The 72,089-nt window shown below is 46.2% G+C and overlaps 2 protein-coding genes and 1 pseudogene across 2 annotated transcripts; 2 read left to right on the forward strand and 1 right to left on the reverse strand.

Annotated features, from left to right (window-relative positions):
- Positions 1-14,505: 14,505 nt before the first annotated feature.
- Positions 14,506-37,604, forward strand: LOC120918343. Its single transcript, XM_040329883.1, has 8 exons — positions 14,506-14,575; positions 16,949-17,065; positions 18,035-18,115; positions 25,479-25,546; positions 31,460-31,531; positions 31,661-31,738; positions 34,863-35,233; positions 37,415-37,604. The coding sequence occupies exons 1-8, from the start codon at positions 14,506-14,508 to the stop codon at positions 37,602-37,604; spliced, it is 1,047 nt and encodes a 348-aa protein (XP_040185817.1).
- LOC120919644 lies at positions 21,824-21,942 on the forward strand (annotated as a pseudogene).
- A 443-nt stretch (positions 37,605-38,047) lies between the features above and the next one.
- On the reverse strand, positions 38,048-49,097 carry LOC120918344. Its single transcript, XM_040329884.1, has 2 exons — positions 49,042-49,097; positions 38,048-40,667 (listed from the first exon to the last, which is right to left on the reverse strand). Exon 2 carries the CDS (start codon positions 40,664-40,666, stop codon positions 38,048-38,050), a length of 2,619 nt encoding a protein of 872 aa, XP_040185818.1. The 5' UTR covers position 40,667; positions 49,042-49,097.
- Between the last annotated feature and the right edge of the window lie 22,992 nt (positions 49,098-72,089).

Below are 72,089 nucleotides of genomic sequence, written 5' to 3' on the forward strand. Positions count from 1 at the left end.
TGCCTGCCTGCAGTTCCTCCATCCGGTGCTGCCTCCGGCTGGCTGGGATGAACTGCTCCAGTTTCCCCTTGCACCTGGGATCCAAAAGGGTGGCCATCCAGAAATCATCCCTCGCCTTGATGGTCTTAACCCGGGGGTCCCTCCTGAGGCATCTCAGCATGTGGGCAGCCATGGGGAAGAGCACAGCCCGCTGTGACTCCTCACTGCTGGCCAGGTGAATGAGGTCCGACTCTTCATCCCTGAGGCGCTGCTGGTCACGCTCAGAGATGCCCAACCCCCGGACTATCGGTGCCCCCAACACCGGCTCTCCCTCCTGACCAGGCCCTGACTCCGGGACGACACCAGCAACCACCTCCTCATCATCATCCTCCTCCTCCTCCTCCTCGTCCTGGCCCTGGTCTCGGTGGAGCATTGCTGACTCCTCCTGCTCCACCAAGGCACTCTCCCCAGCTTCGAGCAGGCGATCTAGTGTCCTCTCCAGCATGAACACTATTGGCAGCACGCTATTGAGGCCGACGTGCTCACTGCTGACCATCTTGGTCGCCTGCTCGAAGGAGGACAACACTTGGCAGACCTGCTTTATCTGCCCCCACTCTGCACAGGCGATGAAAGGGAGTTGTGGTGAAGCCCTCTCAGTGCGTAGTTCCATCAGGTACTCCCTCACCGCCCTTTGCTGCTCCCACAACCTCTTCAGCATGTGGAGGGTGGAGTTCCACCGCGTCACACTGTCCACAATCAGCCTGTGAAGGGGCAGACTGTACTTCCGCTGCAACTCGGACAGGGACGCGGTAGCGGCTGGGGAGCACCTGAAGTGGCTGGCAATCCTACGCGCCTTTGCCACAATGTCACTCAACCCGGGATAAGTGCGCAGGAACTTCTGCACCACCAGGTTGAGGACATGTGCCAGACAGGGCACGTGGGTCAGACTGCCAGCACTGAGGGCGGCGAGTAGGTTGCTACCGTTATCGCAGACAACCATACCTGCCTGGAGCCTTCGGGGTGTCAGCCACTTCTGGACCTGAGCCTGAAGTGCTTTCAGCACTTCTTCTCCAGTGTGTCTGCGGTCCCCTAAACTAACAAGCTGGAGCACGGCCTGACAGCGCACGTGCCCCACACTTGAGTAGCTACGGGGGCGCTTGCTGGGAGGCTCAGCAGCTGCGGAGACAGTGGCTTGAGGGAGACCAGCAGTTCTCCCCTGGACACCCCGGGGCGGCACCACAAGATCGGTTGCCGCCGATCCCTCACCGACGCCTCGGAGGGAAACCCAATGGGCCGTGAAGCTGATGTAGCGCCCCTGCCCATGCCTGCTGGTCCAGCCATCCATTGTCAGATGAACCCTGTCGCTGACAGCGTGATCCAGCGACAGGGTTACATTCTGCACAATGTGCTGGTGTAGGGCAGGGACACCAGTCCTGGCAAAGAAATGGCGGCTGGGGACACGCCATTGGGGTTGGGCCTGCTCCAACATCTGCCTGAAGGGGTTGCTGTCAACTATGTTGAAGGGCAGCAGATGTTGGGCAATAACCCTTGCCAGGAGCCCATTGAGGGAACGCACATGTCGGTCTCCAGGGGGGAAGGGAGTGGTGCGGTCAAAGGCGTCTGAAATTGACGCCTGGCGCCGGACGGCAGTGCGGGACACAGACGCGGAGGGTGCTGTGGAAGTAGAGGTCTGGCTGCCGGTACCAGTACCTCTACTAGAGGGAGCAGGGGGGCATGACCTGCTGGAAAGAGATGAAGATGTGGCAGGGGCTGCTGTACCCTGCTCACTTGTGGTGGTGGCGCTGCTACCACCACCACGCTTCATCTCGTCAAACACCGCCCAGTGGTTTATCCTCAGGTGCTGGTTCAGGGCTGTGGTACCCACCCGAGCCAAACACTTCCCTCTCTTCACCCTCACTTTACAAATCCGGCAGATGGCCACGGTAGGGTTGTCTGCCACCAGGGTAAAGTAGTTCCAGACAGGTGACTTCAGCACCGCCCTCCTGTCAGATGGGGTGACGCTTACTTGCACCTGCTGGGACTCGGTGCGCACAGGTGGAGCTGCCTGCTGCTGCTGCTCCTCCTGACACCTCCTGCTGCCATCACCAGTGGAGACCCTGACGATGGTCTCCCTGGTGGTGACCTGGCGCACCGTTTCACCAGGGTGCCTACCTTCCCCGTCGTCACTGACGTAGTGAGCCGACGCGTCAGATGGCAACCATGATGGGTCACCCTCTTCGCCCCCAGAGATGTCAGACCAAGGGCTGAGATGTGTTGGTCTGAGGGAACCAACTGACATGGAGCCTCTAGCCTGGCTCCGCTGTCCCCTCACCCACGCCTGGGTCTGACTAGGTGCTGCTGTTTCCTGCACCAAAACAGCAGCACCAGTTTGAAGGGATGTCTCTGGGATACTGCCAGCAGGTATCCCATCCTCCTCATCCATCCCTTCAAAAAGGTCCTGACCATCAGGACAGAGCTGAAGGTCTGCCTGATGCATGGCCTCCCCCAAGATATCCCTCTCACTGTCGCTGTCGAACAGTAAGATGCTGGACTCTTGGGGGCTGGGGGGGGGTACTACAGGCACCGGTGTAATGGTGGTACTACTGTGAGTCGGGACCGACGACTCAGTGGCACTGCTGTGCCCCATGTAGTCCACCACTACTTCAGCCTGAGATGGCAATATCGGGCGGCTGCCCGATGGGAAGAACTCCCGGATCAGGTGGACTCCCCTTGCACCCGATCCTCTACCACTAGTAGGGGCACGAGAGGTACCCCGTGCTGGCAGCGATCCAGCACTGGGAGTAACTCCCCTACCCCTGCTGCCACGGCCACGGATGCCGCTCATTATTGCTGATGTGTGTGGGGGGGTAAACTTTATTGGGGGGGGGGAATGTGTTTTTATGTGTTTTTTTTACAATACAGGCACAGAGACAAAGACGTACACAGACAGCTACTAAACTATAATAAAAGTAGTACACCAAAGACAAGGACTACAAAATTAAAAAAAAAAAAAAAAAAGCACTAAACAAACACTAACTTTTTTTTTTTTTTTTTTAACACAAAACACAGACACTAAACACACACTAAGCTAAGCTAGATGAAATAAATGTACACTAACAGTGTGTACACTTACTACACAAAATTTAACTAAACTGAACAACACAAAACTTAGCTTTTAGAAAAGCTCTTTAGGAAAAACTAAGCAAAATGTGCACTGAAATCACTAGCAAATATCACTGAACAGCGAAGATGCAAGATCAAACAGTAACACAAGATGAACAAAACAGCACAAAACGTAGCTTTGAAAAAAGCTCTTGGGTCTATTGCTTTGAAAAAAGCAGTTGATATACTGGAAAAGATGCACTGGAATCACTAAATAGCAATGCAGCACTATGCTGGTGATGATATAAATCAATCAGGAACAAAGACACAGGAACACAGAAACAGCCTCCACACTCTCTAGCCAGCTTCTGAATCTGCAATGAAATGGTGCTGGGAGTGAGCATATATAATGTCCTTGCAGGCAGGTTCCTATTGGTTGCTAACCTCTGACGAGTGTGGAAGGAGAACTCTGATTGGCTCTGATGCAAAAGGGCGGAGAAAATAATCGCGCAATATTCCTATTGCCGAATATTCGCATTGCGAATATTCGGCAATATAAAATGATCGCTTCAGCTACTCGGCCCAAGGTCTCTAATCATACCAGCAATGCTTTTAGACGTCTATGGAGATCACTAGGATGTGATCTGTTTTAAAAATGAAACTGTAAAAATCGCTCTGATGCGGAAGATAGGGGCGAAGAAAATAATCGCGCGATATTGCGTTTGCCGAATAATCGCATTGCGATTTTTCGGGAAAATTCAATGAACGCTTCAGCTACTCGGCCCAGGGTCTCTAATCATACCAGCAATGCTTTTAGACGTCGATGGAGATATCTAGGATGTGATCTGTTTTAAAAAAAAAATTGTAAAAAATCGAATATTCGGAATTGCGAATATTCACCGCGAAATTCGAAATATAGCGCGATTTCTCGAATATGCTATATTCGAGTCGAATATTCGCAATGCGAATATTCGTGAGCAACACTAGTGGTTCGGGCCTTACGTGTGTACTTATCTGCTACGGCTCCATTCCGGAAGTCGCACTCGCTGTTTGTGTCGGTGGCTGGTCCCAGAAAAGGTCTGGCAGTCTCGTCGGCCACCATTTCTAGGTGGAACTGACAGGTTGTGCTTCGGGCCTATGCCCTGAAGGGGCGGGCGCCTCCCTTTCGGGTTACGGCGCATTCGACCAGGGCGATCGGTGCCTCTTGGGCTTTCCGGCATCAAGCCTCTGTTTTACACGTGTGTAAGGCAGCTACCTGGTCGTCGATCCACACTTTTTCAAAGTTTTACAAGGTGGATGTGAGTGCATCTTCTGATGCCTCCTTCTGCCGCAAGGTGTTACAGGCGGCAGTTTAAGTTCCTCCGTTGAGTAACTCCGGTTTTGTTTGGGGTGTAGCTTGGTTTGCTTTGTTTTCCCACCCCTCTAATTTTTTTGACACTGCTTGGGGACGTCCCTAATGTCAAAGGCTGCTGTGTTTGTCCATGAACGGAAGAGAAAATAGGATTTTTGTACTCACCGTAAAATCCATTTCTCTGAGTTCATGGACGGACACAGCACCCACCCCTCCTTTTGTTTGTACTGCTTGTTACGAACTGGAAGCTGCTAGAGCAGGGTGTGGGTTATACCTGGGGAACCACGCCCCCTGGGAGGAGCTGCACTGAGGAAAGTGGTGTTAACACTTAAAGTGCTTTGTTTCTGCCTAAACTCTCCTGAAGGAAGTGGATATATAACCCTAAGGTCAAAGGCTGCTGTGTCCGTCCATGAACTCAGAGAAATGGATATTAGGGTGAATACAAAAATCCTATTTTTGCAAGTCGCCTCTGAAGTCGTCTTCAGGACGCCTTGCCGAGTCGCCCCCGAAGTCGTGCCGCCCCAGTGTGAACGGCTCTAAAAAAATACACTTCAATGAATAATAAAAACCCCCAAAAAAACAGTAAAGTTGGCCCATTTTTTTTTTTTTTATGTGAAACATGATGTTGCACAAAACAAGAATTGTGAGAGAATCGTGATCTATCTTCTAAGCAAAAAAAAATTGCAATTCTCATTTTAGCCAGAATCGTGCAGCTCTATACTGTGCAACATAAAAAGTCCACCGTAGAGTAATTTTCTAGCAAAAAAAACAAATGATGATTTTTACATGTAATAGAGAAGTGTCCGAATTGGCCTGGGGTGGCAAGGGGTTAATTACCATAAGTAATATACAAATTATTATAAGCACTGTGATCCTCTCAGTCTGCTGCAGTGTCAGCTTGTATTTATACTGGCCACTCTGTATGTAGCTTCTGACAGGCTGTGCAAGCAGGCCTGTATCTCCGAAACCATAAATGATAGTCGTCCCATATTCACCAATTGTGGGGTAGGTCTTCACCTGCCTACCCCCCAAATGTGGGGTTTCTGTGACCTCTGGTCATCGAGCTAAAACCCCAGAGGTCGATTTTATTTTTTTGGGCAAATGGGCCTATCTTGAGAAAGGGGCCTGGAGCTGCAGCTCCAATAGCCCCTTTGTTAATCCAGCCCTGTTGATGCCCCACGCTGAGACCACAGCCTGTTGAATGGAATTCCACATCCTTGCCACTCTTACAGTAAAGAACCTGACGTAGTTTAAGGTTATAGGTGCGGCCAGACCAGAGTCTTGTAGAGCGGGAGAATTGTTTTATCTCTGGAGTTAATCCCCTTTTTTAATGCATGCCAATACTGACTTGTAAGCAGCCCCTTGGCATTGCATGCCATTGCTGAGCCTATCATCTACTAGGACCCCCAGGTCCTTTTCCATCCTAGATTCCCCCAGAGGTTCTCTCCCAGTGTATAAATTGCATTTATTTTTGCTACCCAAATGCATTTAAAAAAATTTCCACATTAACCACTTAACCACTTAAGACCCGGACCAAAATGCGCACTGTGTCGCTTTAACTGACAATTGCGCGGTCGTGCGACGTGGCTCCCAAACAAAATTGGCGTCCTTTTTTTGCCACAAATAGAGCCTTCTTTTGGTGGTATTTGATCACCTCTGCTTTTTTTTATTTTTTGCGCTATAAACAAAAATAGAACGACAATTTTGAAAAAAATGCAATATTTTTTACTTTTTGCTATAATAAATATCCCCCAAAAATATATAAAAAAAATGTTTTCCTCAGTTTAGGCCGATGCGTATTCTTCTACATATTTTTGTTAAAAAAAAATCGCAATAAGCGTTTATCGGTTAGTTTGCGCAAAATTTATAGCGTTTACAAAGTAGGTGATTTATTGCATTTTTATAAAAAATGTTACTACTAATGGCGGCGATCAGCGTTTTTTTTCGTGACTGCGACATTTTGGCGGACACTTCGGACAATTTTGACACATTTTTGGGACCATTGTCCTTTTCACGGCAAAAAATGCATTTAAAATGCATTGTTGTGAAAATTACAGTTGCAGTTTGGGAGTTAACCACTAGGGGGCGCTGTTGGGGTTATGTGTTCCCTGAAATGTGTTTACAACTGTAGGTGGGTGTGGCTGTAGGAGTGACATCGATTGTGTCCCCCTATAAGAGGGATGACACGATCGATGCAGATGCCACAGTGAAGAACAAGGAAGCCGTGTTTACACACGGCTCTCCCCGTTCTTCAGCTCCGGGGACCGATCACCACACTCCAGCGGCGATCGGGTCCGCGGTCCCGGAGCTTCTGACAGGGTCGCGGGAGCACGCCCGCGACCCAAGGCTGGGTACTAGTACAGGACGTACCTGTACGTACATGTGCCCAGCCGTGCCATTCTGCTGACGTATGCAGGAGGCGGTCCTTAACCTCTTCCCCACCGAGCCATAGTAAAACGACGTTGGTGGGGACCTCTCGTCCTTCAGACTGGACGTCATGACGTCCTGGCTTTACCCGGCCGCTAGGGACCCGAGACCCGGTGCGCGTGCCCGGCGGCCGCGATGTCCACCGGGCACCCGCGATTACCCGTAATCACGGCAGGACCATGGATCTGTGTGTGTAAACACACAGATCCATGTCCTGTCAGCGGTGAGGAGACTGATGTGTGTGCCCAGTACAGAGGAACACACATCGATCTCCTCCCCTTGAGTCCCCCTAACAGTTAGAACACACTTTAGGGAACATATTTAACCCCTTCAGCGCCCCCTAGTGTTAACCCCTTTTCTGCCAGTCACATTTACACAGTAATCAGTGCATTTTATAGCACTAATCGCTATGTGAATGGCCCCAAAAATGTGTCAAAAGTGTCCGATATGTCCACCGCAATGTCACGGTCACAATAAAAAAAAGAAATCGCAGATCGCCGCCAATACTAGTAAAAAATAAATAAAAAATGCCATAATTCTATTTCCTATTTTGTAGACGCTATAACTTTTGCGCAACCCGATCAAATACGCTTATTGCGTTTTATTTTTTTTTACCAAAAATATGTAGAATACGGATCGGTCTAAACTGAGGAAAAAAGTTTTTTTTAAAAAAATTATATTTATTAAATCTAAAAATAAAAGATTGGTTTTTTTTTCAAAATTGTCGCTCTTTTTTGTTTATAGCGCAAAAAAAAAAAACCACAGAGGTGATCAAATACCACCAAAGGAAAGCTCTATTTGTGGGGAAAAAAGGGTGTCAATTTTGTTTGGCAGCCGCGTCGCACGACCGCGCAATTGTCATTCAAGGTGCGACAGCGCTGAAAACTAAAAATTGGTCTGGGCAGGAAGGGGGTGAAAATGCCCTGTATGGAAGTGGTTAAGTGGGACTGGGCATGAACCTGTGTGAGCTAAACTCGCACAATTTTACTTAGACCCCTTTCACACTGAGGTGCTTTTCAGGCGCTTTCACGCTAAAAACAGCACCTAAAAAGCTCACGAAAACCTATTTCCATTCAAATCAATGAATGCTTTCACACTGGGGCAGTGTGCTGGCATGGCGGTGAAATTCATGGAAAACTCTTCAAAAGCGCCTGAAAAGCTCTTCAAAAGCGCTCCAGTCTTTTTACTGGCAGTTAAGCAGTGCCTCAGTGTGAAAGGGGCCTTATGCTTGTCAGTCCTGATTTCAGCTGCGATTACAGAGACATTTGTGCAGGTTTTGTCGGGCAAAAATCACAAAAATATTGTGGAAAAAGTGTAGCACTAGAAATTATTTGAATTCCTAGTGATGAATTCATAAATAAATAAATTGAATAAACAATGTTCATATATAACACCACGTGTGACAATGGATAGTGTTACCATTAGTAGTAGTCCATAAACCTCCAATAAACCTCCACGTTCCAGTAGCGGCAGACCATCAAAAGTACCTCCACATTGCTGTAGCCAATCAACACTTACAGTTCACCTGTCTACCATTTGGACTAACAACATCACCTCGGGTGTTTTCCAAAGTTCTGTTAGCCGTGGTGGCTCTCCGAGTAAAAGGAGTTGGTCTTCATCACTACCTAGACGATCTCTTACTTCTAGCTCAAGACAGAAGTCAACTCCTGGAACACAGGGACCTAGTAATTGCCACTCTCCAAGATTTCGGATGGCTATTGAATTTGGAAAAGTCATCTTGTTCCAACACAATCTCTGGTGTTTCTAGGTGCCCTCTTCAACACAATAGAAGGCACCATTTCATTGCCCAAAGAGAAGATTGAAACAAACCGGGACAGGATTCACACAACACTTGCTGCTACTCACCTATCTGCTCTTCAATGTTTGAAGGTGATTGGCACCATGGCAGCCACCATTCCTATGGTAAAGTGGGCTCAGTGGCACACTTGACCATTCCAATGGGACTCCCCCAGCAAGAGTCAACGCATCATGCTCACTCAACCCATGAGAGAGTCTCTTCTGTGGTGGCTTCAGGGGAAGAATCTCCGCAATTGTCATTTGTCATTCAATCCATCCCATCACTTGGGTTACAATAACCTTGGATGCCAGCAATCAGGGCTGGGGCGCTCATTGCCTGTCAGAAATAGCTCAGGCCAAGTGGAGCACACCTTCTCAAAGAACTGTATCCAACATACTAGAGCTGCGAGCTGCCTTTCAGGCTCTCATATCCTTTCGCCATCTTTTAATGGACTCCTCTGTGATGCTCGGGCTGAACAACACAACCGCTGTTGCTTACATAAGGAAGCAGGGTGGAACCCGCAGCTGGTCCTTACTCCGAGAGGTGGAGCCAATTATGGATTGGGCCCAGAAGAACCTAGCCAACATCTCGGCAGTGTACATTCCGGGGTCCAGAATGTTCAAGCGGACTTTCTATCATGAATCCAATTGAACAACGAATGGTCTCTACACATAGAAGTGTTCAACTGGCTTCTAACACTGGGGTCCCCAGAAGTGGATCTGTTTGCCTCCTCATGCAACCACAAGTTAACCAAGTATTTGAGGTTCCGGGATCCCCAAGCTTATGGGATAGACGCTCTCACAGATCGATGAAAATTCAGCAAAGCATATGCCTTTCCACTAGTACCTGTGATTCTTCAATTTCCTCGCCGACTCAGTTCAGAGGATGTAGAAATCCTAGCAGTGATTCCGTTTTGGCCCACCAGGCCATGGTTTTCCCTCCTAACGCTTCTGTTACCGGGACTCAATCCCTCTTCCTCTCAGACGGGATCTCCTCTCTCAGCTCATCTGCACCTCCAGGGTGTGGTTCTTGAGAGGGGAAGGCTTGAAGCATTAGGATGTCCAGAAGAAGCCATTTCAACTCAACGCTAGAAGAAATGGTACTAACAAAGTTTACTCTCGTCCTGGACTATCTTACCACAATCAGATCCGATCCGGATAAACCACTATCTGCTAAGGATCTTACTCTCAAGACTGTCTTTTTAGTAGAGGTCACTTCAGCTAAAAGAGTCTCTGACATCAGAAATCTGGGTTCAAAAGAACCATTCTTGACCTTCTTTCCAGATAGAGCAGTATTAATTCCTATGCTGGGCTCAAATCCTAAAGTTACATCTATTTTTCATGAAAATCAGGAAGTTGTACTGCCCACTTTTGGGTTATCTGAAGATCAAAGTATTCATCCCCTTGATGTGGGGCACACATTAAGTCAATATGTGGAAATGACAGATTTTCTTTTCATTCTTCTTCATGGAAAGAACAAAAGAAAACAGGCCTCAGTCAGATCCAATTTAAGCTTGGATAGTTCAGACCATCCAAAGGGCATACAAAGCCAAGAGCTTGGCTCCTCCAGAGGCAGTGTCTGCACACTCAACCTGGAGCATTTCGACTTGGGCAGCCTCACGTCATATCGCACCTGAAGTTATATGCAGAGCGGCTTCGTGGTCATCTATTAATGCGTTTTGTTTCCCAGTATTGTGTTGAAACGGCTGCTTTATCTTCACTGAATTTTGGTTTACTAGTACTGTCAGTTGACAGTGTTAAATTTATTTTCTTGCCTCAGAATTTTGCCCTCCAGGGTGTGTTTGGCGAGTTATTTCCCACACGTATGCTGACATGGAGCATGTCAGGAAAATGGAAAATTTATTATCAAATACTTACCGTAATTTTCCTCACCTGATAGGCTCCATGGCAGCAGGAGTCCCTCCCAATGCTGGAGTAGGCTAGTTACAGAACACGGCTGAGAGCCCACAGCTGAAATTTATAGGGAGGGGTCCTATTGGGTAGTTATGGGGGCAGGGCCAACCCACACGTATGCTGCCATGGAGCCTATCAGGAAAGGAGAGGGAGATATGTAGAGAGATGTTTCGGGAATGGGCAGACACCATACAAAAATTAAATCGCACCGCCTACAGGAAGTTGCTATCCTGCTGGGAGATTCAATAACATGCCCCGATCTCTGTTCTCCCAGGCTGAAATGAATCTCATTTGTAAAGTACGTTTTTATTTAAAAAAAAATCATGGGCTGGTGTTTGTCTGGGTCATGTGTGTATGTCTAAATGCTTGGGCCTCAAAACACACAACTATTTACTTCTTCAAAATTCACTTTCAGACCAGTTTATATATTGCTTCTGTGTGTGTGTATATATATATCTATACCTAGATCTATAGATATATATGTCTGTGTGGATATGTAGACTATTTTTTAAACTACTCTTCCTTTATATAGGCTTTTAAAATGAAGAAATTGCATGAAAGGTTTAGCACAAGGAACCACTTTGTGAAAGCCAAAAAGTGATTTTTATATCCAACTTTATGGATCAGACCAAAATTAGGGAAAAATGAAGGAGAAAGAGGGACATTGCTCAAAATCAGGTAAATGTGGGAGCTATGTATATATGTATGTTAGGGGGTTATTTGCTAGAGGCAAATCTTCTTTGCACTAACAAGTGCAAAGTGCACTTGAAATTGCACTGAAAGTGCCCTTGGAAGTGCAGTCGCTGTAGATCTGAAAGGAGGGGAAGCTCTGCTGATTTCATCATCAATCATGTGCGAGCTAAAATGTAGCATTTTATTTATTTATTTTTATCTACAGCGACTGCACATTCAGTGAAATTTCAAGTGCAGCGCAAAGTGTATTGGCCTTTAGTAAATAACCCCCCAACATACATATATATCATGGTGTGTGTATCTATCTATATGGCCTCAAAACACACACCGATTTTTCAAGATTCACTTACGGGCCAATGTATATATTGCCTCCTGATTCTGTGTGTATATATCTATAAACAAAGAAAAATATTGCGCATACCAAAAATTAATAAATGTGTATCAGCTGTGTCTCAGAATGCCATATAGCATTAAACAAACATAAACTACAAAAGGAGTCGCGCTATGTAATTGATAAATTGCATATGAGAATTAATAAGTGAATAAATAAGTGCAAATATAAAGGAAGAGTGGACCCAAATGATCAGAACAAAATCACAAATAACACTGGGGTCCACAAATGCTAGTGAAAGAGGAGGGAAAAACCCAATCAAAAAAATTATATATCTTTAAAAAAAATTGTACATAGTTTAGTCCCAAATAAATGATAAGAAAGAGTCCCAAAGTGTTTAGGAGTGATCCACAACGTTGTGATGACTGACACACAGGAGACCTCCACCAACAGTTAACACTGACTCTTACCACAGGGTAAGTAAAATACAGCAAAAACGAAATCCAATCATATTATGACAACAGACTCGCTCTTCTATCCACTGAAGTTTTCCTATTTGACAGCTCAACTCAGTATTCCAGCATAGGAGAGAGATCGAAGAGACTCATAGCGTAATATTGCTTAAAATATGTTTAATAAAACGAAAGTAATGCACTTACATTTAATCCATTAAAAACAGGCATTCAGAAAGAAACACAGCCGGCCGGTCTGTGTATGAAGCGTGTGCCCAGAATATCCGGGGTCCTCACGATTGCAACGCGGTGACGTCAAAGCGCCGCCTCCCAACGTTTCGTCTACAAACAGATGTGGTCACGGGATGAGGAGGCGCTTCACATCACCGCATTAAATACATAGAAGGGGAGGAGGAAAGGCGTAACCAGACTCCGAGACAAACCCGTCCTTGAACGCACTTCGTCCATCTTGGTTAAGGGGAAACCGTCGGCAACTGCCAATACAGTATCACCCAACAGAACGAAACAGTCAGTGTTACATCGAGATCGTAACCACAGAGTGTTGTTTCCTTGGTCACCCAATCCTACCATTAAATTACACTTGGCTGTAAACAGCAAACCTAAAAAAAAAATTTTTAAAAAAAATCCAATTAGAGGATCCGTCTCAGCATTCCAAAAGGGACTGTTAAGACAAAAAACATCCTTTAATATCAACATTCCTTCACCGCTGAAGGCAAGGGCAGTATGTATATACAGGGAAACATCCAATTAAGGTTATATACAAACAACCAAAAAAAGGTTTAAAATTTATATATATAAAAAATATATATAAAGAAGTCCAGAGATTCGAACGTGCATCTGGACGGGTCCATCTCCAGTCATACCAATACAAATGTAGTAAAAACATTAACAATATAAAATATATTGATAGACGATAAAAAAAACCTTCAATCTTATTCAAAGACCAAAAACACTTATACAGTGAAAAAAAAAAAAAAAAGGAAAATTAAAAATGGAATGGGAAAAATGTTCATGACATATACTTCAGCATACTTATATGGCAAATAGTAAAATTATGAATTGTCTATGAAGCAATTTACGTCAACTTCAATATTTAACCCATATGGGGTATAACATTTTAATTTATGAATCCAGGCCATTTCTGACCTGGAAATGTTCCTCACCAGGTCACTTCCTCTCCAGTGAGCAATAAATTTGTCAATACCCAAGAAAACCGTGTTACTTGGATCCTTATTGTGGCAAAACAAATAATGTTTAGACACAAAGTGCTCTGTGAAGCCACTCCGTATATTTGCAATGTGCTCGTTTAATCTTATGTGGAGGGGGCGCTTGGTCCTGCCCACATATTGGAGACCACACGGGCACATTAACAAGTAGATGACGCCCACTGTACACATTGTACATGTAATAAATGGCTTTATCTTGAACCTTTTCTGGGTACAACTGGAGCTGAATTCCGTGGTTCTTTTAGTAGTTCGCCCGTTCAGACCACAGCTCTGGCACCTACCACACTTAAAAAACCCTGTCAGGCCTGATGAAAACATTGAGGGAATCCTAGGGAAGTCCTGTACATTAGGAGCCAATTTGTCTCTCAAAGACGGAAGTCCTCTAAACACCACCTGAGGCCTTTCAGGTAATAATTTATTCAGGACACTGTCACTTTTTAGAATGTGCCAGTATTTTTAAAAAATATGTTTGACACTTCTATGTTGGCATGAAAAATCAGTGACAAATGGGCATTTAAATCTAGCGGAGTCACTCCGAGGTTTATCCTCCAGTAATGTAGCTCTGTCTAGATTTGCCACTTGATCCAACGTGTTGGACAGGGCTTCACTGCAATACCCCTTAGATATAAATCTTTCTGTTAAAACACTGGCCTGTTCAGAAAAGGAAGTTTTAAACGGAGGTATTGACTTTTTGGAACAGAGTCTAACCAAGGAGAATAATGACAGCTGTCTTTGGATATATAAGAGTTCCTATCCGTCGACTTAAAATGTGTAGTAGTTACAAAACAACCTTCTTCGACTGAAATTAACAAATCCAAAGAGCTGATCTGTGTCTGACTGGCCTCATATGTAAAAAAAATCCCACGTTCATTGTTGTTTAATGAGTCAATGAATAGAGCCAGATCATCTTCAGGACCTTCCCGGAGGAGGATGTCGTTGATGTATCTAGCCCACAGCAAAATCTGGGACCTAGATTAAACACGGACGACATCCTCCTCCCAAAGGGCCATGAATAGGTTCGCGAGGCTGGGAGCGTATTTCGCTCCCATAGCCACCCCGCGGCTCTGTTGGTAAAACTTGCCATTGTGCCAGAAAAAGTTATGTGTGGCTGCGAACTCTGGCAGTTCCATTATGAAGGCAATTTGCATGGTGTCAAGACCACTATCTTTGATCAAATAGTTGGACACCGCATGTAGACCAAGCTTGTGGGGTATGACGGTGTATAATGAAGTGACATTTGCTGCCACCAACCAAATCCCCGAGGAAGGTGTTAACCTGGAAAGTATATTAATTACATCCTTAGTATCTTTAATATAAGATGGCATTTTTCTAACAAGGGGTTGGAGAAAAAAGTCAATGTACTTACCCACCCGGGACGTGACTGAATCTATCCCACTTAGGATGGGACGTCCCGGGGGGCAAGTCGGATGTTTGTGTACTTTCGGCAAGTAATATATTATAGGCGTTCTTGGGGCCTTTGGGATTAGGAATGCTTTCTCTTTATCATTAAGAATTTTATTGTGAAAACCCCTATTCACAATCTGAACCAAAGCCTTTTTATACTTAGCCCCAGGATCTAGTCTAAGAGGAACATAAGTATCCACATCCCCAAGAATTCTTTTCATTTCTTGCATATACTTTCCTTTGTCAAGAACTACGATCCCCCCACCCTTATCCGCAGGGCGGATCACTAGATCTCTATTCTTGCACAGAGATTCAATACCCTCCTCAATTTGTAATTTACACCGGACCTGTTTGATTTTGAGGTCATCAAGATCTTTGAGGGCCAAGTCTTTAAATACTCTAAGTGCTGCCGGTAGGTGACCAGGAGGGTTAAAAACCGAAGCATTGGCCAAACCTGAGTGGACAATACGTGAGGAGGAGGTTCCAGAGGGGTTAAAGGGGTTGGATGCAAAATGGCGTTGAATACTCAACTTACGAACATATTTATGTACATCCATATACGTTTTAAATTTATTGAAGTTAGTAGGAGGGACATATTTCAGTCCTTTGTCCAAAACGGCCAGTTCGGACTGACTCAAAGTGTGGGAGCTTAAGTTGAAAATGCCTTCCCCCACTACGTTTTTTGTCTTTTTGGACTTCCCATTTCTCCCCCCTCTAACTCCTCTTTTCGTTCGGCCGCTCTTTTGGTGCCTTGGCTCCCCTGGGGAAAACCCCACTGGGGGTTACTAAACCCATTTGATTGGGTAAAGCCATCACCAAACTCATACGATCCAATGTTAGTAGAACTATTGGGTCTAAGGGTTGGGCCATATGCTCCTCCCTCTTGATTAGACCATTCACCCAAAGGTAGGAAACTGTTCTGTGTCAGCACATTGAACTCAGGTTCGAGGGGTTGCCTGCATAATGGACAATCTCCTGAATTCCAAAGGACGGAGGTGGACCATAATGCTGTCCCCTAAAGGGCTGTAGACCCTGTTGGCTCCCAAAATGATTTTGGTGTCCCGTACTTAGATTATAACCATAAGATGGAGGGGGCGGAAGTCTCCCCCGTGAACTGGAAGGGCCTGGTTGGGGTTGGCTCCAACCTTAAGATTGAAAGCCATTTTGTGGGATAAAATGTCCACGTTGACTTGAATTATTTTTACCCCTATTAGGGGAGGTGGAACTGGGAATTTTTTTCCCTTACCATATCCTTTCGGGGTACCCCCTGTGGCTGCACGATTCTGACCTCCCCTATTTAAAGGGACTGGAGGTGGGTATACATAGTTGGTATTAGCCTGTAGAATATTAGGCTGTGATGTCACTTCCATCTGGGGATTAGCTAGGGCCTTAGCTTCTGCAAGCAGTTTCTTTTGCCACTGGGAAAATTTGTGTTCCGCCTATCACAGGACAGTCTGAAAAGAAGGCGCGGCTTTTAAATCATGGACGCTCGCAGCACGGAGACTGTCATCGGTTGTCAGAATCAACAAAACTTGAGTGATGGCACAGTGGGGGGCAAGTGATGGCACAGTGGGGGGCAAGTGATGGCACGGCACAGTGAGGCATGTAATGTAATGGCACAGTGAGGCATGTAATATAATGGCACAGTGAGATTTGAAAAAAGGCTGTTTCTGTCAGCGGTTCTGGCTACCCTCAGCTTCCAGAAAGACTAGTAGGAAGGGGGTAGTCTTGTATGGCGAGTATACCCCAAAACCAATTTTTTTTCTGGAAAATTAGGGGGTCGTCTTATACGCCCAGTCTTTTATACGCCGGCAAATACGGTACATTGACTTCTATGGGGTAAACGCGCTTTGATGGTGTGTGCTTTGGATTACAAGTATAGATTATGCATGTAATCCAAGGTTCCACTGTAAATGCAAAAAGACATTTTAGAAATATTGCTTGCATTTACCACTTGTATCTGTAGTGACGTTGCCTTTAATAACTAAACCCCTGGCTCATGTTTGGAAATCTCACATTTTCTGAGGTGCGTGTAGACTTTTTGGATCCACTGTGTGGGAAATTGCGTATGTGTGTATATGTAATATATGTTTTATATATATATATATATATATATATATATTGTGTGTATATATGTGTGTGTGGTGGAACAAAAGCAAGATTGTGTTCATGGTTTGGGTTTGTTTGCCATTTTGTTATTTCTGGTCTTGTGTTGAAATTAGAAGTTCTTTCCTTCTTGTTCCCCCCACAGATATTGCTAAAGAAGCACTACGATGGCAGGCAGTCCAACGCTGCCAAAAGGGGGATTATGAGGCTTGTCCGCAACTGGCTGTGGCAAAGATTTCAGCACTGACCAATAGTGCTGCAGGTTCAGCACAGTTGGTCGGATCTTAAAAGGCGCAGGGAGTATTTTCTGCGCACAGTATGCGTCAATCTCTGGTAAGTCAATATACTTGTTTGCAAATGATCTTTGTGAGGAAGTCTGGTGTAGTAATTTTGCGGGTGAATTTGTGTTGTGGATTTGGAGTATTTGTGTTTACCCTGGGTGTGCCGTTGCAGATTTTCTTTTTCTCTTGTCCTAGCCACAGCCGGTCGAAGATGGCCTCAGGTCATCTTGACCATTTCCCCCCGAGGGCAGGACTGCCTGCCTCAAATATGTGGCTGCAGGGGCACCTGGTCACCAGCCCCTGCAAATTATTCACGGTAAGCACTATTTGATCAGTCTGGTGTTTTGATCTATATCTCTCTATCTTGATGTATTATCAAAATATCTCATCTCTTCTTTTTGTAAAGAACAGAGATCGAGACCATTAGGTGGCAAATTCACCTAATCATTGTACGTTGCTTGCACTTGATTGTGTTTGTATGTAGGGTTTAGGTGTTAGGGAGGTATTTGGCATGCATTCTCAGCCTTGATCAGGATGGGCTTTGGCATGAGTGGTGGCCAAAGATTTGCATGTTTGTTTTTTGGCCAATAACACTCATTTGCAGGGTGTTTGCTGGGTTTTCACCCCGACAAATACCCTGCAATGCACTGAGCTCTGCACAGTGCATTCTGTGCTTGTTGGAACCAGGTACACCTTTAGAGGCACACAAACATTACAAGAGACAGAGGGTTAGCATGATCCAGCAACTTTTATTTTGACATAGTGAACAAGCATGTAGAAATGCACACAGGCGCAAGGAGAGCCAGCAGATGTTCCAAAAAGTGGAGTTTTGTTTTTTTAGGAGGCTCAAGCATTTTCCAGTCCTGATTAGTCAAACATTTGTCTTAAGGGGAGAGTAAAGTAGAAACTTGCAACTGGTTTAAAATGTGTTTTTGTTTTGCTTTATGTAGCTGGTGATTCTGCTGAAGAGGTGGAGGGGGCTGAGGTGGAAGAGGGGTCAGAGCTGGAGTCAGCCTCTCCAGAGGAATCTAGTAAGTTGGAATGTTAATTTCTCTTATCGTCCATGGACGGACACAGCTCCTTAAATCTTGACAAGTGGGTTATGTTCCCTGTTTACAGGAGAGGACTAGGCAGAAACCTGTTAAATAATTAAATACATGTTACATTAACAGAGTTGAAAAGCCCCGCCCAGGGGGCGGTCCCTCCAGACATAACCCTCCTCCCTGCAGCATGCAGCCTCAGTTTCGTTCTATCTAGCAAGGAGAAGGACGTATGGCTCCCTTTGGGCCCAGCGCCCTGAGGAGAAATTTCATTTTATTTTACGTTTCCTTGAATCTTCTTTCAACTGTCGGCTGAGAGACAGGCTGGATAATATAGATCCTTGTAGTCTACTCACTAGCAAGTGGGCACACCTTTGCAAAGAGGCTGGGTCTGCCACGCCATACCCCATGATTCCTGGGGTGGCCAGTGAGCTTTGCTCCGAGGTCCACATATGACTAGGCTGTTGTCTCACTCAGTGGACCGGGCCGACAGCTACCTCCATTGCGGTTGTAGTTTTGTCAGGAATGCGTCAGCGAGTCCTCACTCGGATAAGTAAGTACAGTCCCTCCAGCTTCGGTGGGTTGGTACGGCTGGGGTTTGGGGGTCCTCTTCTCCTCCCTTCCGTGCTCCTTTCCCTTTGCTGCATTGCTAACATTGCCGCTGTCAGGGGGGGCCTTCCTGAGGTGACTGTTATCTGGCCTGCATTTTTTCTTTTTTGTATGGGGCTTTCTTGTAAGGGGTTTTTCACTGTTAAAAAGCCCTAGGAGGCTTTTCCTGTTTAAATGTGCCATTTGGCCGGCGCTGGCACAATTTTTTGGGAGGTTTTCAATTACATTAAACTCCCATTGGTGGCCATTTTGTTGTAGCCGTGCTATGGAACAGCTTACATTGCGGTCAGCCATTTTCCTGTGGCCGCGTTCTGAATGCTCGGCAGCCATCTTTGAGTAGACCTGAACCCTCGTGCTGTATCCTACGGTGCACACAGGTCCCTGCAGATGCTGCACAGTTACCTCCAGGTTCTTTTCCTCTCACACGGCGTGTGCTGAGAGCGGACGGCAGCGCTGGGCAGTCTCCTCCTGAGGTGAGTCCCCCTGGATACCCCTGGTCAGCGCAGCAAGTGGGTGAGATGCCCTGAATAGGGCTCTAGGAGCTGCTGTTTATTTGTAAGGACAGGTGTGCATACACCTACATCTTATACATACACACGATGTAAATATTATTAATATTATGAGTCAGTATCTGGGTCCTTTCCCAACATACTGGTGGTGGCAGCAGGTGTTGGCACCTGGGATTCTCAGAGGTTTTATTGTTAGTCCTGGACACGTTTGTGCCAGGGTGTGGGTGGACTGCGGATGGGCAGTAAGAGTGCCCCCTTCCCCCGTTATCCCCTGGGGAATGCTCTGTTATGGAGCCATAGACCAGGTACCTGGGTAGTAAAAAAAAGCAGGATACGGCATTTATGGGTGCGCTTCTCACTGCTGCAAGGGACTCTCTCTTAAGCTGGATAGTGCAGCTGGGTTTCCGCCAAGGGCTCTGTCTTTTTTGGATCACACAAATGTTTTTTTTCCTTCTGTGCCCTTTTGATTTCTAAGATGCAGAATGAGAAAAGCTTTTGTAGACCCTCAGTGCCCCTTTGAGGAGAGCCTTTTCAAAAGGTGGGCTTCTTCTCCGGTGATGGACCCTCTGGGTGTCATGTATAGGTGACCACTCTTCCTATTGCGGGAACCCCTGCTTGTATGGATCTGACTGATAGAAGATCCGAAGTACTGACCCGTTCCATGTTTACCATGCTGGGGTCTGACTTGCGGCCTTTTGTAGCCACTACTCTGGGGTCTCAGTCACTCATAAAGTGAGCATTTTGCACCAGACAGTGGAGGAGCACCGACTCTCTCCCGAAGTTATTAGGCTAGCGGACCAGCTGGTCCAGGGCCTTGTATAGCTCTGTGATGCTTCATTCTTGTTATCCAGGGCTTCTGTTTCAGAGATGGTTTTTTCACACGGTGGTGTAGTGGTAACTCCATTACTTGGCAGCAAGAGTCATTGGTTCGAATCCGGACACTGACACCAATCTGCTGGAGCTTGCATTGTCGCTCCCTGTGTCTGCGTGGGTTTCCTCCGAGTGTTCCAGTTTTCTCCAAAGACGTGTGCATACACCTACATATGGTACATACACTAACGGAATGACCCGCGACAAACAAACTTTGGAAGGATGAGGGGTACTCCTGTGCCAGCATCACTAATAACTCTTGTGTCTAGGGTCACCCTGTGTCCCTTTTGGGCATAGGGTGACTGAGAAATATTAATTAGAAATTACATGACAGGGGACATTACTGATGGCTCATATTACAGGATCTTGAGATATTGCAAAGTGTTGGTTTATTCTGACCCTAACGGTCAAAAGAATGACTCTTTCAATGCTTAGTCCAGGCTATTGAGTTGTTAAATGAGGCTGGCTCCTGAAAGACCTTTCATTGTGTGATAACACTGTTTAAAGCCTATTGATGATCAGGTGTGAATACCTTTCTGTCGGAGACAGACCGTCTGTCTAAAGATGTGGATTTAGGGGAACTCATTGTGTGATGGTGTTTTGTTTGAATTCTATTGATAAAAAAATGTGATTGAAGCCCCCCATGGTGTGATGTGTGGGTGGACAGTTCTTTGTCCCTGTGATTACTGAAACATGCCTTGTAACTGTATATAAGAAAGTTACCATTAAAAGTGTTCATACATTTTGAAGCAGAGAATAGAGCCGTCGGTCTCATTTTCTGGGGAATTGATATGGATCGTGTCTGCTGGTTTGTCGGTGTGTCGGATAAGCTGTTGTGGGTTGATGGAAGGTCGTAAACGGTGGTGACCGTTACATACACACTATGTGTATGTATTATTAAAGGGCAACCCTCTGCAGGGAATGCATTCTTTCGGTGGTAGCTGCGCTCCACCCGGGGGTCGTTCTGGCGTCCTCGGACATCAGGGACGCATACATGCATGTCCAGTTTTGTACAGGTCAGAGGTTTCTGTGCTTCGTGATGGGGGAGGGCCTCTGTCAGTCTGTTGCCCTTCCTTTTGATCTGGCGTCGGCACCAAGGGTTTTCACCTAGGAGCTTGCACTTATCCTAACTTTGTGGGACAGCGAGGCTTGGCCTCGTGGGCTACTTTGACGACTTTCTTCTGAGAGCAGCTTCTGTCTCAGACCTAGTGGATGTGTTTTATAGCCATTCAGACCCTCCAAAGATTCGGGTGGGTGTTAAACTTTTGGAGTTGGTCCTGGTCCCTACTCAGCGTTGGAGTATCTAGGGTTGATCCGGACGACTCGGTGGCGAAGGTTCTTCTTCCCCTGGAGAAATTGCAGACTCTTCAGTCTGTGGTGAAGGTATTGGCATCACGTAATCGGTCTTCTCTTTGGGTGCATGCAGGTCCGGGGCCTGCGGGGTAGCCTCCTTCGAGGCAGTACTGTATGCCCAGTTCCACGCTCGGGTTTTCCGGGGGAATACTGTCCAGGTGGTAAAGATCTCTTGTCTCTGAAATCAGATTCTGGTGCGCCACCTAGTCAGTCTGAGTTGGTGACGGAGATCCCTGACTCTTCGGTCCGGGAAGTTGTTTCTTCCTTCCAGTGGTCGGTGTTTACGACGGACGCCAACCTCACTGGTTTTGGGGGCACCTGGGGGTCCAGTCGGCCCTGAGTCGCTGGACTTGCGTGGGCCTATGGTCACACCTCCCTGAATGCGCCCGCTCTCGTCTGATCTCTGTAGCTACCCAGGGTCGGGCCTGGTTAGTACCTGGGTGGGAGACCGCCTGGGAATACCAGGTGCTGTGGACCCTGTCTACCGTTCATTGTCCTAATATTTTGGGGCGATCAGGCTATGCTTCCCCTCGTGGTCGAGGAGGTTGCAAGGTCGTCCGATCTGGATTCAGCCGGACAACACCACGGCCGTGGCTTCGGTCTACCATCAGGTATATCGGCAGGCGGACTACTGGAGTCGCCGGAAGCTGGACCAGGGCGATTGGTCTTTGTGCTTGGGGGTGTTTCAGCTCCCTTTCAGAAGGTGAGTCTCACAGGGCATGAATCTCCTGGCCGCTCGTCTCCACTGCAAGGGTGTCAAAGTTAGTGGCCAGGTCTAGTGATCTTGTACAGAGACGTCGGTCGCGCTGGTGGCCCTGTGGGGTCTGTATCGGCAGCCTTATGCCGTTCCTCCATCGTAGTTGCTTCCTCAGCTGCTCCACAGAGTGGAGGCTGAGGGGATCCCGATGATTCAGATTGACCTCGGCGTCCTTGGTACGCTGATATCGGGCGCCTGGTAGCTGAGGTACCCTGGCGGTTGCCAGGGCGGGAGGTCCCATACTTCCTCCTGTTGTACAGTCACTGACTTGCTCAACATGGCTATTTGAAGCCAGACTTTAAGAGACCGGGGTTTGTCAGACTCGGTCATCTTGACCATGCTAAGGGCATGGTTGCCTTCTTCCGGAGGATCTACCGTTGCACCTTGAAGGCCTACATCTCTTGGTGCGAAGAGATGGAGTGACGTTCACGGACATACTCGGTGTCCAGAGTCCTGCTGTTTTTACAGCTTGGAGTGGATCTAAACATTGCTTAACCACTTGAGATCTGCGCTATAGACAAAAGACGTCCACAGCGCGGCTCTCAAGTGCCGAGTGGACATCTTTGGACGTCTTTCTGTGCATTACCTGCGCGCGCCACTGGGGGGTAAACACTGTGCCGGCGCATCGCTGGGGAGCCGATGCGTGTATCTGGCGGCCGCGATGTCCGCCGGGTACACGCGATCGGCGGTGACAGCAGGGACGTGGAGCTCTGTGTGTAAACACAGAGCTCCACATCCTGTCAGGGAGAGAGGAGACCGATCTGTGTCTCTTGTACATAGGGACACAGCATCGGTCACCTCCCCCAGTCAGTCCCCTCCCCCCACACAGTAAGAACACACCCAGGGAATACATTTAACCCCTTCCTCACCCCCTAGTGTTAACCCCTTCCCTGTCAGTCACATTTATACAGTAGTTTGTGCATTTTTATAGCACTGATCTCTGTATAAATTTGAATGGTCCTAAATTTGTGTTTGATATGTCCGTCGCAATATCGCAGGCCTGGCAAAAAAAAAAAAAATCGCAGATCGCGCCATTACTAGTAAAAAAAAAAAAAAATCCTAAATCTATCCCCTATTTTGTAGGCGCTATAACTTTTGCGCAAACCGATCAAATTTGTTTATTGCGATTTTTTTTTTTTTTTTAACAAAAATATGTAGAATACGTATCTTCCTAAACTGATTGTTATAATATCCCAATTTAAAAAAAAAAAAAAGTAAAAAATATTGTTTTTTTTTTTTCCAAATTTTCTGTCTTTTTTTTGTTTATAGCGCAAAAAAAAAAAATCGCAGAGATGATCAAATACCACCAAAAGAAAGCTCTATTTGTGGGAAAAAAATTATAAAAATATAATTTGGGTACAGTGTTGTATGACCGCGCAATTGTCATTCAAAATGCGTCAGCGCTGAAAGCTGAAAATTGGTCTGGACACGAAGGGGGTTTAAGTGCCCAGTAATGAAGTGGTTAAAGCACCGTTTGGGACAGATTTCAGCCGTGGCTGGGTTCTTTCAGTGGCTTTTTGCGGCCCGTTCCCTGGTTGGGTACCTTTTTGTGCAGGGGGTTTGTCATATACTTTCCCCTCTTGGCCCACCTCTTCCCCCATGAGTTTTGCTCATGGGGGAAGAGGTTCTCTCAGTTCTTCAGGAACCTTCCTTTTGAAAATATCAGATTTTTCTCTTGACGCGATCTCAGAAGGTGGCCACTTTAGTGGCCTTTACCTCTGTTAGAAGGGTTTCTAAGTTGTCAGTCTTGTCTTGCAAGCCGCCATGCTTGATCTTCCATAAGGATTAGGTGGTGGTGCGCCCGCCCCTTCTTCCGTTCAGGTGGCACATCCTAAGGAGGTTGCGCTACATACTTTAGACGTGGTACGCGCCTTGTGGGTGTACCTGCCTGCTACGGCTCCGTTTTGGGGTGAAGTTACAATTGGTTTTACTGATGCTGTTCCCACCCCTCGTTTTTTTGACACTGCTCGGGGATGTCCAACTTTTCAAGATTTAAGGAGCTGTGTCCGTCCATGGACAATAAGAGAAAATAGGATTTTTTGTACTCACTGTAAAATCCTTTTCTCTTCCATTCATGGACGGACACAGCAGCCTTTGACCTTAGGGTTATATCCGCTTCCTTCCAGGAGAGTTGGGCAGAAAAAAAGCACTTTAAGTGTTAACACTTTCCTCAGTGCAGCTCCTCCCAGGGGGCGTGGTTCCCCAGGTATAACCCACACCCTGCTCTAGCAGCCCCAGTTTTTCTCTGCCCAACGACAGGAGAGGACAGGCACTCTGGATTCCTGTACTCTGGAGATTTTTTTCTTGCGAATTATTATTTTTTTTTTTTTTTCCCGCTTTTTCTTTTTTTGTTCCTGCATTTTTGGATCCTGTGATTCTTCTATCAACAGCCGACTGGGTGACAGGCTGGGTCTTGACTCTTGTAGTCCCCCATGTTCGGCCATCGAGTGTGTGCCGGAGCTCAGCTCTGGGTCATCTACGACAGGCCCCATTGCTCCAGGGGCGGCTGGGGAACGTCATGTTCTAGGGCACACATATGATGGTCTCTATGGCCTTGTCACAGTGTCTGGCCGACAGCCATGCCGTTAGCGGACGTTGGTTCTGTCTGGGATACCTCCAGCCGGTGGTCGCCGGATGGGTAAGTAGTGGCCCCTTGCTCAGGTAAGGTGGTATGGCTGGAATTTTCCCCTGGGAGGTCGACTGAGGGGTTTCCCTGCTTTCCTCTCTCCCTTACTTCCTCTCCCTCCTTCTCCCTTGGGGTAGCAGCTTTGAGGGGGGGCCTTCTGGGGTCTCTTTATTGCCACCGGGGCCTGTGTGTATAGCGGGGGCTGTGTTTTTACATACAGGTTCTGTGTGTACTGGGTGCTGTGTCACTGTGGGTATTTTTTTTTTTGAAAATTCTTTTTATTAGGTTTTTGCACACAAAAACAACACATACAGGCGGGCAACATACCCACCACAAAAGCGGCCGCGCAGGGCCGAAAACACATTTACATAGGGAAAACACAGTTCCCTGAGCACACCCTCCCCCCCCCCCCGACCAACACCCTCCCCCACAACCCTTGCATACAGGAGTTTTGTGTATATTTGATCTAACAACCTTGAAATGAGAAATCTTGCATAGTTGCAATCACATAATACTGTAGTCAATTGACCTAAAGGTCTAACCCACCGTTACCGGACTGTCTAGCCATGCCTGCCAAACCTTTGTAAACTTTTTCCCACAACCTCTTGATCTGTATGTGGCCCTGTACAGGTGAATTACTGAGTTTACTAGTCCCTTCCAGTACTCTAGCGTGGGAGCAGCAGACTTTTTCCATCTCAGTAAGATAGCTTTCCTGCCATAGAAAAGCCCTATATTTATCAAGGTGCGATGGGCCAAGGAGGGAGCAACCTCCTCGACCAATCCCAGGAGACAGACTCTAGCCGTCAAGGGGACCGGTATGCTGAGAACCTCTGACAAACACTCCACCACCCCTGTCCAGAAAGTTTTTATGAGGGGGCATGTCCAGAAAATGTGTTCCGAATCCGCTGGAGAGAATACACACCTCCAGCATTGACTGCTAGTCGATGGGTATACTCGGGATAACCTAGCAGGAGTATAATAAATACGGTGTAGAAACTTAAAGTGAATTAAGCGATCCCTAGCTGAGACTAAATGTTTGAAGGGATGATCCCACATATCCTCCCAGTCTTCGCCTTGAATGTCTGGAACTTCCCTCTCCCAACGCTCTCTACATCTGGTGACTCCTATGGGCGTCTTCGTGAACAATGCTTTGTATACTGTGGACAAAGTTTTGGGCAGTTCTTCATTTCCCAAGAGACTCTAGTGTCGAGGGCAGAGATTCCACCCTGCGATCTCCGAACTGCGCCTGAAAGGCATGGCGCAGTTGTAGGTATCTGAAGAAGAAAGAATTCGGGAGACCATGCCTATCTTTCAACTGGTCAAAGGTAATGAGCTCGCCCTCTCTGGTGATATGCTCTAGCAACTTAACTCCCCCACAAGCCCAAATCATCGGGTCCGGGAGGGAGCAAAAGTCCGATAAATTGGGGTTTAGCCATAGAGGAGCCGAGGGGGACACACCCGAATAGGAGGGCGACATCAGGACCGTGGCAGTCTCCCACGCTCTGATAGTCGCCTTCATGGAAGTGGTGATAGGTAGGGAGGATTTCGGGCCCCTATAGAGGGCCAACCGTAAGCTTTCATACGAACCTAATAGTGCGGCCTCCAGTACAGTGGCCGTGTCTCCCTCATCCGCCAGCAGCCACCTCCTGGCGAACACCATCTGGCCAGCCAGATAGTATTTCTGCCAGTCAGGAAGCGCCAGCCCTCCTTGTCCCCATGGTTCCTGTAGAACCCTGATGCTAATCCTGGGTGCCCGGGGTGACCAAATGAAAGCCCCAATTAAACCATTCAGCTTGGTGAAAAAAGATTTTGGTATCCAAATTGGAGAGTGTCGCAGGAAATAAAGAAGTACTGGTAAAAACTTCATTTTAAGTAAACTGACTCTACCTACCAATCAGAGAGGCAGCTTTTTCCAGGCCTGTATTTTCTGTTTCAGGGACTCCACTGCCGGGAGGAGATTCATATAATCATATATATTGGCGGTAACCTTCACCCCCAAGTAGGTGAGGGAGGAGACCCAGATCAGCGGCAATGTGTCATCCCTTCGCGACTGGGCCTCCGGGCCCAGAGGGAGGATAGACGACTTGCCCCAGTTCACTCGTAACCCCGAAAAAGATGCAAATCTGTCCAGGATCCGCAAGGCCGCCTTAAGCGACGACCCCGGGTCTCGGAGAAACAGGAGCAAGTCGTCTGCATAAAGCGCAACAGATTCCATGATGGAGCCAACCCTAATTCCTCCCACCTCATCCGAACGCCTGAGGGCCCTGGCGATGGGTTCCATCATTAAGGCAAAAAGGAACGGGGAGAGGGGACACCCCTGCCTCGTGCCCCTGCCTATTGTGAAGAAGGAGGATACCCTGAACCCCAATCGGACAGCCGTCCGTGGGTCAGCGTATAAAAGTCGAATCCATTGGCGGAAGCCTGGGCCGAAACCCATTCCCTCCAATACCGCATGCATGTAGTGCCAATCAACCGAATCGAATGCTTTTTCGATGTCAATGGAAACAATCACTTTGGCTAAACAGTCAGAATTATCCAGTTGGATATGCGTGAACAGCCTCCTTAAATTTGTGTCCGTTGACATGCCTGGCATGAAACCCGTTTGATCAATATCTACTATGGACGCTATAACTTTTCTCGAGGCCAATACCTTGGTTAAAAATTTTAAATCCGTATTTAAAAGCGCTATGGGGCGATAGGAGGAACAAGCTAGTGGATCCTTACCGGGTTTCAGGAGGAGCACCATGTAGGCCTCTTTCATGGAGTCCGGCAAGGCTCCCCTCTCCCAGCAGTGACTGAAAAGTTTATTAAAGGGTTACTAAAGGCAAATTTTTTATTGTTTTAAAATACAGTGTTCACAAATATGACAACTAAAAACGTGATAAATTGTGTTTAAAATGTTGCTGTACCTGTTTAATCGGACAATCATTGTCCCCTCCGTCCCTCTTTGCTTTTCTCTTCCCTGACTTCCTGCTTTTGCGGTGCGCGTTCTTGTTGTAAGCGTCACCGCCTAATGGGAACTACAGTTCCCATTAGGCTTAGCGGTTCGCGCATGCGCAGAAGCGATTTTTTATTTTACAAGTGTGGATGAGAACGAGCAAAGTTCTCATGCACACTTTAGCAGCGCTCCGCCCAAACCACCCCCAGTATACACCCCTTCACGCCCCTCTGCCTATAAACATCATGTTCTCCTCTCTCCTCCCACACATATTCCCGCCTCCTACAGCCCACTACACCTCGTCAACATGGTGAATATATTTAAAATGAAAGTATAATGAATTAATATTTTAATAGAATACAGCACCATAGCTGAAATTCAGCCACAGAGCGATGTGGTCAAGTTATTCTGGGAGAACGTCCATGGACGTCCTCCACGAATCTTTCTAATGACTGCCCTGTGTGCATTTCTGTACTAAAAAATTTGCAATACTCTTCAATACTGTTCTTTAAACTTGTGCAATAATCTGCTGTACTGTGCAATACTCTGCAATACTCCACAATACACCTCAATACTCTTCATTACTAAAAAAATACTCTGCAATACTATCTGTGGCGTAGCGGGGGGAGGGGGCAGGGGGTGCTAGGGCCCCAGGCGAAAAATTTAGGGGGGCGAAATTCCGTGCCAGTGTAGCTGCCGGGGGTCAGTGTAGGTGTCGGGGGTCAGTGTAGGTGCCAGGGGGTCAGTGTAGGTGCCGGGGGTCAGTGTAGCTCTCGGGTAGGTGTCGGGGGTCAGTGTAGGTGCCGGGGGTCAGTGTAGGTGCCAGGGGGTCAGTGTAGGTGCCGGGGGTCAGTGTAGCTGTCGGGGGTCAGTGTAGGTGCCGGGGGTCAGTGTAGGTGCCAGGGGGTCAGTGTAGGTGCTGGGGGTCAGTGTAGCTGTCGGGGGTCAGTGTAGGTGTCGGGGGTCAGTGTAGGTGTCGGGTAGGTGTCGGGGGTCAGTGTAGGTGTCGGGGGTCAGTGTAGCTGTCAGGGGTCAGTGTAGGTGTCGGGGGTCAGTGTAGGTGTCGGGGGTCAGTGTAGCTGTCGGGGGTCAGTGTAGGTGTCGGGGGTCAGTGTAGGTGTCGGGGGTCAGTGTAGGTGTCGGGGGTCAGTGTAGGTGTCGGGGGTCAGTGTAGCTGTCGGGGGTCAGTGTAGGTGTCGGGGGTCAGTGTAGGTGCCGGGGGTCAGTGTAGGTGCCAGGGGGTCAGTGTAGGTGCCGGGGGTCAGTGTAGGTGTCGGGGGTCAGTGTAGGTGTCGGGGGTCAGTGTAGGTGTCGGGGGTCAGTGTAGGTGTCGGGGGTCAGTGTAGGTGTCGGGGGTCAGTGTAGGTGTCGGGGGTCAGTGTAGCTGTCGGGGGTCATGGTAGGTACCGGGGGTCAGTGTAGGTGCCGGGGGTCAGTGTAGCTGTCGGGGGTCAGTGTAGCTGTTGGGGTTCAGTGTAGGTGTCGGGGGTCAGTGTAGGTGTCGGGGGTCAGTGTAGGTGTCAGGTAGGTGTCGGGGGTCAGTGTAGGTGTCGGGGGTCAGTGTAGCTGTCGGGGGTCAGTGTAGCTGTCGGGGGTCATGGTAGGTGCCGGGGGTCAGTGTAGCTGTCGGGGGTCAGTGTAGGTGTCGGGGGTCAGTGTAGGTGTCGGGGGTCAGTGTAGCTGTCGGGGGTCAGTGTAGCTGTTGGGGTTCAGTGTAGGTGTCGGGGGTCAGTGTAGGTGTCAGGTAGGTGTCGGGGGTCAGTGTAGGTGTCGGGTAGGTGTCGGGGGTCAGTTTAGGTGTCGGGGGTCAGTGTAGCTGTCGGGGGTCAGTGTAGCTGTCGGGGGTCAGTGTAGCTGTCGGGGGTCATGGTAGGTGCCAGGGGTCAGTGTAGCTGTCGGGTGTCAGTGTAGCTGTCGGGGGTCAGTGTAGGTGTCGGGGGTCAGTGTGGGTGTCGGGGGTCATGGTAGGTGCCAGGGGTCAGTGTAGCTGTCGGGTGTCAGTGTAGCTGTCGGGGGTCAGTGTAGGTGTCGGGGGTCAGTGTAGGCGTCGGGTAGGTGTCGGGGGTCAGTGTAGGCGTCGGGGGTCAGATAGGTCACATATGTTCAAAACATGGAAAGAGTGCAGCGCTTATGTGGTTAAAACCATGTGTGAAATAAATGTTATACCTTGAAATGTAAACAAATGATATGTGATAAATGTATTAAAATGAAAACTAATGCAGAGTCCAAAAAGAACACAACATAGTCCGTGAAGAGTTAATTCCAAAAGCAAATCCGTGAAGGGTTAACTCCCCAAAAAAGACACATTGCTTTCCAAGAAATTGAAGATAAAGTTTGGTGAATAATAAGTCCCAAAAATCTCTGGTAATACACTGGTTTATTTTGGGACTTATTATTCACCAAACTTTATCTTCACTTTCTTGGAAAGCAATGTGTCTTTTTTGGGGAGTTAACCCTTCACGGATTTGCTTTTGGAATTAACTCTTCACGGACTATGTTGTGTTATTTTTGGACTCTGCATTAGTTTTCCTTTTAATACTTTTTTCACATATCATTTGTTTACATTTCAAGGTATAACATTTATTTCAAACGTGGTTTTAAACATATAAGCGCTGCACTCTTTCCATTTTTTGAGATCTATCCTAAGTTTTTTTTTTTTTTGTAGTGAACTTAAGTGCCAGCTGCTTTCTTATACACGTTATCATCATTTTTTTATTATCTTCTTAAATTAGAGCAGCGTTTGCCTTAGGGCTTCTTTTTTTCCTATGGTCATGGTAAATTGGTTCAGGGGCAGGGGGGGGGGTCGCCAACAATCCTTGTACCAGCCCTGGTGGTCAGTGTATAGTGGTCAGTGTGTGGGTTAGTGGTCAGTGTGTAGTGGTCAGTGTGGGTTAGTGGTCAGTGTATAGTGGTCAGTGTGGGTTAGTGGTCAGTGTGTGGGTTAGTGGCCAGTGTGTGGGTTAGTGGTCAGTGTATAGTGGCCAGTGTGTGGGTTAGTGGTCAGTGTATAGTGGTCAGTGTGTGGGTTAGTGGTCAGTGTATAGTGGTCAGTGTGTGGGTTAGTGGTCAGTGTATAGTGGTCAGTGTGTGGGTTAGTGGCCAGTGTGTGGGTTAGTGGTCAGTGTATAGTGGCCAGTGTGTGGGTTAGTGGTCAGTGTATAGTGGCCAGTGTGTGGGTTAGTGGTCAGTGTATAGTGGTCAGTGTGGGTTAGTGGTCAGTATATAGTGGTCGGTGTGGGTTAGTGGTCAGTGTATAGTGGTCAGTGTATAGTGGTCAGTGTATAGTGGTCAGTGTGTGGGTTAGTGGCCAGTGTGTGGGTTAGTGGTCAGTGTGCAGTGTGTGGGTTAGTGGCCAGTGTGTGGGTTAGTGGCCAGTGTGTGGGTTAGTGGTCAGTGTGTGTGTTAGTGGCCAGTGTGTGGGTTAGTGGCCAGTGTGTGGGTTAGTGGCCAGTGTGCAGTGTGTGGGTTAGTGGCCAGTGTGTGGGTTAGTGGTCAGTGTGCAGTGTGTGGGTTAGTGGCCAGTGTGTGGGTTAGTGGCCAGTGTGCAGTGTGTGGGTTAGTGGCCAGTGTGTGGGTTAGTGGTCAGTTTTGTATATAATTATGTTTGGATTATATGTTTATCAGTATATCATTGCTTTAATAATATTTAATAATAATTACATTCATTAAACAGGAATCCCAAAATTTTAATACTACCGAACCATCTGATCTTGAAGATGAAGGATCAATCTCTTCTTGCTCTGAGGTTTGTTTTATATATATATATATAAAAAAAAATTAAAAAAAATAACTATAATCTTTAATCTTTTAGAAATATTATATTTTTATTAAGTACAGTAAAATGAATAATAATGTTTTATTACATTTTGAAAAGGACACCATTCAGAGTATTCACGAGGAGGAATCCGACGAGGAATCAGATGAGTCTTCAGCTGTTAGTGAAATTGATGAAGTAAGCATCCCAAAAATTGTTTCTGGTGAAAACTTTGATTTAGACTATGAAGGTCTGTGTGACTGATTTTTTTTAATAGGTAATAAATATTGCGATTGAATGAGGTCTGGTGGTGTTGTGGATTAGATGTTCTTATATAACACTCTCGCTCAACTCATTAGCAGTAGCCTAAATGTCTCTCTGTGAACAATGGGTTGGGGGGGGTGGTGGTGTTATCTAACAGCCCGCTGGCAATAATGTTTGCTGATAAATTAGCATACACCTTACTAGACTCTCTATTATCACATCACAGTCTGACCTGAACTATTTTGCAATGGTTTGGGGGGGACACTTGAAGCCCCCCACCCGAACATTGTTAAAGAGTTCATGTCAGACTGTGCTGTGATAATATAGAGTCAAGTAAGGTGTATGCTAATTTATCAACAAACATTCTTGCCATCGTTATGTTTGATAAGCCCCCCCCCTTGCTGACTTACATAGAACTATAGTGTTCAGTATATTTTATAGTATTGGGGTTCAGTATAGTGTAAATTATAGGGGCATAGTGTGGTGTACAGTCTATGGTGTCAGAGTTGTATACAGTTTTGGCGTTTAGTGTAGTGTATAGTTTTTAAATTATTTTGCTGTATAGAATAGTGGTTATTATATTAAAAAGATTATGTGATCACTATTGTGTGCATTACAGTTATTACAGTAGTGTACATTATAGGGATTATTCCAGTTTACAGTACAGTGGTTATTGTTGTGTATAGTATAGTGGTTAGTGTAGTCTACAGTACAGTGGTTATTAAATTGTATAGTATATGGGTTAGTGTAGTGTACAGTATAGTGGTTAGTGCAGTGTATGCTATAGGGGTTAGTGTATGGCAGGTATATACAATTGGCTTACCTCAAGCTGTTACAAAACTACAAGTCTCATCACGCCTCTGCCTCTTGGTGTCATGCTTGTGGCTATCAGAGTCTTGCAATGCCTCATGGGACTTGTAGTTCTGCAACAGCTGGAGGTCCGCTAATTGCATATCCCTGGTGTATGGTATTGAATAGGGTGCCACTGTTGTTTGCAGTAGATTTGTTTGAGTAGTGTACAGTATAGTGCTAAGCGTAGTGTACAGAATATGGGGTCACTGTCGTGTGCAGTATAAGGATTAATGTAGTGTACATTATAGTGGTTAGTGAAGTGTATATTATAGTGATTAGTGTAGTGTACATAATAGGGGGTGACTGTTGTGTGTAGTACAGTTGTTAAACTACAGTAGTGTTTGAGTAGTGTATAGTATAGGGGTTAGCAGGCCCAGATTTACTCCCTGTGCCACCCCCAAGGCCGGGTCCTTCAATGCCGCCCCCCCCCCCCCCACACACACAGGGGCCAAGTGATATAGCCGTCAAAGGTATCACGGGAGCGCGCACGCGCAATAACTAACCCATATGAGAGAGAGCTCGCATGAAGGGGGTTAGTTCTTGCGAGGAGGAGCCAAGACAGCCACCGATCCCCCATCACAGATTCCCCCCATCAAAAAGCCCCCATATAAGGTCATCCATCACAAAGCCCCCCATAAAAGATCCCCCACCACAGACTCATCTATTATTACAATGTAATATAAAATGAATAGTTCAACTCACCATAATGCAGAATGAGTGAGAGCCCTGATATCACTGTCCCCAGCCAGCGGAGTGCCTCCTTACATCTCCGGTGTCCCTGTCCCCAGCGGAGTGCCTCCTTACATCTCCGGTGTCACTGTCCCCAGCGGAGTGCCTCCTTACATCTCTGGTGTCCCTGTCCCCAGCGGAGTGCCTCCTTACATCTCCGGTGTCCCTGTCCCCAGCGGAGTGCCTCCTTACATCTCCGGTGTCACTGTCCCCAGCGGAGTGCCTCCTTACATCTCTGGTGTCACTGTCCCCAGCCAGCGGAGTGCTTCCACACACACAAACTGACCTACCTGACTCCTATATTTTCCAGCACTACTCACCTCACCCCCCCCCTCCTCCCCCTCACAAACGGCTCGATGTAGAACTTACCTCAATCCCCACCCCCCCCCCCCCCACACACACAGCTCGATGTAGAACACACCTCCCCCTCCTCCCCCCCACACACAGCTCGATGTAGAGAGGGAGGATACATTCTCCTCCTTACCTCTGCATCTTTGACCATCTCGGACATCCGGGATCTCCTCAGCGCTGGGTGCTTGTTGTCCACGCCGACCAGGAGGTCAGCTGACCTCTCGATGCTCCCATCCCCCGCCCCCCCCCCTGCACTCACACACAGACACATCGCTGTGAAATGTTACTGTAAAGAGAGGGGGGGAAAGTACTCGGCGGCGGGGGGGTTGGCAGAGAAAGCAAAAAATAGCGGCAAAATTTGCCGCCCCTTCACCACTGCCGCCCCGAGGCCTGGCCTCGGGTGGCCTTATGGGAAATCCGGCCCTGGGGGTTAGTCTACTTTACAGTATAGGGGTTAGTGTTGTGAACACTAAATGTTTTAGTGCTGACAATAGTTTTGGGTAGGGCCGGTGCATTGATTTTTGACAATTCAGGCAAATGTGTATTTTGACAACCCTCCCACCACCCCCCTGAGATGCGCGCACATACACACAATTGCAGTAATATAATGACTCAAAAATGAGGGTTTACCCTTAACCACAATTGCAGTAATATCAGGACCCATAAATGAGGCCTTCCCCGCAGACAAAATAGCAGTAATATCAGGACCCATAAATGAGGCATTACCCGCATCCACAATTGCGGTTATATCAGCACCATTAAATTAGGACTTATCGGCACCTTTAAATGCAGTAATATCAGCAGGCATAAATGATGCCTTACCCGCAACCACAATTGCGGTAATATCAGCATCATTAAATGAGGCCTTACCCGCCACTAAAAATGAAGTAATATCAGAACCCATAAATGAGGCATTACACGCACACACAATTGCGGTAATATTACAACCCATAAATTAGGCCTTACCCGCACCTATAAATGCACGTTATATGACTCTGGACGTCATATGATGATGGGCCACAATTAAAGTGGTTAATACATGTAAAGTAAAATTTAACATATTTATATATATTTAACATATTTAGTTCACATTAATGATATTAATTTTGTTTTGGGTTCCATTTAGGAATTAATTAATCTAAAAAAAAGATTGGCTAATAAATATAAACAACCTGGCGCAGAAGATCCTCCTGCATTTCCAGTCAATCCTTTAAAAAGGCATCGATCACCAGAAAGATCTGAAGAGGAACCAGCAGAGAACAGAATCGGTCATACTCACTGGTGTATATGTGAAAATTGTAGACCTATGCCGACACATGTGGAGTCCGAATGTTGTGGAAACTTGGAGGACGTGAAGCCTTTATTAGAAGAAGGACTGACATGTGTTACACATAGTGACGAATTTATAGAGCGTTGTCTCAATAAACGAATCTTAATGTACCAAATGTCCGAGCACTCCGAATCCTCGAAGAGAGAATATACAAGGGATGCAAACAGGTATATAATAAATATTATTTTGCTTTAAAATTTGTCTTAAATATTTTTTACAAACAACACTTTCACACCTTGGGCCAGATTCACGTAGCTCAGAGGAACTATAGATCCACTCGATCTCCGTGAATTAAGATCCGCTACCGCAAGTTTAGGAGGCAAGTGGCTAATTCACAAACCACTTACCTCCAAACTTGCGACGGCGGATCCTAAATCCCCCAGCGGAATTCAAATTCCGCGGCTAGGGGAGTGTCATATTTAAATCAGGCGCGTTCCCGCGCCGATTTAAATGCGCAGGCGCCGTCCGCATTTCCCGGCGTGCATTGCTCCCATTTCCCGGCGTGCATTGCTCCCATTGACGTCGCTAGGACGTCAGTGGTTGCGACGCTTACGTAAACGACGTCCGTCCGTATTCGAGAACGACTTACGCAAACGACGTTAAAAAATTTAAATTCGACGCGGGAACGCGCCTGATAAAAGAAAGGGTAAGTATATGACGGAAAACCGCTACGGAAACGACGTAAGAACACTGCGACGGGTCCGCGTACGTTCGTGAATTTGCGTAGCTCGCTGATTTACATATTATTTATCGTAAATCAGCGGGAACGCCCCCGGCGCTATTTATAAATTGAAAAAAAGATCCGACAGTGTAACACATTGTAACACTGTCGGATCTAGCCCTATCTATGCGTATCTGATTCTATGAATCAGGCGCATAGATAGGACCAGTTTACGTCAGAGATACGATGGTGTATCTGTAGATACACCGTCGTATCTCTTTGTGAATCTGGCCCCTTATCTATACTTTTTACTTTTTTTAAACCATGCGGTGGTATTGAAATATTGTTTAGCGCAAACCTGACTGTAAACTAATGCATGCTAAAATCATAGTTAAAATGGCTAAGCTGCATAACTTTTAAAAATCAGCCATCACTCATGTCCACATACATCTGTAGTGCAGCCCAAATCCAACACAGAAAATGCATTGCTCCTGCATATTAGTATGTTAGATTTAATAAGCGTCTGGTGCTCTAAATTGTTTTGATGGGCCTCACTGTGCCCATCTAACACATCTACTGTGCCCATCATTTGCCACCTCTATGCCATGACATGTCCGCTGGTTATGACGTGTAACCATTGTCCCAAAAATCCCACGCATGCGTCGAATTCATTAGACGCATGCGTGGAAGAATTGCCCTTTCCGTGTTTTTTAGAACGTTGGTGTTTTCTACGTCACCGCATTCTCTGTCCTTAGTGATTGTTGTCAGTTGTTGTGTACACACATCAGACCAAAAGCTCCCAGGAGACATGTCCGATGAAAACGGTCCGCTGAACGCTTTCATCGGACATGTCTCCTCGTGTTTACGGGGCCTTATAGGCACTTCCAATGTCAACCAGCTGCCGTTATTCTGATGGCCGGCGCTTACCAGGAGTCCGTCCATCAGAATATTCACCGGCAGCGGCAAGGATAAATAGATTCATACAATGGAAGAATCTATGTATTGTATTGGTGGAGGTGCGATAGACAGAGTGGTCCACGCTACAACACCCTCTATGGACAAACCTGCACTGGTACCCTTTCTTTAACACTAACAGTGCGGAAATCAATCGCTTTACTTAAAAAAAGGCGCCCATACCTTGTAGATTTTAAATATCCAAGTTCCACATAGAAATGCAATTGGCGTCTCTCTGTGCAAAGTCGTCTTATTTCCAAGTTACTTAAATTTATTTTAAAATTTCAATTTTTAAATTCAATTTTAATTATTTTATGCTGTATTGCTCTAACATATTTATTTAAATGTATTTTATTTTACTATCAAAAAAAAGGAAATGAGGTTGTAAACGACAACTTTTTTTTCACATTAATGCATTCTATGCATTATGCAAAAAAAAAAACATATAATGTCGTCATTTACCCACCACCACCCCTCTCCAAGCCCTGTTTGAATGATCTGACCCTTCTCAGTTCCCATGCTCGCCCACATTATCCCCCTCTAGTCTAAGACCGGTCATTGATTGACTGCATTGGTTGGATAGAAAGTAGCGCAAGAATTTACTTTCAATGTTGTTAATAGCATCTACGTATAAAATGTTATGCTTTGGGCACCTGTAGCGACGATCCCATATACAGTAAAATTACATTTTATTTATGTTGTATGTCTAATTAAAAATTTTTTTTTTTTAAAGATGCCTTCAAAGAGGGGCCTACCGTATTTATACACGGATGATTCACGGTTTTCTTGGAAAATGTAGAAGGATTCCAATCCCATCATGTGTTGTATGGGCCATTCGAGATGCCTATCCTGATTTTGAAAACCAATACACAGGGTTCAAGTGGTCTTCTGACTACAATGCCTCAGACATGGCATTTGAATAAAATTATTCTAGAAGACCTTTACTTGTTATGTTTTTGTTTGTTATTTGTTTATTATGTTTTATTTACATACTAAAAATTATTTCTATTTTTGAAAAGTTATTTAAATATATTTATTTTAAATAAATGTATAGAATGTTTTACTTAAAATGAGTCCTTTTTTTATTTTATTATCTTAATGAAACAAAAATTAAAATTAGAAACCACTGTACTAATTCTTTACATTGTTCCAACCATAAAAAATGATTAAAAATAAATTATACTAATATATTATCTATAAAAAAAAAAATAATAAAATGTATTTGTGAATTTTTTTTTTTTTTTTTCACAAAAACATATAATATTAACTTTTATATATAAAAAATCAATTTTATTTTCAAGGATACAAACTCAAAAAATTATAAACTAAATTTTAAGATATCAAAAAACAAACTTTTTTAATAATATTATTTAAAACGAGATAGATATTTACATTGCAGTTCTTGTTTTTCAGGACGTGGAAAGGCTGCAATGTTTTCTAAATCTGTTACTTTTCGAGAATGCCAAGCAAAGGCTTTTTTTCCGGCAGCATAGTCAACAACATCACAGATGATTTCTATCATGAAAGCTTGACTGGTTGGTTCATAAATTTTTCCAACATTCCAATCTTTTTTGGCCTTCCGAAAACCATAACGAAAACGTAAAGCTCCCTTCTCTTCGGTATTTTTTTTCGGTTTTTGAACAATTGCTTGTAAGCGATTTGTGTTGTGATTGTGGTCGAGGGCAGCAAGTTGTGTTCTTGATACCATACCGTCCATCGAGAAGTGATGTCGTTTTGATCTATACTTCAACACCATGCTATGAAATACTTCCAGCTCTCCAGTATGGTAAAATCCAGAAAGATGTTCAAGGTCTTTTAGCAATCTTTGGTCTTGAATTATTGATTTTAATTTATGGTGATCTGTAGATCCTGGTGTAAGCCACTCATACTCTTTTTCTTCATTAGTAGGTATCGGTGTATGTGAACATTGATGGTATAAGGAATTTCCTTGCCATTCATGTAAATTTGATGCATGATAAGTCATAGAAATCCATTTTTCTTTCAGTAGAATAGTATTCTGCTGGCAAGTACTGGATGACCACCACAAATGATTTTTTGCTAAAGGAACCCAGCCAGCAAGTTTCTTACCGGTACTTTTTTTACTTGCGGCCAGTAGTTTAGCTCCAATCGATTTTGCCATATGCCATACGTCAAATTCATGACTAATTTCTGGGTATTTCTCTCTTATTATTTTTCGGATGGATACATGTCTGTCCGTTGCTATGACTTTTACTTTAACATGATCACTTAAGACACGGTCCAAGGCCTTAACAAACGCTAATTTTTCAAGGGAAACCGATGTACGACCAGCTTGCAATTGTTCTACTTGAAAATCAATAATTTTATCTGTTTCTGCATCCATTAATGTGTAGGTGCAGTACTTTGCATTGAAGCCAGGTGAATCACATTGACCATCACCAATCAATGCAACAGTGTTCTCCGCTATTATTTGGATGTTCTTTGTTCTTTCATTTAACCAATGATGTTGGATAGTTGGAAAAATGTAATTTTGTTGATTTTTGTAATGTGTGGTGGAGGAAATACCATGCATTTGTAGTAACGAAAAAAAATTCTTCACTTTTAAAAAATTTGAACCACTACACACTATTGCTGAGGAAATAAGCAAGTTTCCAACTGGCATTTTTCCAATAAAGGGTTGGCTTGTCCACAATTTAAATTTATGTTGTTGACTGCACTCCGCATAAACAATTAAAGCCGAGCCTTGAACTAATTTTTTAAGACCGATTATCCTCCCAGGACAATTCTGAATTTTCAAGCATTTTGATTGAAGCAATAATAGATCAAGGCATTGCTCAAACACCAAAAATTTGTTTTCATTTGCCACATTGGCCGCATCGTTAACATTGTAGACACCTAAATATGAAACATCTTTTTCCTGTAAATCTAAACTTCTATGATCTTCATTTGATTCGTCTGAAAACATGTCTTCCTCCTCTTCTTGTGAAGGACGATAAGAATGGTCTTTGTCTTTTTTTTTTTTTTGAGGAGTAATTGAAATGTCCAAATCACTGTTTTGAATCTCAGGTAAAATCATTGTTTCAGGTTCATTGCTTTTTATTGGTGATAATCCGAGAACTAAATCATCACTTCTAGCTTGTGATATAAATTTTTCCGAAAATGATGATTGCAAGATCTCATCGTCACTCGGTTGTAATTCCAAAACATCAAAATTAGAACATTGTGAAGTTGGCAGTAGAGTCAATTCTGGCAATTCGACCAAAGAGCACTGGATAGCAACAGAGATTGTAGATAGAGGTATGCATGCCTGGATCCTCTTTGGTTTTCCTTTATTTTTAAGGTTGCATTGGATCCCACGATGAAGAATTTGATATCTTGGTGTTTTCTTTTTTTTTTTTGATTTAGAGTTCAAATTTACGGTATTTTCTATTCCCAGTTCATTAGCTGATACATCGATGTGATCCATAGGTTCATTATCGACAGAGGTGCAAATTTCACTGTCATGCAAGCTGGAGTCCAGATAATCAAACATTACCATCTGTACGTCACCAACTGCATTTGATGAACAACTAGACTTATTTTGTAGTTCATGAATAGATTCTGTTGATGTCTGAGCGGATGCATAGTTGTTATCTACGATATATGAACAACATTCAGAAGATGTATCAGTTACGGTTCGTCTTTCTTTTGAATAATTGTGTTCCAACTGAAGATTCCATTTTAATGGTTGTTTTTCGAATATTAGAGAAGGATAAGCGGTTTTCTTCAGATGTCTTTTAGCACCTTTTTCTTGGAAATCTTCTTCAGAAAAATGTTTCGAACAAATTTTGAATTTGGAGAATTTACTTATAGAAATGGTTTCAACCAATGAGTCTAATTCATCATTTGGTATTTTTATTTTTTCAAGCCATTGTCTAATTCTTTCACGATTGCGTGGAAATGAATGAAGTTTAACATTCTTAGTTCCGTGATTTGAACTGCAACTTTTCAAAAAACAAGTGGGCATTCTGAAAAGTAGAAAAATTGAAATCAGTTTATTATAGAAATTTTAAGAAATAAATATTATACATTGAATAAAAAACATAAAAAATCATGAGGGATAAACTTTTATTTATACGATGGATAGCATGAATGGAAGGACAGCTATTGAGACAAGGGACACACTGATGTCTAATCAAGTGAAGGGATTAGTGAATATAAGGCCTTGTACACACGATCAGACCGGTCTGAAGAGATTAGTAGGATGGACCGTATTCATCAGACAACTTTGAACTTCACTGATGTGCGTACACACCGTCGAACAAAAATCCGATCAAATCAGAACACGGTGACGTAGAACATAACGACGTGCTGAAAAAAAAAAGTTCAAAGCTTGCGTAGACTTGATTCCGAGCATGTGTGGATTATTGGTATGGTGCTTTTGTGTACTAACCATCGAAACAGTTAGACAGACATGTATCCATTGGACAGATTTTGAAACGAGTTTTTAAACTTTGGTCCAACGGACAACGGTACCATAGGCCGTACACACCATCAAACTGGTCAGATAAAACAGGTCTGGAGACCAGTTTCATCAGACCTCTCCGATCGTGTGTACGCGGCCTAAGAGAAATACAACAGAATGATGCATTGAATGTATACAACAGACATTTCAAAAACATGATATTTTAGTGAAGAATAAGAGGAAAGGATGGATGGATAGAGATAGCAAAGACTGATGCTGGACAGTGGTAGCAGATGGATGGATGGATATAGTAGAATTAGGACAGAATCACGTGTAAGAAAGGTACAGGATGGATGGATATGATAGAACTTGGACACACTGATCCATTGGAGAGGGATAAGATGAATGGATAGATGGATGGGTACAGGAGTTATTAGAACACAATGCTGTTAGAGTGAGTGATTTGATGGATGGATGAATGTATGGAATTGATATAGGAGACATAGTAAATACTGATGCGTGATCGGGAGATTAGATGAATGGATAAATGTATATGATAGAAATAGGATACTCTGATGGATGAGAGAGGGATGGGATGGATGAATTGAGTCATATAGGAGACATAGAAAATAATGATGCATGACAGGGGGATGTGATGGATGAATGGATGGATATAGGAGAAATTTGACTGAGTGATGCGTTAGAGAGGCAGGGGCGGAATGACCCATCGGTCATTCTGGCACGGACAGAGGACATGTTACGCTGAGGGGCCAGGGAGAGCCTCAGCATACGCAGAAGTGATTATATATTCATGATCGTGTGTGATATCAATTACAGTGCGTTACACGTTCACGGCTCTTACTTCTCTCCCATCCACCCCAGGTGCATGTACATGACATCACCTGGGACGTACGATAAGAAAAGAGTGGTCGGCGTTGATTAGTGTGCTGTGAGAGATATTCATGCTACATGCATCGCTGCTTTGGGTGGCCATGAGGCTTTTGTTTTTTGTGGTGTCATTGCCGCAATTTCGGGGCCTTAGGCTGGAGTGAGAGTAGATAACGCTGTCCGGCAGACAGCAAGGGCCAGGTGGTGTAGAGGGTCCCTCAGTCTACTCCACCCACCATGAGTCTCCCCCAATTCACTAAGGTGTGTGTTTTCACTGCGGGGGTGTTTCTAAACCCTCACAGTGCAAACCAGCCATCATTGCAAACCGTCCCCAGTGCAAAGCACCCCTTGCACGGGAATTTTGTAATTACCGATAATTGAACTAAGGGGGTGGGATTAGCACTAATTAGACAGTGGGCTTGAACGGAGGAGGGTGGTTTGCAATGGGGGGGGGGGGGATTTTGCTATGATGTGTGGTTTTTCAGAAAAGGGGTGGTATTTTGCATAAAGGGGTGGTTTGCACTTTTGGAGAGGTACTTTTGCACTAATGGGGTGTTTACAATGAGGTGGATGTTTTGCAGTAAGGGGGGGTTTCACAGAGGGGGTTTCCATTGAGGGTGTCCGCACTGAAGGGGAGTGTTTACAGAATGGTGTCTGTGTTACATACAGTTGTTCCAGCTCTTTTATGTGCTGCATGCACTGCTGGGTACATACCCATCAACCCTGTGATGTGCCACCTTGTGTACCCCCTCATGTGCCTAAGGTTTGCCCCATGCCCTGCTGTGTAGCACCTTATGTTCTTTGTGCCCCCGATGATGCACCATGAAGTGCTTAATAATGTGCCCTGCTGTATACAGCATAATAAACCTTGCTGTGTGCCCCGTAATGTTCCCTGCTTTGTGCCCATGCCATGTGCCCTGTTATGTACCCCCTTGATTTGCGCTAGATATTTTACATATTGAGTGTCCTGTTATGTGCCTCATGTCCTTGTCATGATGTTTGCAAGTGGGATAGGATGGTATGGGATGTGATGGATGTATAGATATAGAAAAGAACAAATAATGAGAGAAAGATGAAATGCATGGGTGGATGGATATCAGAGGAATAGCACAGTCTGATACGTTAGAGAGGGATGAGATGAATGGACGAATGGATATAGGACACTCTGATACGTGCGAAAAGGATTTGATGAACGGTTCAGACTTTCCTATATCCATCCATCCATTCATCAAATCCCTTTCGCTTTTATCGGTAGGACCTACATTCATCCATCCATCCATTAAATCCCTTCTGCACGTATCAAACTCTCCTCTAGTTATCCATCAAATCCCTCTCTCAGCTCAGTCTGACCTACATCCACAAGTGCGAAATGAATTTGATGAGTGGATGGATGGATATAGGAGAGTATGATGCGTGCGAAAGAGATTTGATTAATGGATAGATGGATATAGGATAGTTTAATACGTGTGAAAGGGATTTGATGAATAGATGGATGAATGTAGGACAAACTCATAACAGTGAAACTGATTTGATGAATGGACCGATGGATAGAGGAGAGTTTGATAAGTGCGAATGGGATTTGATGAATGGATAGTTGGATGCAGGTCCAACTGATAAGAGCGAAAGCCATTGGATGAATGGATGGATATTAGGACAGTGTGATACGTATGAAAGGATTTGATGAACGGATCAGACTGTTCTATATCCATCCATCCATTCAACAAATCACTTTCACTGTTATCAGTCTAACCTACAACAATCCATATATTCATCTAATTTCTCTCTCACTTCAGTCTGACCTTCATCGATCCATTCATCAAATCCCTTTTGCACGTATCACACGGTCCTATATCCATCCATTAATCAAATCCCTTTCTCTCTTATTAGTTTAGCCTACATCCATCCATCCATTCATCTAATCCCTCTCGCAGCTCAGTCTGACCTACATCCACACGTGGGATAGTCATTTGATGAACGGATGGATGGACGTAGGTCTGACTGAATTGAGATAGTGATTTGATGAATGGATGGATGTAGGTCAAACTGATAAAAGCGAAAGTGATTTGATGAATGGATGGATATAGCACAGTCTTATGCGTGCGAAAGAGATTTGATGAATGGATGGATGGATATAGGACAGTTTAATACATGTGAAAGGTATTTGATGAATGGATGGATGAATGTAGGACAAACTCATAACAGATAAAGTGATTCGATGAATGGATGGATAAATATATGAGAGTTTAATACGCGCTAAAGGGATTTGATGAATGGATGGATGGATGTAGGTAATAATGATTACAGCTAAAGGGATTTGATGAATGGATGGATGAATATAGGACAGTCTGTTAAGTGCAAAAGTGATTGAATGAACGGATCTCACTGTCCTATATCCATCCCTCCATTCATCAAATCATTTTCGCTCTTATTAGTCTGACCTAACTCAATCCATCCATTCATCAAATCCCTTTCGCACGTATCAGACTGTCCTATATCCATCCATCCATTCATCAAGTTCCTCTCTCAGCTCACTCCGACCTACATCCACACTTGCTTAAGTGATTTGATGAACAGATGGATGGACGTAAGTCAGACTGAGGTGAGAGAGGGATTTGATGAATGGATGGATGTAGGTCAGACTGATAAAAGCAAAAGGGAATTGGTGAATGGATGGATATAGGACAGTGTGATGCGTGCGAAAGGGATTTGATGAATTGATGGATGGATATAGGACAGTTTAATACGTGCAAAAGTGATTTGATGAATGGTTGGATGAACGTAGGACAAACTGATAACAGCGAAAGTGATTTGATGAATGGACCGATGGATAGAGTAGAGTTTGATACGTGCGAAAGGGATTTGATGAATGGATAGATGGATGCATGTCTGATTGATAAGAGCGAAAGGGATTGGATGAATGGATGGATATTAGGACAGTCTGATACGTGTGAAAGGATTTGATGAACGGATCAGACTGTCCTATATCCATCCATCCATTCATCAATTCCCCTTCACTGTTATCAGTCTGACCTACATCAATCCATCTATTCATCAAATTCCTCTCTCACTTCATTCTGACCTTCATCGATCCATTCATCAAATCCCTTTTGCACGTATCAGTCTGACCTATATCTATCCATCCATTCATCACATCCCTCTCTCAGCTCGGTCTGATCTACATCCACACCTGCGAAAGTGATTTGATGAACGGATGGATGGACGTAGGTCAGACTGATAAGAGCCAAAGGGATTTGATGAATGGATGGATGGATATAGGACAGTCTGATGCGTGAGAAAGGAATTTGATGAATGGATGGATGGATGTAGGTCAGACTGCTAACAGTGAAAGTGATTTGATGAACGGATGGATATAGGACAGTCTGATACGTGTGAAAGGGATTTGATGAACGGATCAGACTGTCCAATATCCATCCATGCATTGATCAAATCCCTTGCGCTCTTATCAGTCTGACCTATATCAATCCACCCATTCATCAAATCCATTACGCACGTATCAGACTTTCCTATATCCATTCATCAAATCCCTCTCTCAGCTCAGTCTGACCTACATCCACAGGCGTGAAAGGGATTTGATGAACGGATGGACGGACGTAGGTCAGACTGAGGTGAGAGAGGGATTTGATGTAGGTCAGACAGATAAAAGCGAAAGGGATTTGATAAATGGATGGATGGATATAGGACAGTCTGATACGTGCGAACAGGATTTTATGAACGGATCAGACTGTCCTATAGCCATCCATCCATTCATCAAATCCCTTTCGCACGTGTGGATGGAGGTCAGACTGAGGTGAGAAAGGGATGGGATGAACGGATGGATAGATGGATCTAGGTCATATTGAGGTGAGAGAGGGATGGGATGAACGGATGGATGGATGGAGGTCATATTGAGGTGAGAGAGGGATGGGATGAACGGATGGATGGATGGATGTCATATTGAGGTGAGAGAGGGATGGGATGAATGGATGGATGGAGGTCATATTGAGGTGAGAGAGGGATGGGATGAACGGATGGATGGATGGAGGTCATATTGAGGTGAGAGATGGATGGGATGAACGGATGGATGGATGGAGGTCATATTGAGGTGAGAGATGGATGGGATGAACGGATGGATGGATGGAGGTCATATTGAGGTGAGAGATGGATGGGATGAACGGATGGATGGATGGAGGTGATATTGAGGTGAGAGAGGGATGGGATGAACGGATGGATTGATGGATGGAGGTCATATTGAGGTGAGAGAGGGATGGGATGAATGGATCTAGGTCATATTGAGGTGAGAGAGGGATGGGATGAACGGATGGATGGATGGAGGTCATATTGAGGTGAAAGAGGGATGGGATGAACGGATGGATGGATGGAGGTCATATTGAGGTGAGAGAGGGATGGGATGAACGGATGGATGGAGGTCATATTGAGGTGAGAGAGGGATGGGATGGATGGATGGAGGTCATATTGAGGTGAGAGAGGGATGGGATGAACGGATGGATGGATGGATGGAGGTCATATTGAGGTGAGAGATGGATGGGATGAACGGATGGATGGAGGTCATATTGAGGTGAGAGAGGGATGGGATGAACGGATGGATTGATGGATGGAGGTCATATTGAGGTGAGAGAGGGATGGGATGAATGGATCTAGGTCATATTGAGGTGAGAGAGGGATGGGATGAACGGATGGATGGATGGATGGAGGTCATATTGAGGTTGAGAGAGGGATGGGATGAACGGATGGATGGATGGAGGTCATATTGAGGTGAGAGAGGGATGGGATGAACGGATGGATGGATGGAGGTCATATTGAGGTGAGAGAGGGATGGGATGAACGGATGGATGGATGGATGGAGGTCATATTGAGGTGAGAGGGATGGGATGAACGGATGGATGGATGGAGGTCATATTGAGGTGAGAGAGGGATGGGATGAACGGATGGATGGATGGATGGAGGTCATATTGAGGTGAGAGATGGATGGGATGAACGGATGGATGGATGGAGGTCATATTGAGGTGAGAGAGGGATGGGATGAACGGATGGATTGATGGATGGAGGTCATATTGAGGTGAGAGAGGGATGGGATGAATGGATCTAGGTCATATTGAGGTGAGAGAGGGATGGGATGAACGGATGGATGGATGGAGGTCATATTGAGGTGAGAGAGGGATGGGATGAACGGATGGATGGATGGAGGTCATATTGAGGTGAGAGAGGGATGGGATGAACGGATGGATGGATGGAGGTCATATTGAGGTGAGAGAGGGATGGGATGAACGGATGGATGGATGGATGGAGGTCATATTGAGGTGAGAGAGGGATGGGATGAACGGATGGATGGATGGATGGAGGTCATATTGAGGTGAGAGATGGATGGGATGAACGGATGGATGGATGGAGGTGATATTGAGGTGAGAGAGGGATGGGATGAACGGATGGATTGATGGATGGAGGTCATATTGAGGTGAGAGAGGGATGGGATGAATGGATCTAGGTCATATTGAGGTGAGAGAGGGATGGGATGAACGGATGGATGGATGGAGGTCATATTGAGGTGAGAGAGGGATGGGATGGATGGATGGATGGAGGTCATATTGAGGTGAGAGAGGGATGGGATGAACGGATGGATGGATGGATGGAGGTCATATTGAGGTGAGAGAGGGATGGGATGAACGGATGGATGGATGGAGGTCATATTGAGGTGAGAGAGGGATGGGATGGATGGATGGATGGAGGTCATATTGAGGTGAGAGAGGGATGTGATGAAGAGATGGATGGATGGATGGAGGTCATATTGAGGTGAGAGAGGGATGGGATGAACGGATGGATGGAGGTCATATTGAGGAGAGAGAGGGATGGGATGAACGGATGGATGGATGGATGGAGGTCATATTGAGGTGAGAGAGGGATGGGATGAACGGATGGATGAATGGATGGAGGTCATATTGAGGTGAGAGAGGGATGGGATGAACGGATGGATGGATGGAGGTCATATTGAGGTGAGAGATGGATGGGATGAACGGATGGATGGATGGATGGAGGTCATATTGAGGTGAGAGATGGATGGGATGAACGGATGGATGGAGGTCATATTGAGGTGAGAGAGGGATGGGATGAACGGATGGATGGATGGATGGAGGTCATATTGAGGTGAGAGAGGGATGGGATGAACGGATGGATGGATGGATGGATGGAGGTCATATTGGAGGTGAGAGATGGATGGGATGAACGGATGGATGGATGGATGGAGGTCATATTGAGGTGAGAGAGGGATGGGATGAACGGATGGATCTAGGTCATATTGAGGTGAGAGATGGATGGGATGAACGGATGGATGTAGGTCATATTGAGGTGAGAGAGGGATGGGATGGATGGATGGATGGAGGTCATATTGAGGTGAGAGAGGGATGTGATGAAGAGATGGATGGATGGATGGATGGATGGAGGTCATATTGAGGTGAGAGAGGGATGGGATGAACGGATGGATGGAGGTCATATTGAGGAGAGAGAGGGATGGGATGAACGGATGGATGGATGGATGGAGGTCATATTGAGGTGAGAGAGGGATGGGATGAACGGATGGATGGATGGATGGAGGTCATATTGAGGTGAGAGATGGATGGGATGAACGGATGGATGGAGGTCATATTGAGGTGAGAGAGGGATGGGATGAACGGATGGATGGATGGATGGAGGTCATATTGAGGTGAGAGAGGGATGGGATGAACGGATGGATGGATGGATGGAGGTCATATTGGAGGTGAGAGATGGATGGGATGAACGGATGGATGGATGGATGGAGGTCATATTGAGGTGAGAGAGGGATGGGATGAACGGATGGATCTAGGTCATATTGAGGTGAGAGATGGATGGGATGAACGGATGGATGTAGGTCATATTGAGGTGAGAGAGGGATGGGATGGGATTAGGAGGCACATACATTATTGCATAGGGATAAAAACCAGCAACATAAATTTGATAATACGTTTTATATTGCAATGATATTGTATCTGATGATGAAACAGAGTGAAAGATTTTACCTTTTTTTTAGGCTTTTCTCTTGTCCTCCTTCAGCAGCTGCTTGGAAAGTCAGTGTCTTTAGCAGGGCTGGTGCAAGGATTTTTGACACCCTAGGCGAAACCTCATGTTGTCGCCCCCTTGGTTCCACCCCGCACTCCGCCCCCTTTTCCCTGCCCATGCAAACCCCATCTTTTTAATGAAGTGCCCATCAAATGCGGCCTCACCAGCGCCCATCAAATACACCCTCACCAGCGCCCATCAAATGCCACCTTACCAGAGCCCATCAAATGCCATTTCACCTGCGCCCATCAAATGCCATCTCACCAGTGCCCAAATGCCGCCTCACCAGCACCCATCAAATGCCACCTTACCAGCGCTCATCAAATGCCATCTCACCAGCACCCATCAAATGCCACCTTACCAGCTCTCATCAAATGCTATCTCACCAGCACCCATCAAATGCCACCTTACCAGCGCTCATCAAATGCCATCTTACCAGCACCCATCAAATGCCACCTTACCAGCGCTCATCAAATGCCATCTCACCAGCACCCATCAAATGCCACCTTACCAGCGCCCATCAAATGCCATCTCACCAGCGCCCATCAAATGCCACCTTATATCTTGCATTTGGCAGATATTTTAATATACACATACACACATTTTAAAATGACATGTCATTGTCATATACAGTACACAACAGTTTTTACTCACGACACCAGTGTCAGCAGGTGACAATTTTTGGCTCAGCAAACTTCCGACAATGAGAGCGATGACCCTGTGATTGCTGCCTGTTTGCTCTCATCAACAACTCTGCTGCCTCTGTGTCAGAACTTCTTCCACCCAGCCTCCACCTGTCCCCAAGCCCGGGAGTCACCGCCAGGGGCCAAGCACACAATCATTTCCCATGCTGCATCCATTTCCACTCTACTGACACGGCTAGGAAAGGGGGGGTGGGGGGCTGTGCTGCTGGACACAGAGGGAGAGCAGCTTCGGTGAAAAGAACTGTGGACACATGTGACACACAGACAGTGTCAGAGAGCATCAAGGGAGGGGCTGCTGCCTCACTCTGAACACATCTCAGAGCGGAGAGTGTACAAGGAGATGCTGGACACAGTGACACATCGGAGAGCGCCCTGGGGGGTTGCAGCCTGTGCTCACGATGTGACACTGATGTCAGAGCGGAGCCGCCGCGCTTTGGGGGGGGGGGGGGTGTCGGCGCTGCTTGTCAAGGCACTGGTGTATGGTGCAAGCTCTGTGAAGAACAGAGGACAGTGAGGGAGCAGTGAAATAACCAGTGGCGGGGCGCTCTTAGCGGCAGTGCGCTCTAGGCGGTCGCCTAATCTGCCTAGTGGCAGCGCCGGCCCTGGTCTTTAGTGAAGTTTTCCTCTTAGCAAAGGGGGCGGGATCCAGGCAGGGCAGAGCCTGAAACGAATCTTTCAGATAGTGAGGAGGTGCTGGGGTGTTAGACACACCCACGATCTCACAGCTCCTTTCAATCTACAGAGACGTGCACAACGTTCTCACGCAGACCTGTAGTCTAGCAGAGGGAGCGAGCACGTTACTGACCACACTGAGAAGTCCTCGCTCAGTGATCATTTTCTTATCTACACAACCAGGAAGTGGAGAGAAATGACAAGACAGAACTCTCAATCAGAGCAAAAACGAAGAAGCAGGAAATGAAAACTGCACTGCAATCAGGTAAAGGAAGCTATATAGCTGATAAAAATTTTTCCTTTAGTGACCCTTTAAGTCTAGGTGCTAGGTGTGAGCCAAACGACCTGTAGAAGTCCGCCGGGAACCCGTCCGGGCCCGGCGCCTTACGCGGAGGGAAGGCCTGAATCGCTGCCTCTATTTCCAACACCGAGATAGGTTCGTCCAAAAATGCCGTATCTGAATCTGACAGACGCGGCAGCTCCACATCTTGCAACAACTCGTCTAAGTCAGCCGGGCTATATGCTGGAATGGGTGAGTACAAGGCTGCATAATAATCCACAAACTCCCCCAAGATTTTCTCAGGATCAGTGATCAGGTCTCCTCCCCCACCCCTCACCACAGGAACACTAACCGTTGTTTTTTCACTGTGGGTATTTTTAACTGCGCAACGGCCGCCATTTTGCCGTGGTCACGCTTTATATGGCTTGGCAGCCATTTTCCTGTAGTCCTATGGTGTTTTTTCATCATACTGCGGCCATCTTGGATTTCGTTTGGCCTCGTGCGATCGTTTTAGCGCTGCAGGAAGGCCGCAAATCTCCCTGGGGTGACAGACGCTGCGCAGCCGGCTCCAGTGCACACATGGGACCTGTCTCAGCTCGCGCTGCACCGGGTGGGGTGGTGAGTTCCCTGGGGGCCCCTGTCTCTATGGTAACGGCCTGAAGGTGAATGGTGGGTGGTTCTGCCTGGCAGTTCAGGGTGACACAGCGGTGGGGCCCTGTGGTGCCTGAACGGGTACTTCTGTCTCTGCGTTGCCTGAGTTAACCCTTGGTGCCCCTCCCCCTGCCACATCTGCTGAGGCAGTGTCGACTGTCCTGGTGGTGTTTTCTCGCCAGGTTTGAAGCGACTAGTGGCCAGATGGGGGGTAAAAAAGCGCCCCCTCCCTGGCCTGCTTCTGGGGATATCTCTGACATGGTATCAGGCTCTGCTTCTGCCTCTGGCCTGTATTGTCAGATGATGCAGGCTTAACCCACGCGGACAGTGAGGACGACTCTGCTTCAGGGTCAGTTGCTGATAGGAATTGTTGGAGCTATTATTTCTGCGGGCGAGATACTCAGTAACTTGAGGATATGGCCGGAGCACCTGGTGTGCCAGTCCCTTTTGGGTCCCGCAAACCGCCACGCACTGAAAATGTGTTTCCTTGTGTTCCTTTTTTGGACAGTTAGTTGTACAAGGAATGGGATACACCGCAGGCAGTTTTTGCCTTTGCGACCCGTTATCCCTTTGAGGAGAACTTTTTTAGGAAAAGTGTCTCTCTCTCCTCCGTCCGTGGACCCTCCCGTGTCCAGGTTGAGCAAAGCCACCACATTGCCTGTGGATGGGGCTCCTGCCTTTAAAGACCCTGCGGATAGGAGAATGGAGGCTATGGCCCGCTCCATCTCCGCAGTAGTGGGTTCGGCTGTGAGACCGGTTTTGGCCGGGGCTCTGGTGTCACAGTGACTGGAAGGGCAAGCTTTTGCTGCAGGAGCTGGAGGCACAAGATGCTTCTGAGACCTGTAAGGACCTGGCTGAACAAATGGTTCAGGGTCTGAAGTTCGTCTGAGTCGGTCCTGCATACGCTCCCCTTGCTTTCCAGGGCTTCCGTCTATGCGGTGGTACTGCGTCGCCTTGTGTGGCTGAAGTGCTGGTCGGCGGACCAGTCCTCACAGAAGTCCTTGGTGGATTTACCCTATAAGGGTGAATGGCTTTTTGGGGCATCCCTGGATGGCATCATTACCATTGTCACGGGTGGTGGAGCACGCTGCTCCCACAGTCTGGGAAGGGCAAGTAGCCTCGCCGTTGGCAATGGCCTTCCTTTTCTACCCCCAATCGTTTGCTAAGGCCCCTGCTGCGGGGCAGAAGCGCACCTGGTGCCGCAAGCCTAACGAGCCTGCGGACAAGCCTGCTTCTGCATGAAGGTCTGCCCCCACCTGTGTCTTGGGTGTGGGGCCGGCTTCGCGAATTCGTGGCTCGGAGGTCTCTTTTTTCCGACAGTTGGGTTTGCAAAGTAGTTTCCTCGGGGTACAAGATAGTTTCTCTCTTGTCCACCAAACAGATTTTTTTCCTTCCAACCTCCAGCTTCCTCCAGATTGCCGGAAGGCTTTGTCAGGGGCTGTCCAGGATCTACTGGACAGGGGAGTGATTGTGCCAGTTCCCTTGATGGAACGGTTTCAGGGGTTTTACTCCAATCTGTTTGTAGTCCCCAAGAGGGTAGGGGTCCGTCCAATCCTGGACTTAAAGGCCCTCAATTGTTTTGTCTAGGTGCAAAGGTTCAGGATGGAGTCGATTTGCTCGGTAATGGCGGCGCTCCATCAGGGGGACTTTCTGGCGTCCTTGGATATCATGGACGCGTTCCTGCATGTTCCCATATGCTCAAAGCACCAGAGATTTCTGCGCTTTGCGCTCGGAGTGGACCATTTTCAATTTGTGGCCCTCCCGTTCGGCTTGGCGTCGGCACCACGGGTTTTCACCAAGGTGCTCGCCCCGATATTAGCCCTGCTGAGGCAGCGAGGGATCGCAATCGTGGGATGTCTGGATGACCTTCTCCTGCGAGCTTCCTCAGGCTCAGAATTAGAAGAGGACGTGTCTATCACGTGTCGGACTCTCCAAGAGTTCGGCTGGCTTCTGAATGTCCAGAAGTTAGTGTTCCGTCCCAGAGTCTGGAATGCTTGGGACTGGTCCTGGATTCCGCGGAGGCCTGAGTTATCCTCCCGACGGAAAATACTGAAGGTCCTGCAATCTGCGGTGCAGCAGTTGTTGACCCAGAAGTGGTCGTCTCTTCGATTCTGCATGAGGGTTCTGGGTCTGATGGTGGCCTCTTTCGTGGCGGTCTCGTATGCCAAATTTCACACCAGGGAGCTACAGAAGGGAATTCTGTCACGTTGGAACAAGCTCCCGTCTTCTCTGGATTACCTGATTCGGTTGAGCCATCTGGTCAAGTCCTCCCTGGTGTGGTGGCTGACATCTCCGGTGCTTCGGACTGGGAAGTCATTTCTACAGTGTCGCTGGACAGTGGTCACGACGGATGCCAGCCTCTCCGGTTGGGGGGCGTTTGGGGTGCCCAGGGGCGCTGGACTTGGGAGGAGTCCCGCCTGCCTATCAAAATACTGAAGCTCCAAGCATTCAAGTTGTGCCTTACCAGGTAGTCCCTGGATCTGCAGGGCCGACCGGTCTGGATCCAGTCCGACAACGCCTCGGCCGTGGCGTACGTCAATCATCAGGGAAGCACGCGGTGCTCCGCTGTGGCGACGGAGGTCGCGCACATCCGTAGGTGGGCCGAAAGGTCCGTTCCGGCTCTATCGGCCGTGTACATTCTGGGAGTGACTAAGCATTGATATCCAATGCGAAACGCGTCAGATGTTTTTCCCACTGTGTGCTGATACCTGTAGTGCATTTTTCCTTTACCCAATAAAGGGCACGTCTTTTTTTCAGAAATTGGAGTGCGGCTGTCCATATCTTTCCTCTTTAACTAAGTCGCCAAACACTAGACCTAGGAGAATGGTCTCTACTCCCGGAGGTGTTTCTGAGTCTGTGCAAAAAAGTGGGGCTCTCCAGACGTGGACCTTCTAGCGTCCCATCTCAGTCGGAAGGTGCCACGGTTCGTGGCCAGGTCGAGGGACCCGTGGGCGGACGCGTTGGTGGCGCCTTGGGGTCATTATCGCCTAATTTACACCTTCCCTCCTCTGAAGCTTCATCCTCGCCTGGTGAGTACAAAAATAGCCTCTGTAAGTGCATGAAACCCGCCTCCCATTCATTCCAGTGGGCCTTTTCACACTGGGATGTTGCGCTTGTGAGAGGGGCAAAAAAGTCCAGAAAGCTGGATCTGTTGGGGCGGGTTGAGAGCATTGTGTACTGTGCTCACAAACTGCTCCTGCCCATTGGAATCTTGGTCCTTAAACGTGCTTTGAAAGCAAAGAAAAATAGCTATTTTAAACAACAATTTCTGTGTTAAAAGCGCATCGCTAGTGGCCGCTAAGTGGTCCCAATGGGGGTTATTTACTAGTGTGTGCAGAATCATGTGACAATCGGCTTTGAAATTCTGCTATATCAGTTAAGCTCGGACAATAAGACATGGAAGGTGATTGGTTTCTATGCAGAGCTGCACCCGATTTTGTACTCTACGTTTTTATGTAATCTCCAAATCGGATTGGTTGCCAAGTTTGGGGGAAAGAATGCCTTTTTAAGTGCATTTGGTTACCTCATTTCAAGCAAACCGTCTACTCACCATACTTGACTACATTTGCTTGCCCTATTCCTAGGGTGTTGCAGATGTCATGTCACGTCACCTACCTTAACTTCTTACATCAAAGAACAAAGGGCCAGATTCACAGCCGAGATACGACTGAGTATCTCAGATACTCCGTCGTATCTCTGAGTATCTATGCGACTGATTCATAGAATCAGTTACGCATAGATATCCCTAAGATCCGACAGGTGTAATTGTTTTACACTGTCGGATCTTAGGATGCAGTACCGCGGCCGCCGCTGGGGTGAGTTTGCGTCGTAAACCAGCGTCGGGTATGCAAATTAGGAGTTACGGCGATCCACGACGGTGTTTCCCGTTGCAAAGTTAGTCATCGTTTTGGGTGCCTTAACTTTACACAGCACACGTATGTGCTGTATAAAGTATGGGCGTCGTTCCCGCGTCAAAATTAAAAAATTCACGTCGTTTGCGTAAGACGTCCGGGAATACGGAAGTACGCTACGCACGTCGCCGTTCGAAAAAATGACGTCGCTTTGCGCAAAGCACGGCGGGAATTTCGAAACGGAGCATGCGCAGTAGGTCCGGCGCGGGAGCGCGCCTAATTTAAATGGCACACGCCCATTTAAATTACGCTGGCTTACGCTGGAGGCCGCCGGCGTAGGTTTTCATTGCAAGTGCTCTGTGAATCAGGCACTTGCGATGAAAACTTGCGGCGGTGTAACGTATCTATGATGCGTTACGCCGCCGCACTTCTACCTGAATCTGGCCCATAATGTTCAGCTTAGTCATTTTTATTTTTTTGGAAGTATCATTAAATTTGCCCACGGAATTAAATTTTTAGGGAACACAACTTTGACAAATCTAGTTAGTGTGTATGGAACACATTGGCAAAGACAAAATCTTAGAGCCTAAAAAATATCTCCTTTTAGTCTGACTAGCTTTCAATAGGTGAATGAAGCCAAAATCTCACCCTTCCTGGCAAATGGACATCCTTTCAGCAAGCACACAGCAGATGTCTAGAACCCTCTGATGTTTCTCTGCCTTTTTTAGAGATGTGTGTTCTAATTTCCTCCCCAAGAATAATTCTCCCCACCTGTTTTTTTGTAGTGAGTTTCATTACCAACCCCCCCCCCCCCCCCCATTGTTGGGAAAGGGATTTCAGGTGTGTTTTGGAGCACAAAGTAGAGGACACAGGCCTGGTGCCAAACATTAGCAGATCATCTCTGGATTTTTAGGCTTCTAATTTTTGTGAAACCTTAACTTTGCAGGGGGGTATATACAAGGATAAAAAATCTTGGACAATGTGATTCCGAAGGATTCATTTATTCACCCACTTTATTCTTTGATGTCCAGCTTTCACAGAGCCTTTTTTTATGGCTGTCGCTTTATTAAATTTTTACTTTACTAGATTTAAACTGACCTGTTGTGGAACATGTATTTAGAGGCCAGGAAATGTCCAACCACTTCTATTGTGAACACAAAATAGGTACAGTATATACACTCGAGTAAGCCAAGTTTTTCAGCACATTTTTCTGTGCTGAAAATGCCCCCCTCAGCTTATACTCTAGTCACCTTTTTGTGCTTGATCTCCCAGAATATGGGGACCCCTTGCTGGCCGTAGGTCTCCTGGACCCCAAAATTGTCACATGTAGCCCCACTCTTCTTCTTCAAGTGTGCAAAGTTTTTTGACCGAGCAACCTACAGCTGGGGAGCACCAATTTTTCTGAGCCAGGCACCCCCTCCATAGACTCCCATGTTAAACGTCAGTCTAGTCATGGGCACAGTGAGGCATGCAGATGGACACCCTAGGCTTATAGTCAAGTCAATAGATTTTTGAGGTACAATTAGGTGCCTTGGCTTATATTCGGGTCTGCTTCTACTCAAGTATATAAGGTATCTGTTTATCACACCTTGACATGTGAATGTCAGCAATTTACTGACCCAACTTCCATGAAGACAACTTTGGAGATTTAATTAACATGTTAAGTGACAAGTTTGTTTAAGGTTGTATCAAGTTGATAAGCTCACAATTTTTCTAAAATTCCCCCGAGACACAATTCAGGATTAAAATTATTTGCCACAAGTGGGATTTAGGATTGAAGACTTATTTTTTTTTTTTTTTCTCACAGGCCCTACTCTGGAAAACATTTGCCATGCCATTCAGTGGTTTCATCGAGTGGCATATTTGGAGCAGCTGATCGGCCTGCCACCACCCAAGGATGAGCCTAGTGATTTTTTTTGTTTTTAAAAAATTTGTTTTTTGTGTTTTTTTTTTATTATTTTAATTTTGTATTAAACAAGTTATATTTTCACCAAATAGTTATCCAAACTTTAAATACCTGGTCAAATGTCCTTTTTTATTTATAATTTTAACACTCTGAAACCCTGCAGGTACAAAACACATACATAACTGCTCAAGACTGCTAGCTTGAGGCACGATGGGCAGATTTTGACCATTCCAGCTGCAGTGCTATAGATTCTCTCCAGGTGATTAGTTACAAAGGAAGGATGTGTAGCAGATGTCAATAGGAAAACAACCCTTTTCTAACTTCAGCTGTTACCTTTTAAAGTTGTTGTGTTTCAAGGTTAATGTTTGCAATGGATTGCAGCTCATACAATTTCTCTTCCGTTCATGGACGCACACAGCAGCCTTTGACTGTAGGGTTATATCCGCTTCCTTCCAGGAGATTTAGGCAGAATTACAGCACTTAAAGTGTTAACAACCTTTCTTTAGTGCAGCTCCTCCCAGGAGGCGTGGTTCCCCGGGTATAACCCACACCCTGCTCTAGCAGCTTCAGTTTTTCTCTGCCTAACGTCAGGAGAGGTCAGGCACTCTAGAGTCCTGTACTCTGGAGATTTTTTTTCTTGCGATTTTTCGCTTTTTATTGTTTTTGTTCCTGCATTTTTGAATCCTGAGATTCTTCTATCAACTGCTGACTGGGTGACAGGCTGGGTCTTGACTCTTGTAGTCCCCCCATGTTCGGCCATCGAGCGTGTGCCGGCCCTTAGCTCTGGGTCGCCCACGACAGGCCCCTTTGCTCAAGGGGCAGCCGGGGAACATCTTGTTCTAGGGCACATATATGACCGGTCTTCGTGGCTTTGTCACAGTGTGTCTGGCCGACAGCCATGCCGTTTAGCTGATGGTTCTGTCTGGGATACCTCCAGCCGGTTGTCGCAGGATGGGTAAGTAGTGGCCCCTTGCTCAGGTAAGGTGGTATGGCTGGAATTTTCCCCTGGGAGGTCGACTGAGGGCTTGCCCTGCTTTCCTCTCTCTCCCTTATTTCCTCTCCCTCCTTTCCCATTTGGGTAGCAGCTGTGAGGGGGGGCTTTCTGGGGCCTTTATTACACCTGGGCCTGTGTGTGTTCACTACAGGGTCTTTTGTTGTGCTGCTGTCACTTTGGGCTCTTTAAATGCGCAACGGCGGCCATTTTGCCGTAGTCACGCTTTATATGGCTCGGCGGCCATTTTCTTGTGGTCCTATGCTGTTTTTTACACATACGGCGGCCATCTTGGATTTCGTTTGGTCTCGTGTGGCTGTTTTAGCGCTGCAAAAAGACTGCGAATCTGCCTGAGGGGACAGACGCAGCGCAGTCGGCTTCTCAGCACACCTTAGGCTTGTCTCAGCCCGCGCTGCACCGGGAGGGGTGGTGAGTTCCCAGGGGGCCCCCATACTCTGTTGTAGCAGCTAGGAGGTGACCAGTGTTTTTTTTTTTTCTGCCTTGCAGTAAGGGTGACACAGCGGTGGGGCATTATGGAGCCTGAACCAGGGACTTCTTCCCCAGCAATGCCTGAGTTAACCCTTGATGCCCCTCCCCCTGCCACATCTGTTGAGGCAATGTCGGCTGTCCTGGAGTCTTTTCTCGCCAGGTTTGAAGCAGCTAGTGCCCAGAAGGGGGGTAAAAAGCGCCCCCTCCCTGAGCCTGCTTCTGGGGATGTCTCTGACGCTGAATCGGACCCTGCTATTGCTGCTTCTGGTTCTGTAGTGTCAGATGCAGGCTTAACCCACGCGGACAGTGACGATGATCTGCTTCAGGGTCAGTTGCTGACAAGGAATTTGTTGGAGCTCTTATTTCTGCGGTGCGTGATACTCTGAAACTTGAAGATGTGGCGGTGGCCTGATGTACCAGTCCCTTTTGGGTTCCGCAAACCACCACGCACCGCTAAAGTGTTTCCTTGTGTTCCTTATTTGGACAATATGTTGTACAAGGAATGGGATACACCACAAAAAGTTTTTGCCATTCCAAAAAACTTTGCAACCCGTTACCCCTTTGAAGAGGACTTTTTAAAAAAGTGGGTCTCTCCTCCGGTCTACCCTTCCGTGTCCAGACTAAGCAAGGCCACCACGTTGCCTGTGGAAGGGGCTCCTGCATTTAAAGACCCTGCTGATAGAGTGGAGGCTGTGGCCCGCTCCCTATTCACGGTCGTGGGTTCGGCGGTGAGGCCGGTTCTGGCCGGGACCCTGGTGTCAGACTCTGACTGAAAGGGCGAAGCTCCTGCTGCAGGAGCTGGAGGAACGGGGCGCTTCCGAGGACTGTAAGGACGTGGCTGAATAATTGGTTCAGGGTCTGAAATTCGTCTGAGTTGGCCCTGGATACGCTCCCCTTGCTTTTCAGGGCTTCCGCCTATGCAGTGGTATTGCGCCGCCTTGTGTGGCTGAAATGCTGGTCGGCGGACCAGTCCTCTAAGAAGGCTTTAGTGGATTTGCCCTTTAAGGGTGAACGGCTTTTTGGGGCATCCCTGGATGACATCAAGGATGCCACGGGTGGTAAGAGCACACTGCTCCCACAGTCTGGGAAGGGCAAGGAGCCTCACCGCAAGCAAGGACCCTCCTTTACTACCCCAAAGTGTTTTTTTCATTGCGCCCGGCATGGCGGGAAAGGGTCCGCAAGGTGCTAAGGCCCCCGCTGCAGGGCAGAAGCGCACCTGGTACCACAAGCCTGCGGACAAACCTGCTTCCGCATGAAGGTCTGCCACCGCCCGGGTCTCGGGTGGGGGGCCGGCTTTGCGGCTCGGTGGAGGTCTCTTCTGTTTGACCATTGGGTTTGCGAAGTGGTTGCCTCGGGGTACAAGATAGTTTTTCTCTTGTCCCCTAAACAGATTTTTTTCCTTCAAACCTCCAGCTTCCTCCGGTTCGCCGGCAGGCCCTGTGGCGTACGTCAATCATCAGGGAGGCACAAGGAGCTCAGCTGCAGCGACGGAGGTCGCGCACATCCTTCGGTGGGCCGAAAGGTCCGTTCAAAATTGGCAAGCCGACTTCCTAAGTCGCACAACTCTGGATCTAGGGAAGTGGTCTCTCTACCCGGAGGTGTTTCAGGGTTTTGGCCGCGCCGCTCCTGGTACGCGGACCTGGTGCGTCTGGTGGCAGACGTCCCCTGGCGTCTACCCCGAGAGAAGATCTTCTGTCGCAGGGTCCGATCTTCCATCCTGCTTTACAGTCGATGGCTTTAACGGCGTGGCTGTTGAGAGCCAGGTGCTGAAGGACCGGGGCCTGTCGGGTCGGTGATCTCTACTATGCTACGTGCACGGAAGTCTACTTCACAAAAGATTTACCATCGTACGTGGAAAGCCTACATCTCTGTGTGAGGAGATGAAGTGGCACCCTCGTACATACATGGTGTCCCGGATTCTGCTGTTCTTACAGCGGGGAGTGGATCAGGCTCTCGCCTTGAGCACGGTCAAGAGCCAGATATCTGCTCTGGCTGTTAACTTTCAGCGTCCCTTGGCAGCGCACTCCTTCATATGCCCTCCACTGCCCACATGGGACTTGAATTTGGTCCTCTCGGTGCTTCAGCGAGCTCCCTTTGAGGACATCCGAAAGATCCCTTTGTTGACTGTCACAAAAGGTGTTTTTTCTGGTAGCTATTACCTCAATCAGACGGGTGTCTGAACTGGCGGCCTTGTCCTGCAAGGCCCCCTACTTGGTCATCCATCGGGATAAGGTGGTGCTGCGTCCGCAGCCCTCTTTTCTTCCAAAGGTCGTTTCGGCCTTTCACATTAATGAGGACATTGTTCTTCCATCCTTATGTTCTCAGCCGAAGGAGGCCATTTTGCATTCCCTGGATGTGGTTCGGGCCCTTCGAGTATACTTATCGGCGACGGCTCCATTCCGGAAGTCGGACTCACTGTTTGTGTCGGTGACTGGTCCCAGAAAGGGCCTGGCAGTCTCGTCGGCCACCATTTCCAGGTGGATCCGACAGGTTGTGCTTCAGGCCTATGCCCTGAAGGGGCGGGCGCCTCCTTTTCGGGTCACGGCGCATTTGACCCAGGGCGATCGGTGCCTCTTGGGCTTTCCGACATCAAGCCTCTGTTACGGGTGTGTAAGGCAGCGACCTGGTCGTCGGTCCATACTTTCAAAGTTTTACAAGGTGGATGTGAGTGCATCTTCTGATGCCTCCTTTGGCTGCAGGGTGTTACAGGCGGCAGTTTAAGGTTGGAGTTCCTCCGTTGAGTAACTCCGGTTTTGTTTGGGGTGAAGCTTGGTTTGCTGTGTTTTCCCACTACTCAAATTTTTTTGACACTGCTTGGGAACGTCCCTACAGTCAAAGGCTGCTGTGTCCGTCCATGAACGGAAGAGAAAATAGGATTTTTGTACTCACCGTAAAATCCATTTCTCTAAGTTCATGGACAGACACAGCACCCACCCCTCCTTTGTTTGTACTGCTTGTTACGAACTGAGGCTGCTAGAGCAGGGTGTGGGTTATACCCGGGGAACCATGCCCCCTGGGAGGAGCTGCACTAAAGAAAGGTTGTTAACACTTTAAGTGCTGTAATTCTGCCTAAATCTCCTGGAAGGAAGCGGATATAACCCTACAGTCAAAGGCTGCTGTGTCCGTCCATGAACTTGGAGAAATGGATTTTACGGTGAGTACAAAAATCCTATTTAGTTTTGAGATTCTTTTTTTTTTTTAAACCTGTAAAGTTCTTCTGTCTCCTAAAAATTGCCAGGGATCAAGTTTGCCAAAAATCTATGACAAAAGGTAGGTTTGGTGTGCAAATTTGGGAAGACTCCTCAGTGGTCAAAAGGGGTTCAATACGAAAGTGAAATCCACTTTGCACTACAAGTGCACTCGCTGTATATCTGAGGGGTAGATCTGAAATGAGGGGAAGCTCTGCTGATTTTATTCAATCATTTGCAAGCTAAAATGCTGTTTTTTGTTTTCCTTGCATGTCCCACTTGAATCTACAGCAACTGCACTTCCGAGTGCACGTTCAAGTGCAGTTTGCACTTGTAGTGCGAAGAGGATTTACCTTTCATAAATAACCCCCATTGCATTTGTTAAAAGGACTGGCAAAGGGTCAGTTAGCCTACTGTGGTCTGCTCAATGTGTTCCTAGCTGGCACAATCTTCTCCTCCCCTCCTGAACACTCCAGCAATGGCAGACATAGGCCCCATACACACTATTTGATCTTCTGATTTTGGAATGCATATTTACCCAAAACATGTACTGTAGTACAAGGGCCTGTCTGATTGCATACAAATTGAAGCTCTTAAAGCGGGAGTTCATCCGAAAAAAAAATGTAACAGTAGATTGATGCTAATTTTGTCAAGGGGAATCGGGTAGTTTTTTTTAAATCGAAGCAGTACTTACCGCTTTACAGCGATCTTCTCCGCCGCTTCCGGGTATGGTCTTTGGGACTGGGCATTTCTACTTGATTGACAGGCTTCCGACGGTCGCATACATCCGCGTCATGAGAAGCCGAACGTCGGTGCGGCTCTATACGGCGCCTGCGCACCGACGTTCGGCTACTTACGGAAAATCGTGTCGCGGATGTATGCGACCGTCGGAAGCCTGTCAATCAAGTAGGAACGCCCAGTCCCGCAGCCCATACCTGGAAGTGGCGGAGAAGATGCATCTCTAAAACGGTAAGTACTGCTTCGATTGTAAAAAAAACACCCGATTTCCCTTGACAAAACGAGCCTAAATCTAATGTTAAAAAGTTTTTTGGGTGAACCTCCACTTTAAGCTTTGTCCTCATAGTATATCTTTTGTTAAAAGGAAAAAAAATATACCTTCTGAAAATCTAATAGTGTGTATGGAGCTTTTAATTTACTGAGTGAAATATCTATTTAAAAAAACACAAAGGGAAGCCTCCTATTCAAACAGAAATTTTATTTGACAATACCTTCAAACATAGAGGGAAAGTAATTTTTTTTTAAAGGATTAAAATTGTTAACACCAAATTTAGGAGAATCATAAAACAACAACTTAAAGCAATATAAAAAAGGAGCCCTCCTGCTGAGGTAGCAGGGGCTGCATTTAATCATCGGGCTGCTGTGGTTCTTGTGCTGCAGCTGTTGTATGGGCAGCTGCTGCAGCTGGCCAGTGTGCTGCTGTGGTTGTATGGCTATCTGCTGGAGTGGGTTACTGCACAGGGGTTGTGCTTGAGGGGTGGGGAAGGTATGAGAGGTGGATTGTGGGAAAAAGGGATTTAAATGTGTGAAAGTGGGCAAAATAGATAGGTTAGTGAAACTTTGGGGGGCAAGGTTGATCGGGAGGTTTACAAGGGGTAAAGTAGAGGGCACATTACTAATAATGGAGGGATTGAAATTTTTGGCTTGAAAAGAAGAAAGGATTTGGGGATTAGGACTTTCACGAAGAGGGGTAGTGAGTTGAATAAGGGAAGATGTCAGGGTGTGTGTGGCAGAGGGCAAGGAGATAAATGGAGTGGAGGTAGGCACTATGTGAGCTTGATCTAGGCTGGTCAGGTGGGGGCATATTAGAACTTTGGGAACAGGGAGATGCTGTGTGATGTAAAGTATCAGAATGCTGTGTTTGGGTCTGTGGGGAGAATAACTAATTGTGAGGGAGGGTGCACTGGGGGTAAAACAGAATCAGCCACACCCTGGCTTTCAGTCCCTGGCCTTTCAACATGTACATCTTGTAGCAACACAACACCTTGCTCGTCACTGCCCCTGCTGTGAGAGCGTCTGGCGATTGTTGCATTCAGTTGCTGTACCGCTAAACGCAGGGCCTGAATCTCTTCACCACTTTGCCTGAGGACCAGGGGCGGACTGACAACACATAGGTCCCTTGGGCAATAGGAGATTATGGGGCCCCTGGGCAATAGATTATGGGGCCACACAGTACTGTAAACACACACATACAGTACACATACACAAAGAATACACAGTACATACACACACACACACACAGAAGGTACTGGAGAGGCTGGTCAACTATAATCTTGGGCTTTTCAGACCAAAAGGATGCCGGTAAGGGACATTTCAGGGACCGATGTAAAAAAAAACAGATTTTTACATATTGTCCCTGGTTACCCTGATGGCCCCCTAGTGTCATGGGGCCCTTGGGAAGTGCCCGAATGGTCAGTCCGCCCCTGCTTAGGACTACAGTCTGGTTCTTGATGGCTGTAGTCGGCATTACAATTTGTGAAGCCTGACTCTGGTCTATACGCTACAATTGTTTTAATTGCTTGCGGTCCCAAGCTTGTTGGCCCAAGTCTTGCTGTAAGAGCTGCAGTGTCCTTTCTACATAATTCATTTGTGTTGAAGGCCTACCTTGCTCCCATAATCTATCCGCCTGGGCAGCCAACCTTTCACCAAGTTTGATAAGTTGCCTTCGCCCAGGTAGCAGGGTTGCTGATTCTGCTGCATCCAATGTGTACAAAGCAAAAAAAGGAGATTCAGTTAGAAAAAAACACATTTCCATGGCTGAATACACAAACAGTAGTAGAAGTGGGTGCCATTTGCCAAAAGAATAGAACATGTTCAAGGCTGGGTTACTTGGCACAGGAGACTTCAACAGAACATTTTACAATAACTTTGCTAAAATAAAGCGTTTTTCAACAAAATGTACAAAAAATATGTATTTAGAATACGATTAACATGCCCAGCTGCACCAGATTTGACGCTATCCAGTTTAAAGTGGAGCTCCACCCTCTTTGACAACTATGCTGCATCCCCTGTAGTTGTGTCCCCTTATATCATTTTGGCATATCTTTTAAAAAAAAACTCACTGTTAAATTCAGGTGTCTTTTTCTTTCCAGCCGCAGCCACAGGAGCCTCTGTTCATCATCTATGCACCGCTATGCCTCCTGGGAGATGTTTGTCATCAATCCCAGGAGGCCCTGGGCCGTAGCATGCAATGTGATGCCCGGCGCCATTTTAAATAAGGGCAAACAGGTTTGTTTTGCCCTTACTATTCCCTACACTACACTGACAGCTTCACACACTGAGCAGCTCCGTGCTCAGTGTGTGAAACTGATCTGCAACTGAATTCATTGCAGAAAGAGGAATCAGCGTGATATCGAGGCGGGGCCCAGCAACTAAAAAACGGGGCCCAGCAGCTAAAAACACAAAATGGCTAATGGTATGGGATCTGGGCGGCCTGTTATGTGTATGTGGCCTAGCCCACTTTCTTAAGCAGCCCAATCATTGTTTGCTATCTGCATGGCCCGCCCACCCCCGACATCACGCTGACAGCTGGTCTCTGCATTCAGTTACATATAGTGTAACTGAAGTAGACAAATCTGCTGGCAGACTGAAACTGACAATCAGTGCCTGCCAGTACCAATCGTTGCCACCTGCCAGTCAATGTAATGTGCTGGGGGCAATGCAATATGATGCGGCATGCTGGGGGAAGGAGGAGGAAGTCAGCACAGGGATGGTGGGCACCCCTCATAATGAGCACAGCACAGGGATGGTGGGCACCCCTCATAATGAGCACAGCACGGGGATGGTGGGAACCCCTCATAATGAGCACAGCACAGGGATGGTGGGAGCACCTCATAATGAGCACAGGGATGGTGGGAACCCCTCATAATGAGCACAGCACAGGGATGGTGGGAACCCCTCATAATGAGCACAGCAGAAGTACAAACCCAGGAAGTCAGCACAGGGATAGTGGGAACCCCTCATAATGAGCACAGCAGAAGTACAGCCCCAGGAACTCAGCACAACACAGGGATGGTGGGAACCCCTCATAATGAGCACAGCAGATACAATTAGTCCTCTTTAAGCGTGCAGCTTTTTAAATTCATCATAACGAATGTTGGTAATTGTTACAAAAAGTGAACGAATCTAACGAAAAGTCATATTTCGTACAAATCTGAATTGAGTTTTGGGCACAAAATAACGGCTAATGCAAAGCGGAACTAAACTAAATGAATTTATTGACTGCGCACATGTCTAGTATATGTATACACACACCACAAGATACATATATAACAAAAGATATATAATCTTGTTATGTAGATTTATCTGCACAGAAACAAATGATTTAGTATATTTACTGGTTCCTGGAGGAGAGGAGAGATTTGCATAGATAAGGGGCGGCAACGTCCTCTGACAATCCCGTTGCTATGCAAACCTGACCTGAAACCTTGTGCAGCACTGAGCATGTGCGAGATCTGCAAGGCTGAAATCCAGGAAGTAATACAGTCTGGCTTCAGATGCCCACACTTAAGATGGCCACGGTCTAATGATAGGTTATTACAGCATTTTGAAAGTTTATAAACTAACAAAACGGACCTTAGTTAACAGACTAACTTTACTAGAATACATTAAGCTTGTGTATTATAGGGTTTTTTTTATTTAAAAACTTGTAATTTTGGCCGGAACTCCACTTTAAGTAAATCAACCCTTTAGTTTCCATGGCTCTGTCAACCCTTCATTTTTTCCATGAACAAGTTAAAAGCAACTTGATGGATCAATTGACAAGATATATTTGTGGGAAAGAACAAAATATAAAGGTTATGTGCAAACACTTGTGGCAAAGATGATTAAAGCGGAGTTCCGGCCACAATTTCACTTTTTAAATATAAATACCCCTGTAATACACAAGCTTAATGTATTCTAGTAAAGTTAGTCTGTAAACTAAGGTCCGTTTTGTTAGGTTGTTACAGCATTTAGAGACTTTATAAAAATAGAAATTGACTGGGGCCATCTTAAGTGTGGGCATCATGAAGCCAGACTTTATGACTTCCTGGATTTCAGCCTTGCAGATCTCGCACATGCTCAGTGCTGCACAAGCAGTGTAATAGGTTTCAGATCAGGTTTCAGCACCTGTACTGTCCAAGTCACATGATTCTTCGAGACTGGGGAGTGCACAGACTCCTGGAAAGTTACACCCACTACATTCCCAGGAGTCTGTGTGGTGTAGGTTAGGAAGCTTAAGCACCTAGGTGCAGGAAGAGGGAAGATTAACTATTCTGCCTAGCAACAACACTTTGAAGGCATCTAAAAAAAACATTTTTTTTTCTTAAAGGACTAATGACATTTTTTTAAAACTACTGATGTAATGTTATATGTATGGGTGGAACTCCACTTTAATTATTTGAACTTACCACCTGTGGAGGCAAGTCAGCAGGAGCAGCTGCATTATCTGGAAAATCCTTAAAAAAAATTGTCTGGCATTTATACCAAGTACATAGGACGCCTTTCAATGTTCCCCACACATGTTTTGACTTGCACATACCCCCTTATTGGATTCAGGATCATCCCCAACTCCAGCTGCAGTCATAATATTAAACTGAGGTTCTGCAGTTCAAACAAATAAAAAAAAGTAAGTAAACATCCAAAATAATTCATTACAAACAAGCATTTTGCCCAGTTTGAAATATTTGTCCACATGATTCAAGTATACAATGTGACCTAGCTTGGCAAAGGCTTCAAATGCAAATGTAAAGAGGCCTTTGCCCTCAATATATGTGTGAGTGTTTGCTTTGCAATGGAGGTCTTGCTAGCAAGACACTATATTCAGTCAATTCTTGATATAAAGCAGGAGCACCCACCTAACTCCACCCCACCACCAAATGTATTCAAATCTACACAAGCATATGGGGCGTTGGCAGTTAACATTATGTGGTTGATGTATGTGTGCATCATTGGGCATTTGTTAGCCTACCACAAACCACTATGTTCTTCTTAGTTTAATTAAGCCTACACTGTTTTCTGGTCCTGTCCTTTTCCCATAGAAAGAAGTTTTGTCACAAATGTTGCCAGCTTTAAAACATCCTACCTAGATCTTCCTCCTGGGTTTGCTGCAGTGGGAAGGTGATTGGCGCCGCTGCCTCCTCCTCCTCCTGCTGGTGTGTTGCTGTGAATATATATTTAAGGTTAAATGTAAGTTTCCACTTACTGTTGTATTTTTGGCAAACGAAGCAGAGCTCATTTGATTACTTACCAGGGGGGACCTGATCAGTATATGTGGGTGGCTCTTCATGTTGTTGCTGGCCAGAGGGGCTGCCAGGGGTAGATGACACAGGACTTTGGGCTACAATTCAAGCACATAAAGTTTAGAGAAATTCAACATTCCTCATGAAGACACACTTTTAAAATGGTACATGTGATTTTTACTTACCATGCTGGATATCATCAGTAGGGATGAGCTTTGAGTTCGAGTCGAACAATTTGGGGTGTTCGCGGCAAATTCTAAAAGCCACAGAACACCCTGGAAAAGTCTATGGGAGAAATCTAAAGTGCTAATTTTAAAGGCTTATATGCAAGTTATTGTCATAAAAAATATTTGGGGACCTGGGTCCTGCCCCAGGGGACATGTATCAATGCAATTTTTTTTAAAAATAACTGCATTTTTTTTCAGGAGCAGTGATTTTAATAATGCTTAAAGTGAAACAATAAAAGTGAAATATTCCTTTAAATTTCATACCTAGTTTACCTTGTTTCCCATGCTTATAACTGTCCCTGCACAAAGTCATTTAAAATCACTGCTCCCGAAAAAACTTTTATTGCATTGATACGTGTCCCCAGGGGCAGGACCCAGGTCCCCAAAAACATTTTAGGACAGTAACTTACATATTCGCCTTTAAAATTAGCACTTTAGATTTCAAATGTTCGAGTCCCACAGACTTTAATGGGGTTCTTAAGTTCACACAAACTTTTGGTCTGTTCGCAGGTTCTGGTGCAAACCGAACGGGGGGTTGTTCGGCTCATCCCTAATCATCAGTGTCCTCCCGAGAAGCCGCACCAACAACAGTCTCCAGGCTGATGATATCTAGCAATTGCCGTTGGTCCTTCAGCTGGCTCAGATGAGATGGAGCCACACCCTGCCTGGTCACATACCCCTGGCGAGCCCACGTGCCCAGTAACCTCCTGAGCTACCCCAACAAATCATTGATATGTTTCTGGACTTTATCTGCAGTACGGCGAGCACGGCCCCCCACTGCACTTACTGCCACAGCAATCTGCTCCCACAGGCAGTCTCTTTCAGGAGCACTTGCACGGGAGGTGCCCAGGCCCCGGATTTGGGAGTGTCTCTCCAAATAATTTGCCACCAGGACCCGGTTTTCCTCCTCTGAGAACTGTGTTAAACGCCCTCGCAGCCTTTCAGCCTGACGAGATGAACCCTCCCCTGGTGACTCCAGGCTTGGGGACATCCTTGATGCTGGAAGTGTCTGCCATCCTCGGGAGGAAGATTGACCCCTCCTGCCTCCAGCCGCACCACGGCCTGACAACCTAGAACCCCTGGGCCTTCTGGTTGGGGCCATGGTCAAAAAGGAGGCAGGAGGTCAGGCTACGCAGCAGCAGGCAAGTCTGTGGGGGGTGTATTCAAGCCCAAGGCTAAGTGATGGTATCTGAAAAGAAAACCAAAATGGAAACAGGGTTATAAAGAAAGGGAGTCCCCAACACAACATGACAGCTTGGAGAGTGAATCCTGAAATACTCACTTTGGACATAAAATGGAGCTGCCAAGCAGGGGAAAGAAAGGCCACAACCTTGACTTAGAACCAGAGCAAGCCAATTCTGAAAAAAATATGTAAAATCAAACAAGATGGTAACAATGGAATCCATGAAATGCAAGCAACCTGTAACCAAGGGGGAGGGGGGGGTACTTACAGTTTATAATAAAGGGAGCCACCCACAATGGCCAAGGCCACAACCTTGACTTAGAACCAGATCAAGCAAATTCTGAAAAAAAAAATGTAAATTCAAACAAGAGGGTAACAATGGATTCCATTAAATGCAAGCAACCTGCAACCGAGGGGGTGCAGAGGGAACCATGTCCCCTGAAAGTTTGAGAGCGGAGGGGGCCCATGGGGATGCTAAAGGGATGTCAGAAAATTAATTTAAAGAGGCGATGCTATACATACAGCTCAAGGCAAAATGACATTGAGTAAGGTGTAATAGAGGGAGCAGATAAGGCTGGTGACCCTATAGTGTAATAAAGTTCCTAAACTCCATGGAGCCTTCCCCCTCAGCTGCTGCAAAAAAACATGAAAAATCATGTTTGAGAATCAACATGCACTTGACCAACCCCTGCAGAGTAGAAATGATGCAGGAAACATTTGGATGCATAAAACCATTACCCAGCAGTACATTACAATGCATGTGCTGCTGGTCCAATGAAAACAACCCTGTTACCAAAAAAAAATCAAAGATGGAACAAAAAGCTGTAAAGGATTGTCCCTGGGCTGCCCTCAAGGAACGAACAAACTTGTCTGTCTAACTCACATTCAAAATATACTAATTATTAGTCTGGCCATACATTATACAATTTTTGAAGAATTTGATGTACAATTTGATTAAGATTTCCCTTTGACTATATAGTGCAAGGGCCTGCCTGCATACAATTGAAAGTGTTTTGTTTATTTTGACCTCATATTATATTTATTATAGAAATGAGAAATGTACAAGAAAATTGAACATGTATGGCCAGCCTTAAACACCATGCAGACTATTATATTTGCAGCAGATTTTTGTCTTCAAATATAAAAAAACCATGTAGTACAAGGGCCTGCCTGATTGCATACAAATTTGGAGCTCTTATGCCGCGTACACACACGATCAGTTTTCGGCGTGAAAAAAAACAAAGTTTTTAAAAACGTCATTTAAAATGATCGTGTGTGGGCTACACTCGAACATGCTGCATTTTTTACGTTGTTTGTTGTTTTTCGGGGTTGTAAAAAATGATCGTGTGTGGGCTAAAACGATGTTTTAAATCCACGCATGCTCAGAAGCAAGTTATGAGACGGGAGCGCTCGTTCTGATAAAACTACCATTCATAATGGAGTAAGCACATTCGTCACGCTGTAACAGACAGAAAAGCGTGAATCGTCTTTTACTAACACGGAATCAGCTAAAGCAGCCCAAAGGCGAATAGAACTTCCCCTTTAGATTGCCGTCCTACGTGTTGTACGTCACCGTGCTTTGTTCATCATTTTTTTAAAACGATGGTGTGTGGGCAACGTTGTTTTTAATGATGAAGTTGGAAAAACGTCGCAACGGTCACCACCGTTTACGACCTTCCATCAACCCACGACAGCTTATCGACACTCCACAATCAGGCAAACGAACACGACCCATAAGAATTCCCCCCAGACACGAGACACACAGCTCTGTTCTGGTTTCAAATGCAAGACAAATTTAATGGTTTCTTAGCTTGCTTATATACAGTACAACAGGTTACAGAAATCACAGGAACAATCAAACTGTCCACCCCCCTCATCACACCATGGGGGGGCTTCAATCACATTCTTTTACATAATGATATTCAGAGTTAATTATCCCCCAGACGTTACATCTCCGACAAGTACATTCCACACATAAACAGTATACATAATGAGAGGTCCAGGAGCCAGGCTGACTCTCAGTTTCAATCCACAGAGGCAGTCTTAGTTAGCATCTCAACAGCCTCACACAATGGAAGGCCTTTCAAGAGCCAGGCTCATTTAACATGTCACTAGCCAGGGCTAATCATTGAAAAGAGTCATTATTGACCGGTAGGGTCACAATATTCTTTACAGACATTTAAAGAATATATTGTAGATTACTGTCCATGTTAAAACAATCCAATATATGTCTCTTTATTTACTGGCTCAATCTGGGCCCAAAAGTGACTCCTGTTACAGTCGTTTTTTTGGACATGCTGAAAAACAAAGTTTTTTTTCATGCAGAAAAATAGGGATGAGCTTTGTGTTCGATTCGAACGTATGTTGGACTCGAACATTGTCTGTTCGTACGTTCGACAGATTTTCGACCAAAATGGGTCGTTCGCGCCAAATTCGAGTGACGCGCAACGGCCCATAATTCACTGAGGCCTTGCGCGCTGATGATTGGTCAAGCATGCACTATGACCCTGCATGCTTGGCCAATCACAGCGCGCAAAAAACGGAGAACAATAATTATGGCTCAGGGGGTTTAGTATACGCCCCACACTATATAAGGCCGCCTACAAGGCGGCTGCGTTTAGTGTGTT

Source organism: Rana temporaria, chromosome 12 (genome assembly GCF_905171775.1).
Source record: "Rana temporaria chromosome 12, aRanTem1.1, whole genome shotgun sequence".
Lineage (NCBI taxonomy): Eukaryota > Metazoa > Chordata > Amphibia > Anura > Ranidae > Rana > Rana temporaria.

What these genes read in the sequence shown, in the direction of transcription:
- LOC120918343 (XM_040329883.1), top strand. Translation starts at nt 14,506, where the DNA reads ATGACGGTGTATAATGAAGTGACATTTGCTGCCACCAACCAAATCCCC. An exon ending in AGCAGACTTTTTCCATCTCA is followed by an intron (nt 25,547 to 31,459) that starts GTAAGATAGCTT and finishes TTCATTAAACAG; the next exon opens with GAATCCCAAAATTTTAATAC. An exon ending in CTGTTAGTGAAATTGATGAA is followed by an intron (nt 31,739 to 34,862) that starts GTAAGCATCCCA and finishes GGTTCCATTTAG; the next exon opens with GAATTAATTAATCTAAAAAA.
- LOC120918344 (XM_040329884.1), bottom strand. Translation starts at nt 40,666, where the DNA reads ATGCCCACTTGTTTTTTGAAAAGTTGCAGTTCAAATCACGGAACTAAG.